Source organism: Triticum urartu, chromosome 6, assembly GCF_003073215.2.
Source record: "Triticum urartu cultivar G1812 chromosome 6, Tu2.1, whole genome shotgun sequence".
NCBI lineage: Eukaryota > Viridiplantae > Streptophyta > Magnoliopsida > Poales > Poaceae > Triticum > Triticum urartu.
In genome coordinates, this window is record NC_053027.1 from 491,755,521 (window position 1) to 491,827,609 (window position 72,089).

The following is a 72,089-nucleotide window of genomic DNA, read 5'->3' on the forward strand; positions in this document are numbered from 1 at the left end:
GAAATAAATTTTCACAGGCTTCTAAAATCAAGCCGCACAAGGTGAACATTTATTTGGGACCTAAATGCAATTTTGAAAACGCACATTTTTCCTAAATTCAAATAAAACACCGAAAAACTCCGAAATAAAATCTTACTTGATTTTATTATTAAATCCTCAATATTTATTTATTTTGGTAAAGTCATTTTATTCCCTCTCTCATATTTTTGTAATAGAAATAATTGATGATAAAATAAATAAAATCAAATGATCCTATTCTCAAAATCTGAGAAAAACTCAAATATGAAAATAACAAAATCCCCAACTCTCTCCGTGGGTCATTGAGTTGCTTAGGATTTCTAGGATCAACCGAAATACAAAATAAAATATGATATGCAATGATGATCTAATGTATAACATTCCAAATTGAAAATTTGGGATGTTACACATCTTTATCATAAAAATACCAAAAATATTATCTTATCATATCTATCAGATCTCACTCTCGTAAGTGACCGTGAAGGGATTGACAACCCCTTATCACGTTGGTTGCGAGGAGTTATTTGTTTTGTGCAGGTACTAGGGACGCGCACGCAACCTCCTACTAGATTGATACCTTGGTTCTCAAAAACTGAGGGAAATACTTATGCTACTTTGCTGCATCATCCTTTCCTCTTCGGGGAAATCCAACGCAGTGCTCAAGAGGTAGCAACGCTTGATAAGACTTTCAATGAGTACATACCTTGATAAGATTTTGAAGGAGTTCAAAATGGATCAGTCAAATAAGGAGTTCTTGCCGTTGTAAGGTGTGAAGTTGAGTAAGGATTCAAAACCCGACCACGGCAGAAAATAGAAATAGAATGAAAAGTCATTCCCTATGCCTCAGTCATAGGTTCTATAAAGTATGAAATGCTGTGTACCAGACCTGTTGTGTACCTCACCATGAGTTTGGCAAGAGGGTACAATAGTGATCCACTCCTGGATCACTGGACAGCGGTCACAATTATCCTTAGTGGAATAAGGACATGTTTCTCGGTTATGGAGGTGACAAAATGTTCGTCGTAAAGGGTTACGTCGATGCAAGCTTTGACACTGATCTGGATGACTCTAAGTCTCAATCTGGATACATATTGAAAGTGGGAGCCATTAGCTAGAGTAGCTCCATGCGGAGCATTGTAGACATAGAAAATTTGCAAAATAAATACGGCTCTGAATGTGGCAGACCCGTTGACTAAACTTCTCTCACAAGCAAAACATGATCACTCTTTGGGTGTTAATCACATAGTGATGTGAACTAGATTATTGACTCTATGTAGCGACCCGACCTCAGACGGTCAAGTCTCTGTGCTTAAGTTTCATCCCTGGATTGGTATGCTGACACACACAGTACTCGAGGATTTATAACAGAGGTAAATCACATGTATAAAGTAACGCAAAATATTATTACCTCAATCCAAATAGCGGAAGTAACAAGGTTGTGGATTCCCATCAACACCAACGACAAAGTTGAGTGTAGAAATCGTAACCCTAACGTATCACTTACTCGTCATAAGAATCCCGCAACATGAGATATTGCAGCCACAAAGGGTCAGTACATTGAATGTACTAGCAAATTCACACCAGAGGATAATGATGAATAATAGCTATCACTACATGCATATTTGGCTGGTGGAAAAGCTCTATGGTTATAATGTTTTTGTGAAAAGCCAATTTTCCCTACTGCAAAGGAATATATTTTATTTAACTACAAAGTTGGTTGAAAATTATTGAGAAGGTTCCTCCAACTCAATCCCAAAATAATAATCATTAACCCAATCAAATTAATCATTAAAGTGTTGAGATCAACATGATAATCCAAGAACCAGATACTCAAGATTGTCCATAACCGGGGACACGGCTAACCATGATTAGTTTGTACACTCTGCAGAGGTTTGCGCACTTTTCCCCACAAGAATCGATCTCCTCCGTTGGTTTTCTCGCACTACATGTGTTTGAGAAACGGATGACCGAGACACAGTCTTTCAGAAGCATTAACTCCCTACTCCGGATAGACTATACCACCTACAACCCACTACATCTGCTAGTCTATCTCTTCAAGAGCTTCACGCAACTTACTCAACTATGCTAGAGCCCATAATAGCTTGTGGCTGCACACGGAAGTTTCTAGCATGAATAATCTTATGATCCCTTTGAGTCTGGGTGGCATTCCATAGGGTAATCACACGGGTCCTCCGGGATCCCTTTGGGCAAACACTGGGTTCTCTAGGTGCCCCAACCAATCCACCTATATGTGTATTAAAGTAGCCACCTTAAGTTAACCATTAAATAATAACTCTCACATCTGTCATGAATTCTCTCAAACCAATCCACGTCTACGAGCATAGCATAGCATTATGAGCATAATGTAAAAGTAACTCCCAAGGTTTGAATGCAGGGAAATAGGTTCCTACCTCATCAACTACTTCCCAATACCCACATATTATCAATTCCTAACCATGCAATGTTTGAGGGTGAAACTAATGCATAAAAACTAGGTATGAAAGGGATATGATCAAAGTGTGAACTTGCCTGCAATGTTGATGAAGATGATTCGCACTCATAACTCTTGATAGTTCTACTCGTCACACTCCGTTCAATCTATCGTAGGTAAGCAATAGTAACCACGCATAAGCAACCACTCAAAAGGTCGGGAAGAACGAAGAAGACAGTTCGGAAAACATCAAAACTAGCAAATAACTCTTGCAACATAAAACAATTTCTAACAGTACCAAAAGTATCTGAATTTGGCCTTATCAGAAAGTTTAGGTCAAGAGCTTTGATTTGCAAAAAGAATCAACTAAATCGGAGTTACGAAACTCAAGTTATGTACAAACGAAGTTTGAATTCAAATCTGGTCTAATTCAAATTTTAAACTTTCAAAAACATATTTAAGTTGTATTACTGGATAGAGGGGATCATAATGAAGAAGTGGGCGTTGGTTTCGTTGGATTTGGACTAACGAGTAAAAAGTAGCGATCGTTTGAAAAACAGGGGCTAATCTATAAATAAAAATATTCACAAACGAGTCCCTAGCAGAAAACTAAAAAGAAAAGAAAAGTACTAAACAACGAACGTTCGCTGCCGAACGCTACAGAACGAAAAACGTCCGTTACTAAAAGCTAACGAGCGAACGCTCGCTAACTAAATAAAAATGGTTTTTAAACATAAACCGAAACCCTAAAAAAACCGGTGAACCGGGCGGGCTTATTACCAGTTCACGGCGGGTTCGACGCCGGCGGCGGTTTACCGCGGCGGTTGGAGTCCGGCGACGGGCGGCGGATCGACGGCGAGCTGGGGCGGCAGCGCGGGCGGCGACGAGGAGCGATGCGGGGTGGAGCAGCAAGCAGGCAGCAGCAGCGCGGGCGGCGGGGTGTGGCGTGCGGTGCGGCAGCGAGCGGGGGGGAGCGGCGGCTTGCGGCGGCGGGAGTCGACGGCAGGCGGCGGGAGTCGACGGCAGGCGGCGGCGCGCGGGATGCGTGGGCGGCGGCGCGGCTCGGGAAGGAGAGGAACGGGGCCCGGGGCCTCGAGTTTTATAGGGGAGGAGGTGGCGTGGAGGAGGGGGCATGAGAGGCGGCGGGGAGAGGCCGGGCGGAGCACGGCGGTGGCGGCGCTGCCGTGCTGGCTCGGGAGACCGAGCGGAGCTCGGGGACGAGCGGGGGTGGGCCGTTGGGCCGCGGCCTGGCTCGGGCGCTGGGCCGGCCCAGTCGGTGACGCGAGAGAGTTTTTTTTTACAAAACATTTTCTCAGACAAATAAAAACAGAAAAAAAATATTATATAGGCATATAATATATCAAGATTTTCCGAAAAAGATTTCCTACAACATGAACTTTTTTCTAGAGTAAAATAAAATTCACACAATTTCAAATAATTCAAAGAGTGCTACTGCCCTACTAAAATCCAATAAAAATCATTTAAAAAATACCAAAGTGATTTCAAATTTATTTTTCTCCAATTTTCTGATGTAGGGAATCATTTTACCCTAATTTCCACGTATTTTATTTTTGGAGAAAATAATTTGAATAAAACTCAAATAACTCCAAATTGAAAATAATTTCAAAAGGACTTTAAATTTGATCCTTTTAAACTCCCAACTCATATTTCATATGTTTTGAAGAAGTCATTTTATCTTCTCTCATGAAAATCATTGAGTTGCTTAAAGTTTCTGAATTGGAAAAATATTTTCAAATGACATTCAAATATTTTCATAAACCCTTTTCATTTAAATAAATGGAAGAAGTCATGTCATCTTCTCTCCAGGGCTTCGTGATGAAAAGAATTTGAATTCACAGAGATCATAAAAACAAAAATGAAAGTTTGGGAAAGTCCTTTTATTCCCTCTCATTTAACTTTCAAAAACTTTCGAATTCACTCACTTTCAGACAATCAATCAAACAATCAATCAAATCTATCTATTTATTATAACATTCCAAAATTTAGAATTTTGGGATGTTACACTCTACTAAACCCTTTGGGTATTAGTCACGTGGAGATGTGAACTAATCACATAAAGATGTGAACTATTGGTGTTAAATCACATGACGATGTGAACTAGATTATTGACTCTAGTGCAAGTGGGAGACTGAAAGAAATATGCCCTAGAGGCAATAATAAAGTTGTTATTTATATTTCCTTATATCATGATAAATGTTTATTATTCATGCTAGAATTGTATTAACCGGAAACTTAGTACATGTGTGAATACATAGACAAACGGAGTGTCCCTAGTATGCCTCTACTTGACTAGCTCGTTAATAAAAGATGGTTAAGTTTCCTAGCCATAGACATGTGTTGTCATTTGATGAACGGGATCACATCATTAGAGAATGATGTGATGGACAAGACCCATCAGTTAGCTTAGCATAATGATCGTTTAGTTTTTCTGCTATTGCTTTCTTCATGACTTGTCCATGTTCCTCAGACTATGAGATTATGCAACTCCCGAATAGAGGAGGAACACCTTGTGTGCTATCAAATGCCACAACGTAACTGGGTGATTATAAAGATGCTATACAGGTGTCTCCGATGGTGTTTGTTGAGTTGGCATAGATCGAGATTAGGATTTGTCACTCCGTGTATCAGAGAGGTATCTCTGGGCCCTATCGGTAATGCACATCACTATGAGCCTTGCAAGCAATGTGTCTAATGAGTTAGCCACGGGATGATGCATTATGGAATGAGTAAAGAGACTTGCCGGTGACGATATTGAACTAGGTATGATGATACCGAAGATCGAATCTCGGGCAAGTAACATACCGATGACAAAGGGAACAACATATGTTGTTATGCGGTCTGACCGATAAAGATCTTCGTAGATTATGTAGGAGCCAATATGAGCATCCAGGTTCCACTATTGGTTACTGATCGGAGATATGTTTCGGTCATGTCTACATAGTTCTCGAACCCGTCGGGTCCGCACGCTTAATGTTTGATGACAATTTGTATTATGAGTTTCGTGTTTTGATGAATTGAAGTTTTTTCAGAGTCCCAGATGAGATCACGGACATGACGAGGAGTCTCGAAATGGTCTAGACATAAAGATTTATATATTGGAAGGTTTTGTTTGGACATCGAAATGGTTTCGGATAGGTTCGGGCATTTTCCGAAGTACTGGGGGGTTACCGGAACCCCTCGGGGGATTAATGGGCCACATGGGCCTTAGTGGAGAAGAGAGAGGGTCGTCCAGAGGTGGCGTGCGCCCCCCTTGCCCAGTCTGAATTGGACAAGGGGAGGGGGCGGCGCCCCCCTCCTTCTTTCTCTTATCTCTTTCCCTTCTTGTCCTACTTGGACAAGGAAAGGGGGACCGAATCCTACTCGGACTAGGAGTCCAAGTAGGACTCCCCCATGGCGCGCCCTCTCCTAGGGCCGGCCTCCTCTCCTCCCTCCTTTATATACGTGGGGAGGGGGCACCCCAAAGGCACACAAGTTGATCTTTTAGCCGTGTGCGGTGCCCCCCTCCACAGTTACACACCTCGGTCATATCATTGTAGTGCTTAGGCGAAACCCTGCATCGGTAACTTCATCATCATCGTCACCACCCCGTCATGCTGACGGAACTCTCCCTCGGCCTCAACTGGATCAAGAGTTCAAGGGACGTCATCGAGCTGAACGTGTGCTGATCACGGAGGTGTCGTGCGTTTGGTTGGATAGCGAAGACGTTCGACTACATCAACGCATTACTAAACGCTTCCGCTTTCGGTCTACGAGGGTACGTAGACACACTCCCCCCTCTCGTTGCTATGCATCTCCTAGATAGATCTTGCGTGATTGTAGGTAATTTTTTTGAAATATTGCGTTCGCCAATAGACGCCCCCCTAGGCAGGAGGCTGAATTAGAGAAGGAAGAGGGGGTTCTCCCCCTTCCTTCCTCCATTCCCTCTTCCTTTTCCCCCCTCCGGAAATAAGGAAGGGGAGGCCGAATTGGGAGAGGACCACAAGTAGGATTCCTCCTACTTGGGGCACCCCAAGGTTGCTCCCCTCCCCTTCCCACCTATATATACGTGGGGAAGGGGCGCCTAGAACACACAACAACAATCGTTAGCCCTGTGCGGCGCCCCCCTCCACAGTTTACACCCCCGGTCATAGTTTTCCGGTGCTTAGGCGAAGCCCTACAAGAATCACTTCACCATCACCGTCACCACGCCGTCGTGCTGACGGAACTCATCTACTTCCTCGACACCTTGCTGGATCAAGAAGGCGAGGGACGTCATCGTGCTGAACGTGTGCAGAACTCGGAGGTGTCGTACGTTCGGTACTTGATCGGTCGAAGCTAGAAGAAGTTCGACTACATCAAGTGCATTGTCAAACGCTTCTGCTTTCGGTCTGCGAGGGTACGTGGACACACTCTCCCCCTCTCGTTGCTATGCTTCTCCTAGATAGATCTTGCGTTTGCGTAGGAATTTTTTTGAATTTGCATGATACGTTTCCCAGCAGTTGCTACCATCATCTTTTAACTTAGCTTTCTCTAGGAATGCATTAAAATTCAAGGAAATGGTAGCATGGGCCATTGATCTACAACATAGATTTGCAAAGACTATTATGAATAAGTTCATGATAAATTTAGTTCAAATAATCAAATTAATAATGAACTCTCACTTAAATGAGCCTCAAGTTGTCTAAGTGATACATGATCCAAATCAACTAACCCATGTCCGATCCTCACGTGAGATGGGGTAGTCTTCAATGGTGAACATATCCATGTCGATCATATCTACTATATGACTCATGTTCGACCTTTAGGTCTATAGTGTTCCGAGACCATGTCTGTACATGCTAGGCTCGTCAAGTTTAACCCAAGTATTCTGCATGTGCAAAACTAGCTTAGACCCGATGTATGTGAATGTAGATTCTAATCACACCCGATCATCACGATGTGCTTCGAAACGACGAACTTTAGCAACAGTGCATACTCAGCAGAACACTTTTATCTTGAAATTAAGTTAAGGGATCAACTTATAATGCTACCGTCGTTCTAAGCAAAATAAGATGCATAAAGGATAAACATCACATGCAATCAAAGAAATGTTCATGATATGGCCATCATCATCTTGTGCTTTTGATCTCCATGTCCAAAGCAACGACATGATCTCCATCGTCACCGACGCAACACCTTGATCTCTATCATTGCGTCGATGTCGTCTCGCCAACTATTGCTTCTACAACTATTGCTGATGCATAGCGATAAAGTAAACCAATTACATGGCACTTAGTGATTGACACACAGGTCATAAAATAATTAAAGACAACCCTAAGGCTCATGTCGGTTGTCGTACTCATCGATATGCAAGTCGTGAACTTATTACAAAACATGATCATCTCATACATCAACATATATATCATATCACGTCTTGACCATATCACATCACAACATACCCTGCAAAAACAAGTTAGACGTCATCTACTTTGTTGTTGCAAGTTTTACGTGGCTGCTATGGGCAACTAGCAAGAACCGTTCTTACCTACGCAAAACCACAATGGTGATTATCAAGTTGCCATTTAACCTTCTGCAAGGACCGCCGTAGTCAAATTAGATTCAACTAAAGTGGAAACTAACACCCGCCAGCCACCTTTATGTAAAACGAGTTGCATGTTAGTCAGTGGAACCGGTCTCATGTACGTGGACATGGAAGGTTGGTCCGAGCCGCTTTATCCCACAATACTGTTGAATCAAAATAAGACATTGGTGGTAAGCAATATGAACATCACCACCCACAACTCCTTTGTGTTCTACTCGTGCATATCATCTCCACATAGACCTGACTCTAGCCAGATGCCACTGTTGGGAAACGTTGCATGGAAAACAAAAAATTTCTACGCACACGCAAGATCTAACCATGGAGATGCATAACTACGAGAGGGGGAGAGCATCTACATACCCTTGTAGATCGCTGAGTGGAAGTGTTTATCAACGCGGTTGATGTAGTCGTACAACTTCACGATCCGTTCCTATCAAGAACCGAATGCATGGCACCTCCGCGTTCAGCACACGTTCAGCTCGATGATGTTCTCGCCTTCTCGATCCAGCAAGAGGGGCGAAGTAGTAGATTAGTTCTGGCAGCATGATGGTGTGGTGACGGTGGTGGTGAAACTATTTCTGCAGGCCTTCGCCAAGCACAACGGATTAGAGCGGAGGATGAACTAGAGGGAGAGGGGCGCTGACACACGGCTTGGTGAATCGTGGTGTGTTCTAGGGGCTAGCCTTGCTCCTCTACTTATATGTTGAGCCTTGGGGTCGTTACTTAGAGAGAGGGCCTCCCCAAAATAGGTTTGGAACGCAAAGAAGAGTCCTCGGATTCTAGGGCTAAACGCCACGGTTCCAGGCGTTTACGTAGACGCCACAGACTCTGGCGTCTAACCCATGGGTAGACGCCATGAACCCTGGCATCTAGCCCTTGCCTTCCATACTAATTCTTTGTGCACCGAACTAAAGCCTCGTGGGCTTTACCCCTTGGCCAAACCAAAGTGTCCTCGCACCAGAACATTTTTGAAAATTTCCGAAACCCTTCCGGTGAATTTCGGAACCCTTCTGGAGACCAAACACTATCATCATATATATCAATCTTTACCTCCGGACCATTCCGAAGCTCTTCGTCATGTTCTTGATCTCATCTGGGACTTCAAACAACATTAGGTCACCAACATACATAACTCATATAATACTATATCATCAACTAACATTAAGCGTGCGGACCCTATGAGTTTGAGAATGATGTAGACATGACTGAGACGCTTATCCGGTCAATAACCAATAGCGGGACCTGGATGCCCATATTGGTTCGTACATATTCTATGAAGATCTTTATCGGTCAAACCTTTATGACAACATACATAGTTCCCTTTGTCCGTCAGTATGTTACTTGCTCGAGATTCGATCGTCGTATCTCCATACCTAGTTCAATCTCGTTACCGGTAAGTCTCTTTTCTCATTCCATAATACATCATCTTGTAAGTAACTAACTCCTTAGTCACTTTGCTTGCAAGCTTCTTGTGATGATGTATTACCGAGAGGGCCCAGAGATACCTCTCCGTCATACGGAGTGACAAATCACAATCTCCATTCACGCCAACTCAACAGACACCTTCGGAGATACCTGTAGAGCACATTTATGATCACCCAGTTATGAAGTGACGTTTGATAGCACATAAGGTATTCCTCCGGTATCCGGGACTTGCATGATCTCATGGTTGAAGGAACATGTATTTGTAAGAAAGCAATAGCAAAAAATGAACGATCATATGCTATGCTAACGAATGGGTCTTGTCGATCACATCATTATCCTAATGACATAATCCCATTATCAAGTGACAACACATGTCTATGGTTAGGATCCATTATTAAGTGACAACACATGTCTATGGTTAGGAAAACTTTAACCATCTTTTGATCAACGAGCTAGTCTAGTAGAGGCTTACTAGGGACTTAGTATTTGTTTATTTATTCACACATGTATTTACGTTTCCGTTCAATACAATTCTAGCATGAATAATAAACCTTTATGATGAATAAGGAAATATGATAGTAACCAATTTATTATTGCCTCTAGGGCATATTTCCAACAAAACCTCCTTTGGATAGTCTTCATGGATTCATCGACCACCATTTACCAATGCATCCCTCCTACCTACGGCTTTGAAGGGTAGCCTTATCATTTTTCAAGGACTCACAGCCTATTAATAGCCCCCGACGGGCATGCAATCTCATTCACTCCCACTTGAATAAACTCAAGTGGAGAAGCACACCCCTTTCATAGGACCACATTTCGTTGGAGCTCGGTTTTCGGGGTCCGATGGACCTCGTAAGGCTTGGATCGCCGATAGTTAGGGAGTTTCGGAAAAGGTTACGCTCTCGGCGTTCTCTGAGACAAGCCCATCTCTCGATTCCGCTCTTCATATAGGAGTAGGCTACGCTCTCGTGAGGCGTCTGAACCTATTCAAAAAATATCCACGAGTCAAACTTGGTTGTGTACTCCAACCTTCTCTATAAGACGACGTGCACACCTCCGCTCATATTATTCTTGACCACGTTACTAACGACACCATAGTCAAAAGTTATTTTCATAACAACACGTATACGTGTTACTCAAGCCTACAAGCAAGATCCAACACATTATGACGACATTTTTATTGACTTGTACATAATTCTTCTTACAAAAACTAACATTGTTTACACCATAAGTCAAATGCATAGTTCATCTTACTCAAACCAATATTGCTTACACGAAAAGGTAAAACACAGAGTTCATCTTACAAAAGCCAACATTGTTTACACCGATAATTAAGAACAACCAAATATTGGCTTAAATGTGCACCTTGTCAGATAGCTCTGAGCTTAATTTGCGCACCATGCATCGGTTGTAATGTCATCACGGTGTGCGGTGCATGCGTATACGATGATGGGAGTTCAAACTTGAAATGTTGAAGGATCATGCTTAGCGCCATCTTGGCTTCGAGCATTGCAAAGTTCTGGCCGATGCACACCCGTGGCCCCCAACCAAATGACAAGAAGGCGCCCGGATGCTTGGATGCCTTGAAAATCCCCTGGGCAAATCGCTCTGGTTTGAACTCATTGGCATCACTTCCCCATATGTCTGGATCATGATTGATGAATAGAACGGGCACCTCGACGAACACGCCCGAGGGGTATCTGACGCCTCCGATGTCCATGTCTTTATATGTTTTTCGGCTAAAAGTTGTAGCCGATGGATACAACCGAAGAACCTCATGAAGGATCATGGTCACCTAAAATTAGTGGAAAGATAAAAATCAATTATTTATACCTTCAAAGTCATGTTACCTTCCGCGGTTAAGAAAACAAAATACATTAATTTAAGCTAGCACTCACCGTTTTGAGTCGGCTAAGGCCCTCATACTCGGGTTTGTTCTTCCTAAATAAACCTAGGACCTCCTCCCTCGCAAGGTCTTGCCATTCTGGATGCATGCTTAGTACAATCATTGTCCACGTCAGCAATACGGACGTTGTCTCCATTCCTGCCAAGTAAAATTGCTTGCACTCCTGGATGACATCTTCCATTGCCATTCCTTGCCTAGGTTGGCCATTCTCGTCCACGTCCTTCATATTTGACTCTAGCAACAGGCCTAGTAGATCATTTTCGGATTTTTTACCTTCTTCCATAGCTTGCATTCTTTTATTAATTAGACCTTGTAAGATTGATTCGACCTCCTTATTGTTTTTGCGCATCTTCAAATTGTTCTTGGTGGGCAAGAATCTGCGGTACATCAGGCAGGTCCCATGACGTAAAAAAAGTGTAACCAAAAGGAAAAATATTCATGACTAGCGTTGATTGCGATTTTTAAGAAATTTAATCCATTGAAAAATTAGCAAAAGCGAGGAAAAACCCAAGAATCACATAATAACTTACAGGTAACCCGGAATAATAATCCTCTGGACTGCACCAACAAAGAGCTTAGCTTGTTCGGACTGCAGTTGGAATATCCGCCTTCCTTCGAGATAACTGCTTCCGAAAGCTGTGCGGGAAATGACATCCCCGGTGAGGTTCTGGAGCTCCGGCCACACATCCACCTCGCACGATCCGTCAGAACCATCCAACTCCTTCCATCTGGTGATAAGCTCTTCACAGCTCGCAGAAAAAGCCGGTAGCATGAGCTGCAAATTGAGCCATAAACTAACGGAAGCATGAGCTCCATCTGGTGACATATATACGTATAATCTTTCTAAAGTTGAAATTGAAGCGAAATTCGAAGATAACGTAAATAAATTGTTCATTATATACCACACAAACTGAAATGAAATTTGTCTAAATTGTGTGCAATTTTTTCCGCTGACCTTGAGCTTCTCAAGATGGAACGCGGGATTGAGGATCCTCCTGTGTTTGACCCATTTCTCCCCCTCATGGGTGGTGAGGCCGTTGCCGAGCAGCTTGGTGAGAGCCGGGAACTGGGGCTTCTCGAAGTGGCCAAACTTGTTGGACAGCACGTCCTTGATAAGCTCAGGGTCAGTGATGGCCACGTTGGCCACCGGTCCGAACCAAGAGAAGCAGGGCTTGCCGTTGTCCCGGACGTTGTTGTGGAGGAACGGGATGACGCGGGGCACGATGTCGTGGCAGCGCAGCGGCAATGGCTTGGACCAGGCCTCGTCGTTGAGCCGGCCGAAGTCCTTGAGGTCGCCCATGAGGAAGCGGTACCGCGTGCCGCCGACGCCCTGCGCGCGCAGCGTTCGCTCCAGCCGCCGCGGGCGCCACCACAGCCGGTCCAGCAGCAGGCGGGCCTGCCACAGGAGCGCAGAGCCCGTGAGCCCGTACAGGAGGTAGCTCCATGGCACTGCCGTCGCCGCAGCTGCAAGGTCAAAAGCCATTTTTCTCAATGGTCAAGAGAGGTTGGGCTACTAGAAGCTAAAAGAGTGTGCATTGACTGGTGGCACATTTGGCATCGTCTTATATAGAGGTGTCACTGGTTAGGAGGTTGATTAGGAGCTTGATTAGTCTCCTCTTTGTATTTGTTTTAACATTTCTTGGAGTGTAAGACTGGTTTGGCATCGTGTTATGTAGCGGTGTCACTGTGTTGTTGGATCACTGTCTTCGTCCCATTTGTTAAATGATTTCTTGCGGTAGAAGACTAATGGATATGCTTGCAGCGAGCTTGGAGGAGAAGAAAGTTCGATCGGGAAAAGATCGGTCAAACAGTTGTGCCGGCCACCCACGTGGGACATCTTGTTGCTACTCTGCTTCGTCACTGATCTCATTTCTTTTACTTACACAGATTAAATTATTGAAATTGATTTTTTAAGCAACACAAATTAGAGATCCCACTAATATCCACCAAGAACTCCAGCAGCAATGTTGGGGTTGGGCAGGGCCAAGAGTGCAATCTACTTGTTCAAACAAAAAAGAGTGCAATATATGTTATATTTATATTTATTTACTAATTGAAGGCAATCAAGGCTTCGCGTTAATCCTAGAAACAACCCGTGCTTCCCTTCGTTTCTCCTCCCAAGAAAAGGCGGCTAGGGTTTCTGCCTCCCGTCAGTAGTGTCGTCGATCTGCCACGTCTCTTGTGGCCTTAGGGCTATGGGTGCGCGGTGGCTCCCGGCCCTTGCCGGCGCAAGGGCTTCGTTTTTAGGTGTTTTTTTAAATTTTGTTAGGGTTTATGTCCTGCTCAGGAAGACAAGACGATGACGGTTTTTTGAAGACGGTATAAGGTTCTCCCCACCTAGCCTCTGTCCAGTGGTGTGTCTAGTATCGTCGGAGGGCGTGTGAAGGTGTGTCTCCGGGGGATCTCGCAGGATTCGGTCGGTGGTTGTCTTTGATGGATCTGCTCGGATCCGGTCTTTCTTCGTCTTTTTTTATGTATCTTCAAGTTAGATCCTTACGATCTAAGCTTCTCTTCATCGACGGCTGTTGTTGTTCTAGTGCATTGATCCTATGAAGTCTTAGCACGACGACTTTCCGACCGTCTACTACAACAAGTTGTACCCGGGTCTGATGAGGGAGGGGCAATGACAGCGGCGCGACTTCGGCTCGCTTCAGTGTTTGTAGTCGCTAGGTGTTCTGCGAATCTGGATGTAATTTTTATTATTTCGGATGTTCGTTGTACTATCAATGATTCAAGATGAATAAATTAATAGTACCACCTGGAATAAGTGGGTCTCAAAAACGGACATCAACAACTCAAAAAAAGTTTAAAAGTTTCCCCTAAAAAATATCCTAGAAACAATCCCTAGTTATCCATCCTAACTGCTGATTGATTATATATGTAGCCGTCCGACGAATAACACGTCGTCCCCAAAATTTGTACCTGTAATAATTAGCTTGTTTTTTTTTTGAAGTTATAATTAGCTTGTCATCTGATCCCATCTCGCCACAAACTCTTAACTTTTTTTTAGTTCCAAGTGCTGAGTAGTTTATTTCCCATAGATGAATGATGGATGATGCAGCGGACGACGCATATCGATGGTAGTTTGCAGCAATTCAGGAGGAACTACGGCGAACTGATAGTTGAGCTATTCAGCCAGCACCGTTTGAGTTCATTGCATGTCGCTCGATCATGCACTTAAGTTGTTGGTTATATTCCCATTTGAATACACCACATAATGCACAGTAAGTGGTTTTGGGATCTAAATATTTTTTACTCATGTAATTCATCTCCAATCCCCTGTCCAACGTTGCATATTTGCCTGTACAAATCATTAGTTCTTCCATCAATTTTATTACATGAACACAAAATTGGACCTGATTCTCATGGAGGATAGTAATGGACTGATGATACAACTGACATTTCATAACAGCTACTCCATGCATGGTATGTTCCCGTTTTGCCATATTTTACTTACTCATTTAGAGCATCTCTAGCAAACCCTGCAAAATCGCAACCCGCATAAGTCTTTTGCAGTTTATGAAAAAGTATATATGCAGGCCGACACGGACGAGGTCAGACTCAGACCCCGCAAAACGGACTCGTAAAACGAATATTCGGTGAATATGCTCTTTTATGGATCGGCTACGCACGGTATGCTCGGGCACCGCCGTGTCGACCCGTAAACCGAAGACGCCCAATTATCGAATTTGACATCAGTTCCGACAAATAAGTTCAAATTCAAACAATAGAACACAGTTCAAGCGCAAATAAAAGCTTAAGTTTTGTAGGACAAACGCAAAAGAGGGTCTTGCAAAAGTGATGACCACGTCCGGCATCATATTGATCGATCTTCACTCCGCACCATCGAGTCCATGGAGTTCATCGAAACCACCGAATCCACCTCCGGCGCTTGTTCCAACTCCTGCATCGAAATCATCGGCTGGTGCACTGAACGCATCGGCGACATTGGTTCCAAACCTCGCCGAGAAAACATCTCCGGCACTATAACACGCACTGGCCGACGCAACCATTCTCCTCTTCAAGATTTCTCTTCTTGCCATATCATGTCATTCTTTGGTGAGATCATCCATGTCATTGCGGTTCATTGTCATGATCTTGTTCTCTTCGGCGAGCAACTTGGACATGGCTTTGTTTTCAATGGCACGTGCTCTTCTCTCTTCAATGGCCGCTTTGCGCAGCCCCTCTTCCTTGAGCAATTGCCATTTTTCTTGCTTCTCCCTTGCCTTCTTCTCGGCCAACTCTTTCTTGATCTCCAACGTCTTCGCTAACATCAACTCATTTGATTACACCATGACATCAATCTTCTCCCTCAAGCTCGACGCTTCGTGCTCTCTCTTCATCTTCTCCTTAGTCTTCTTGTTGCCATCGGGCTTGTTAAAGTTTCTTGGGCCATCATCATCCTCATCTTCATCCATGTTTGTAAGTGAAACTCTCTTCGGTGGGGATTCTTTGCCAATCAACTTCCACTTCTCACACTCTTTGAGCAAGTCCCAACAATGCTCTAGTTCGAAGAATTTGCCTTCCGAAGCTTCCATGTCTTTGTATCTATGTTGGGAAATTTTTTTCTACATAATTTGAGCAAAGTCAAATGATGCAATCATTTCATGTGATGCAATATGATGTGCACAACTTGAACAAAGTCAAAACGAACTCATATAGTCGGATTCCACGGTTTCACTTGGAGGTGCATTGCGTACTTGCTCCAAGCAAGCTTCCCAACGGCTGCAAATAGGCTTGATCGCATCCCAACACCCTTGAAGCGACCGAAAGGTGCGTGAAGTCCTATTGGGATACTTTGCCATCATGCGGAAGTATTGATTTTCGATCCTTTGCCAATACCTCTTGGCGGTTTGAGAAGTACCCGTGCATGCATCAAGCAGGGACACCACACTCCATGCCTTGATCAAGATTTGATCTTCCAAGATCGTGTAGTTCTTCGATCTCTAGCTTTTTCCACTTTTTGTTTGCGATTGCTCATACGCCCCCTCATCGATCTCCTCCACTTCTTCTTCACCACCATGATCATCCACGCCGCCCTCCGTTTTATTGTAATCGAATGTGGCAAACGGGGCTTGATCGATGTCAACGGCGTTGGTGTCCAACAAGTTCACGAACTCGGCAGTTCCATTGTTCAAACCACCGCTATAGTGAACGACAACAAGTCACGAGCTATCGCAAATGGCGAAAAGCAAAGAAAATTGCCATGACCGAAGACGCCTACCTTCCGGCCATTTCGTCAAACACCCCGCTTGCGGTGGGAGCAGTACCGTTGAGCGGCATCATCGGGGAACCTCTTTCCGGGGCGGAGGGAGTGGATGAAGGAGCCGGCTTCTTTGTAGCCGGAGTCCTCTTCCGCTTTACGCCGGAGACCTTGCCGACCTTCTCTGCCGCCAGCCGGGATCGCGCAGCGGCGTTGGTGCCCGGAGCGCGGGCCTTCGCGGCGGTGGCAGCCGGATTCTCGCCCTGCACGACCATGTTGCCCTGCCGCTTGCGGGCACTGTTCAAGATATCTGCCGATATGCCGATAAATCGGCCGATTTATCACTTACCGTTGTCAGACCGATAAGATAAATCGGCCGATAAATCAGCCGATATGGCGATAAATCGGCCGATATGCCGATAAACTGGCCGATTTACCCCTTATCATGGGTCGACCGATAAGTTCCCGATAAGCAATATCCCCAACATTGCTTGCGGGCAGGCGCAATGGTGCCTTGGGCGACGGAGAGGCCAACATGGCCGGCAACGAGATCTGCCCGAGGGGATTGAGCGTGCGCGACCACGATGGTGTCAGGGGACAGCAGGGAGTCATCCATGGCGGCGAAGGACTGCCTGGGAAGATGCACCGGAGCGGGAGGTGGCGAGGCAATGGTGGTGGGGGGAGCGGGAATGGCCGCGCGGAAATGTCCCTCCCGCCAAATCTCGCTGCGGATAGGGACCGAGCTCGGGTCATCCTCCCACCCCGTGAATCTAGAGATCGAGGAAGATCTTTTGCCGCGCACCGCAAAAATTTTTACGTGTCGGACGCATATGCGGTGTCTGGTCGGGCAGGTTTTTCCGTGCCAACCCGTATTTTGACGGTTATTTTCGGGTCGGAGCGGAATACGGGGTCTGCTAGAGATGCTCTTATATATCCTTTGAGACACGAGCCCTCAGAGAAACTAGATTCCAATCTTCTGGTCTTGCATGCAGATGTTTTGTTGTTCAAAGCGCTTCAGTTCCAGTTCGTACAGATTACTCATATTATGAGTTTCAGGATTTTTTTTTTACTTTTAGTATATGTTGACTTATGTTCTCTTGCGGTGTGCACACTAATTAACTGAAAAACCTTATGGCGTACTATTTTTTTTACATGTGTGATGTATGTAAAGTTAGTTTCTGTTATAAAAAATTGTCCATCAGCTAACTGAATCAGAGGGGAATTTATGAAAAATGAACCAGCAGACAAACCGTAGTAATTCCAAGCTAATTATATAACTTCATCCCACTGAACTTCGATGTAAACTGGTCTTTTAATTCTCATATCTTGGAATTCAAAAAAAAATAGAAAAAGAGAAAGACTCCCAGCCTCTGCATCTGGATGATGCATGCAGCCACTTTATTAGTTACTCACAAAAATCCTTACAAAGAAATACAACATTAAGTTTGAAGTCATCGTCTAGGCAACATCTGTCGCTACTCATATCCAGTTGATGAAGGGATGCTAATAGTCCGGGCCTAATATCGCAGACCTCGCAGCTAAGCCTAACATCCAAGACCTGAGGCCCCAACCTAGCCACTTGTCGGGTCTGGGGCACACACCGGTCTGGCGCGCTCTCAGAGGCCCCCGCCAACTAAACCGCTCCATCTTCAGAACTGTACTGATGCATCAGCCTTGCTCGGTCTAGTTGTCGTCGATGCCATCACGGCACCCAACGGCACCACCTCCCTACGCGTGAACATCTGAGCACATCGAGGTCGCCACCAATACATCTTAGCATCGTTCCGCCAAGTACCACCAGCCGACACAGTTTGAAGTCTTTGGAAGATCTGTCGTGCTTAGCACCTGCCGACCAGGCATGACAAAGCGTAGCACCTGTCGGTTAGGCATGACTTGACATCTCCACCGAAACTCCGTGCAAGACGAAGCCGCTCCACCTCCTGCCTCTGACTTCTAGCGCTGCTCCATAAACTATGCTCCCAAGAGAGAAACGACACTGCAGTGCCACCATCGTCCGATCTGAAACACCAGATCCTAGGGTTCCCCCGGAGCAGTACGAGTGGGGCGACAATAGTTACACGACAATGCCTTCATCAAGGTAACGGCATAGAACGCCGCCATCGCCTGCTGTCAGCTCGGTTTTCACCGGCAACCATGTCTCCACAACTCACAGCTCGGACTAGATGATGGATCTCGAGATCCGACCACCCAGCTTGTTGCCGGCCACCTCCGACGAAGAAGACGACCACCACCACTGGCTACACCGGCCAGAACAGATCTGCCCGAGGTGCCGCCGAGCAGTCCACCAGGCCCTCGACGTCGTCGCCGATCTAAAGCCCGATGACGCGCCGCCGCCCGATCCAGGCTAGCCGCCGCAGGCAGGCGCCCGTGGCCCGAGGCAGGGCCGACCACCGCCGCCGTCATCAAAGCCATCGCCGCCGCTTCTAGATCGGCCACATCTCCACGCACGTTGAGGGTCCCAACACCCCTGAGACGCGGGAGAGAGGAGGGACCCCCGCCACCGACGTCGGCCTCCGGGCGCGGGCCGGCGGCGTCCTCCGGCGGCGGCGGGAGGAAGGGAGGAAGATGAGTTAGGCCCCGGTGGTGGCTAGGGTTGGGGTGCCACCCGAGTCGCCCGAGGTGGGGGGGGCGACATGGGGGTGTGGGGCGAGACTATTTTTTCGTCCATCTTGGAATTTAAATGGCAAACCTCAATTTCTTTTGCGTCGTACTTTTGTATGATGGCCATAGCTACATATCAACGATGGTATACATCAATGTGTTACCGTTAGAAGGTAAAATGTCAAAAGGTGTCTGTGCTAATTATAACTATCTTCACAATAGTATATGCAGTTTGTGGTTCGTTATTTTATCTCTTCTGCAGGCTGCAGCCCAGCTGCAACTCCTAAAGGTTGTGCAGACACTCAAAAGCTCTTCCTAGAGCAGTAGAGATGTCTGTCTCTGCAGCACATCACTCGGTGGATCTAGATGTGTAGATTTACAACCTTCAACTATTCATGGGCACACTACTTTTACTATGAGTTCCTCTCATATATTGAACACTATTTCCCATCAATAGGCATTCAGGCTCTCTTTCATAAGTTTCTTTGTAGATCCTACTTGGCTGCCTAATAGCCTTCTGATACCATCATTCTACTTTCTACACTAGTGCCAAAAAGGTAAATGACTGCTATATAATTACATTTCCATTTGGCACCCAAGATACTCATGATTCTACTATCATTTGTCAGGAATGTGCAGTTTGGACATTGACACATTCTTCAAGGTAAAACTTTGACCATCATTTCAAATAAAAAATCAAGATATGGTGCTTCGAAGAATATTAGTACTCCCTCCGTAAAGAATAGTGATCTAAACGCTGAGGGAGTACAAAATAACTTTTGTGTGGATCTAGAAATGATTGTGACCCATGCAGACTTCCAGTTCCACCAGTAATAAAGGAACAAGAAGAACATCAACAGCCAACAGATCAAGGAAGCCAAAACAAAGGCCAACTTAACCCAAGGCTTGACAGGCACCCACCCGTTGCCGAGGCACAGCTGCTAATTCTTGCGAGTATGCTGCCGGTGCATTGCAATATTAGTCACAGGTAATAAGAAAATAAAGTTTCTAAACATAAACATTTCTATCTTTCTGCTCACTTACAAACTTACAGCTGCACCAGTAAAGCAACATGAACACCAACAGACCAAGGAAACCAAACACAAGGGCCGGCCAACTCAACAAAAGGCTTTTGACACCTGATAGACAAAAATGCACTTAATGCAGGGCTCTCCAAGGATCTGCTGCTGCCTGTTTGTTAGCCTAGCCCATGGCGTGCTCCAGCATCTACTGCCGTTTCTCGCGTTAGCATTGTCGGCGACGAGAGGGGATATATACAGACGGAGAAACAACACTTGATCTGATCTCTCTAGCTTCACTTTCACACAGCCGGCTACGTACTATCACACCTGGTAGACCATTCCTACCTCCAGGGTGGAAGCATGGGGTATGTTGGCGGCGTAGGACGGGCCGCGGCTGTTCCTCCTCAGGAACTCGTAGAAGAAGTTGATCACGATCCGCTTCACGAAGCTAGACCCGCTCTTGGCCTTCATGTGGGAGTGGCCCAGAATGAAGGACATGCCAGCCTCCCTTGCGTCCATCAGGTCCTGCAGCTCGCTCCGCACCTCGGCGTCCACCTGGGCGCTCTTTGGCAGCACAAACCTCGCTTTCTTTCGCTGTGGCGCCACAGTTTGTTGGTTTATCTCCTTGTTAGGGGATGCCGGCCCATCAACTTCACCGGCACCGTCCTCCTCCCACAATGGAATGACACCGCTGCTAATGGAGGAGAGTTTCTCGCTGCCTTCCACAAAGCCATTCTGGTCAGACCCCCCACTGCGAATGAACTCCGCTATGCTGTTGATTAGCTCCTTCTCAAATTCTAGGTCATCCTGCTGCACATCACGGTACCCATATCTGACAATGACCCTGTATAGCCTGTACTCTTTCGGACCAATGCGACCCACCAGAAATCTCTCTTCTGGTTCAACATGTGGCACTGGAACTGATTTAACACAGAGAAAGACCAGTACCTGATCAAAAATATAATCTGTAAGCACTCTACAAGCTTCCGAGGTACAATTCGGAAAAACTGTTATATAAGTTGGTCCACAAACATGTTGATGAAATAGAAGGATGCAAGCTGAAACAAAAAAACATATGGTAAGGTGCGTCCATACCTGGTGAAATGCTGGCAGATTTGTTACGAAATGGGAGAAAATGGCTGGAATTCCCGACATAAGCTCTGTATGTATCAGCCCAATGCCTCGAACACGAACAATTCCCAGTGAAGGGCCGAGGTTCAGTAACCAGTTTACTGAAACCTTGTTTTGAACATCAAACTCGTACTTCTTTATTGTGCCATAGTGCCACACAGACATGACCACCATAAATATGAAGGAAAGGGTAATAGGGACCCAGGCACCTTCATGAAACTTGCCAAGGGAAGCTGAGAAGTACATTACTTCGATTGAGCCAAAGAAAATCAGGAAACCAAGGGCAATGAAGATACTTTTGTTCCAGACAAGCACGATAACCAATGACATTAAACAAGTGGTGACAAGCATAACCGTTATGACCGCAAGACCTTGTATAAAGAAAGTTGGAGGGTTAGGACTGCCGCAATTATGAAATCATTTCAGTACATGAAAATACAAAAAGAAAATAGCATCTGCATTTCTTGGTGTCCATAGGAAAGAACTGTCATCATATTAACTCGTCTCACCTTGTGCGTTCGCCAAGTGCTTTGTGTTATTGAAGCCAATAGTAACAGCCAGACACAGTATCATCAGGATCCAATTGATCTCAGGTATGTATATCTGACCATGCACCGTAGAGGATGTGTGCACGATCTTTACACCAGGGAAGCAACTTAGTGCAGAGCACTGCTTGATAATTGAGAAGGTACCAGTAATAATCGCTTGGCTTCCGACTACAGATGCTAGGATAGCGATCACTAGAACAGGCCATCTGAGTTTTTCTAGAAGGACAGTTGTATACATCAATGCTCGAAAATGCGCAAATCTTATACTTGTCAATTATTTTACCAGCAATAATTAAAATAACAAAAGGCACACCCAAAAAGGATACCTGGTACTGAAACATAGAACCCAATATGATAGCTATTCTCAAAGCTGTGGTGTTGAGAGATATAGGCAGCCTGTCCCATATAAGCCAGAACAAGAGCTGGATAAACCACTGATATGAACGCAATCTGATTGAAGCAAAAACATTGAGATAAGTAATTGATGATAATCCGGATTTTAGATTAAGAATTGTGAGTACCACATGGATACTAAAAGCTGGAACTCTGTAGAAGGTAATGTGAAATATAGGAGTAACAAGGATACAATAGTCCTATATACTGAGTCACAACTGATTTATTTCTCAAAATAAACAATAGACTAAAGTTGTGTCTCCTAAATCAGAGGGAAAAACAAAGATCACCAGGTATCTTGCAAGTAAAGATATACATCTGTACAAGATTAAACTACTGATTGACCTTTTAAGGAGATCAGTTCATTAGTATTGCCATTCAAATGGAATCTGCACACCTATGCAGAAAACAATATACTAGAGAGATGGTTGCTATCAAATACGATTTTTACTGAACAAGTACTTGACAGCTATCTAAACAGTTACTAACTAAAGCCTGAAGGAAGGAAAGAACAAATGGTAGGTGGACCAAACAAGGGGATAAATTTAAGGACAATTAGAAGAAAAAGAAGGATAAATCACTTTTAGATTTTAGCACAATTCTATTATAGTACAAATATATACATATGTGATCCACGTATATAAAGGATAAAGGATGCAACAATAATTTCTAATACCGCTATTTTAGCACAAATGGTAGCATAACTTCTATTTCAGCATAACTTCTATTACAGTACAAATATTACAACATCCCTCCAGTATATAACACCGCTAGATTTGAAACTCTCCTCGGGAATTTTTTAATAGAATTATGTGAACTTATCACAACTTAGATAATATCAAAAAAAAGATATGACTACAATAATACTCCTTCCGTTCATAATTATAAGATGTTCTAACTTCTTTTCTCAATCGGATGTATATAGACACGTTTTAGTGTGTTTGTTCAATCATTTCAGTCCGTATTTAGTCCATATTGAACTATCCAAAACATCTTATATTTGTGGACGAAGGGAGTATTAAATAAGGTCATCAACCATAGTGACACAAGTAAGAAATGTGAAACATGGTGTGCAATACCTTGTACTTTGAAAAGAGGGATTGTAAATAGTAATTAGTAGGGTGCAGAAAACAATATACTCAAGAGACGGTTGCTATCAAGTACGATGTTTACTGAACAAGTACTTGACAGCTATCTATAACAGTTACTCCCTAAAGCCTAAAGGAAGGAAGGAACAAATGTTAGGTGGACCAAACAAGGGGATAAAATTATGGACAATTAGAAGAAAAAAAGGATATCACTTAGATTTTAGCGCAACTTTTTTTTAATAGAAATTATGTGAACTTATCACAACTTTAATAACATTAAAAATGATATGACTACAATAATATTATTTTATATCTATATAACGTATCGACACACAAATAAGGTCATCAACCATAGTAACAAGTAAGAAATGCGAAACATGTTGTGCAATACCTCGTGCTTTGAAAAGAGGGGATGTAAATAGTAAATTAGTAATTAGTAGGGTGTTATCAAGGGATTAATTGTGTGTTTCAGATGTTCAACTTAATCACTTGAGCCTCCGATTGGATGGATGGTTTGCGTCACCCTAACTTGTATATATGGTAGGACTTTATTTTCCTCTTTGAATTGACTCATGCAAGTAATTACTGAATGGTGTATTCAGAATTAAATCGGGAAGTTCGTATTTGGCAAATTGACAGAAGGGGTATCACCGAAACAGTCGTACCTGAATTGATCGTTGCGAGAAATGTCCAAGATCTGCATACATAGCTTCCGAGCCTGCAGGTAACAGCACTTCAAATAAGTCTGTGTTCTTGTGTGTAGGACAATCCCTCAACAGAGTCACAGCTAAGCAGTAGGCAACAGCCTACCTTATCCATACCTGTTACACAGAGAAGGATTCCACCCAGTGACAGCCAGCCACCTTTTTGGGTCTTCTTGAGAAACTGATACATGTAGTAGGGCGAAAGGGCTCGATACACATGGTGGTTCCAGTGGATGATGTTGTAGAGCCCGATCATGCTTATGCAGAGAAGCCAAATGCAGACGATTGGCGCAAAGATAAACCCAACTCTGTGCGTGCCATAGTGTTGCAGAGCAAACAAGCATACGAGTATCGCGCACGTCACCGGAAGCCCTACATCTGCACATTGGCACGCACGCCACATTAAGCATCCATATGCATGGTCCTCCAATCAAACATAGCAAGTTAGTAGTGCTGGTCGAATGCTCAAATGATAAACCAGCTCAATGGGAAGGAGTAGCAAGTAAAATCAAGCATTGGTAATCTAGCAATAGTAGATAGAAACGGCTGAAAGAAGAAACGGACTGGACCTACATTTGTGTTGCGCCTTCTCCATTGATAGCTCGAGCCCCGAGACCGCGGAGAACACTGAAAAGGGTTGGAGGAAGCGCGTCGCCCGCGTCAGAGGGCCAAGAGACCGATTGAACGAGATGGGAGGGAGTGGGGTGAAGCAACAAACCGGAGAGCGCAGGGGTGAGCACGCCGTCGCCGATGAGCATACACGTCCCGAGCAGCGCGAAGAAGAGCAGGAGCCTCTGCAGCACCCTGTACCTCTCCAGCACCGTCCTGGCCCTGGAGACGGCGCCGCGACGGCTGGCGGCGGCGTCCTTGTCGTCCGCCATGAGGTCGTCGCTGTTGCCGCCGCCGGGCAGGAGGCCGGCCCGCACGTGGCGGCAGATGAGGGAGTAGAGCGCGAAGGTGCCGCCCTCGCCGCCGTCGTTGGCGCGGAGCACGATGCAGACGTACTTGAGGAGGGAGATGAGGGTGAGCGTCCAGAAGACGAAGGAGAGGACGCCGTAGATCTCCTCGTTGCCCGCCGTGTGCGTGATGTCGTCGCCGGCGAAGGCGCTCTTGAAGACGTAGAGCGGCGACGTGGCCACGTCGCCGTACGCCACCCCGAGGCTCTGGTACGCCAGCAGCAGCACCGCGGCCCACGAATCCCCCCGCTTCCGCCGCGCAGCAGCAAGAAGAAGAAGCAGCAAAACCCGTCAGCACACACACACACACACACAAAAACAAAGCCGCCCGAGCGAAGCTCCGGCGCCGAATCCAAGAAACCAGAGCGCTCGCTCGCTCGCTCGCTCACCTTCCGCGGCGCCCCCGCGCCGTGAGCGAGCTCCAGATCCATGCCTCGCTCGCCTCCACAAAAACCACCCGCGCCTCAATGCGCCGCGGCGCCCATGGGAGCACCCGCACTCCAAGTCACCGGAGGAAGACGGACGGACGATTCCCGCCCGGCAAACCGCACCGCGGGGCACACGGCAGGATTTATCGCCTTGGACGCTTGCGGGAGAATCCTCCTCCTCCTCCGACGCGCACTCGCCGTCTCCAACCAGCTTTGCTCCTCCTCCGAGCCAAGGAGACGGGGGAAGACGGAAGCGGCAGCGGCGGCGGGTGCTTTTCTTTTGCCGCTCCGAGAAGGCCGCGACGAGTCAAACAAAACAAGTGAGCGGAACAGGGTTGGGCGGAGAGACTGGAGAGCAGAGCCCGAGTGACCAGCCAACCAACCAAGCGGAGGCAAGGCAAGAGGAAGAAGATAGGGACTACTAGTAGTAGTAGATGCGGGATGGCGCGGCGGTGGGCTCCTCCCCTCGCTCCGGCTGGGGCGAATTTTTTTATGTGGAGGTCGGGCGACGCGGAGCGGATCCTTGTAGCTGCGGAAGGTGGCAGGAAGGGAGGGCGGACGGATCGATCGGAGCGCGCGCGTGCGGTGCCGTCGGGCGGGACGGGACGCGTGGGGCGCGATACGTGGTCGCGGCTTTTGTATCTCGTCTGCGACCATCGTCTATCCATTGTGCGTGGCTTTTAACGCCGGGGCATGTGCTTTTCGCTTTAGTCGGTGAACAGCGGATTACACATGTTGTTAGGGTGGAGCGGGAATCTGCTTATACTCCACTTATTACACTCTGGTGGTCGTATCGTGGTGTTCAAGGATCACGGGAAGAAGGTGGCGGACGAGCGGGTGAGCGGGCGAGCGGGCGAGCGATGCTGCATGGCACGGCATCGGACTCTTTGGCTGGCGTGCAGGGACGGGAAATATATGGTTACAAATGGCGTCTCTTCTTGGACTGCATTGTTAGAGGATGGTATAGAAAAATTGTGGAAGGGATGAGCACGTTGACTGGTAAAAGACGGGATGCGGAGGAGGAGGATGAGGAGGATGGTCCGCGAAGGACTCGAGAAGTTTCTGGGGTTAAACTCTGGGTTTAATGTTATGTACTTTCGTTCGTCTATAAAAGGTGTATATCGGTTACATGAATTTCATAATAGAAGGGCGTTACGAGCCCGTTTCGGGGTGGACTGCCAAAAATGGCCCCCTCCCCGTTTTCACGTTCTCTTATCTTAAGAAAAGTTGCTTCACACGCTGACTCTCCTAGCCATATTTCGTCCCTTCATTCTCCGCGTTTGGCGATGTTCACATACGGGTGTGGCTAGCTCCCATCTAGATGAGAGTTAAATATGTTGTATCTAACTCTTACACCATTTGATGTCACGTGGAGAACGGTATTGAAAAATTGTGGAAGGGATGAGCCCATTGAATCATAAAAGAGGGGATGCAAAGAAGGAGGAGGGTCGGCAGAGGACTCGAGAATTAAACTCTACTAGGTTTAGTGTTATGTACTTTTGGCCATCTACAAAAGTCATACATCGGTTACATGAATTCCATGAAGGAAGGGCGTTATGAGCCCATTTTTGGGTGGACTGCCAAAAATGACTCCGCCTTCCATTTTTGCGTCCTCTTATTCTGAGAAAAGTTGCTTCACACACTGACTCTCCTAGCCACAGCTCGCCCCTTCATTCTCCACATTTGGCGATGTTCACATACGGGTGTGGCTATCTCTTATCTAGATGAGAGTTAACTATGCCGCATCTAACTCCTCCACCATTTTAATAGCACATGCATTTTTCTTTTAACTTTTAACTTGAATATTCAGAAGGTATAGGAGTTAGATGTGACTTTGTTAAGTCTCATCTAGATGACATAAATGATGAGCGAAAATCACTGGAATTGAGGAGAGGTATGACATCGACTTGCGTTACCGGGGGTAGAAATAAGAGTTTTTCATTTGATCACACGTTGTTTGGTCTACGTGCAGAAAAGCTTCATGTTTTTTTTTCAAACGGGTGAAGTATGTTTTGCTCAAAATGATTATCCTCCTAGTGAACGACAATACTTCCATCAACATTGACGTGCTTGTGGTGACTTCACTTGTCTTATAACTCGAAGATTTTAATGGCTATCCTCCTAGTGAACGACAATACTTCTGTCAGCAATGACATGTTGTCATTACTTCACCAATCTCGGAGCTCTCTAACTCTAGCCATGAACGCTTGTTTGTGTGAAAGTGTATGTGCATTTACATTACTTGGCGTATAAAAAGAAATATAAAAATTCAAATGGATTATAGTTATAATTCTACTTATCAAGCAACCAACGTAGGTAACCTTTAAGACATACACTTCACTAAAATTCCCTCCATATCCTTGGAAGCCTCTTTCCTATTGGAAATAATAGGCATTGGCCTATGTATTTTCGCATTAAAGAGAAAACAACGTGTGTGGAGAACATGTGGGATTTAGTCTGATACTGCCAATGAATTTCTCCACATACTGTGGATTCAAGTGATTGAAGGTATGCCATTCTCTTGATGAGGTTCATGGGAAGCAACCTATAAATTCGGAGAAACAAATAGAAAGTGGTGGGAGAGACGAAAGGGTATTGTATTGGACTTCTCAGAGAAAAAATAATGAAAACTGAACTCAAACTTGCCATTTATGAGTTGAAGGGCATATAGATACATTCCACAAGAAAAGTGATCCAAAGAGCTTTGTACAAAAAATCTGAATATTTCATTTTCAAAATTTCTATATAAAACCATGCAATCCAAAGAGACCATCATCTGAGAATACAATCATAGAACCATCTAGCTAATATGAATTTACAATTAGGGAAATACCCCAATGGTGAAATTGACGCTAAGATACATTCCATGGGGAAGTGATCCAAAAAGCTTTGTAGGTAAAATCTGAATATTTCATTTTCCAAATTTCTATAAAAAAATCATGCAATCCAAAGAGACCCTTATCTGAGAATCCCTATACACCCATCGGGCCATCTAGCTAAAACATAATTTACAATTAGGGAAACACACCATTGGTAAAATTGAAGCTAAAAGTAAGTACTCTTTTTCAAGATGCCTCTCGCGCCGATCTCGCATGCATGGTGAAAGAACTGCTTGAGAGTTAATTCCAGATTACGCGCATGCACTGTTTGGAATTAAATTCCCTCGAACAACAGGGGTTAATACCGGGTTGCACGCATGCATCTTTGGAATTAAATTCCCTCGAACAACGGGAGTTAATACCGGATTGCACGCATGCATCTTTGGAATTAAATTCCCTTGAATAAAGATGGGATATACATCGGCATACTAAGAATGGACACCGCTTGTTTGGCCTAATAACCCTGGACGGAGAAAGTAGCTACATCTCTCATTGTCCTTTGGTTTGTAAGTTCATATGAGGTGACGTAAATTATTATGATCATCTTTATTTATGAAATTTATTCTTCCATGCACTGGTGTTATCTTAGTTGGATGGTGCATTTATAGATGCAAAGTGGATCTCTATTCTTAAGTCTTATCTTGACCTGGCTATGATACCCGGACAATAGAAGAAACAATGTGCATTAGATGGAGTGAACCAAGAGTATGAATAGCATGAGTGACTCAAAGGATAAAAGCACTAGTGTATGTTGGTACATTTTTTGATCGCCTTACTAAAGGTAAAGTGGAAGAAGTTCATTATATCATTATCACTATGGATGGTAGATTGTATTTCGGCAAGTATGCCACCGAACTTAATGCAAGGTCTTTTAGTTTGTACATAATATCATAGGTATTAGGAACCATACATGAAGTAAAATCCAAGTGATTTCTGGGATGTAGGTGATTTTTGATGGAATTATGTTGTAAACATATATATGGTTCGAGGTCTTATATTTATATCCATGCTTAATATTATGAAACAACATGCGTATGAGAGATGATACTAGTAAAACTATGAAATGCAACCATATTTTACACATAAGAAACAACTTTAAGATTAATATGCACTTTTATTTCTAGCCTTTTATTAGTACAAAGATACTTATATTGTCATTATCTTATAATAACCGTGAAACTATGCAACTATTGTAATTAACAAGTGCACTAGGTGTATTGTGGACATATGAAGTTGTCTAATATTTATCCCACGGTTATTTGATGGAGGGAAACCAAACACCCTTTATCTCTCGTGGGTTGAGAACCTTATCTCACTCACTTGGGAGGAAAATTTGTTGTTGTCTATGATAACCCACAAGTATATGGGATCGCAACAGTTTTCGAGGGTAGAGTATTCAACCCAAACTTATTGATTCGACACAAGGGGAGCCAAAGAATATTCTCAAGTATTAACAGTTGAGTTGTCAATTCAACCGCACCTGAAAGACTTAATATCTACAGCAAAGTATTTAGTAGCAAAGTAATATGATAGTAGCGGTAACGGTAGCAAAACTAACAGTAACAGTTTTGTAGTGATTGTAACAATGGCAACGGAAAAGTAACTAAGCAAAGCACAATATGTGAAAAGCTCGTAGGCAATGAATCAGTGATGGATAATTATGTCTGATGCGATTCCTCATGCAACAGTTATTAGATAGGGTGACACAGAACTAGCTCCAGTTCATCAATATAATGTAGGCATGTATTCTGAATATAGTCATACGTGCTTATGGAAAAGAACTTGCATGACATCTTTTGTCCTACCCTCCCATGGCAGCGGGGTCCTATTGAAAACTAAGGGATATTAAGGCCTCCTTTTAATAGAGTACCAGACCAAAGCATTAACACTTCGTGAATACATGAACTCCTCAAACTACGGTCATCACCGGTAAGTATCCCGATTATTGTCATTTCGGGGTTAACGGATCATAACACATAATAGGTGACTATAGACTTGTAAGATAGGATCAAGAACTCACATATATCCATGAAAACATAATAGGTTCAGATCTGAAATCATGTCACTCAGGCCCTAGTGACAAGCATTAAGCATAGCAAAGTCATAGCAACATCAATCTCAGAACATAATGTATACTAGGGATCAAACCCTAACAAAACTAACTCGATTACATGATAAATCTCATCCAACCGATCACCGTCCCGCAAGCCTACGATGGAATTACTCACGCACGGCGGTGAGCATCATGAAATTGATGATGGAGGAAGGTTGATGATGACGATGGCGACGGATTCCCCTCTCCGGAGCCCCGGACGGACTCCAGATCAGCCCTCCCGAGAGAGATTAGGGCTTGGCGGCGGCTCCGTATCGTAAAACGTGATGAATCCTTCTCTCTGATTTTTTGTCTCCCCGAACATGAATATATAGAGTTGGAGTTGAGGTCGGTGGAGCACCAGGGGGCCCACGAAGCAGGGGGTGCGCCCAGTGGGCGTAGGCGCGCCCCCACCCCCGTGGACAGGGTGTGGGGCCCCTGGCCTTGATTCTTTCGCCAGTATTTTTCATATATTCTAAAAATATTCTTCGTTGATTTTCAGGTCATTCCGAGAACTTTTATTTCTGCACAAAAATAACACCATGGCAATTTTGCTGAAAACAGTGTCAGTCAGGGTTAGTTCCATTCAAATCATGCAAGTTAGAATCCAAAACAAGGGCAAAAGTGTTCGGAAAAATAGATACGATGGAGATGTATCAACTCCCCCAAGCTTAAACCTTTGCTTGTCCTCAAGCAATTCAGTTGATAAACTGAAAGTGATAAAGAAAAACTTTTACAAACTCTGTTTGCTCTTGTTGTTGTAAATATGTAAAGCCAACATTCAAGTTTTCAGCAAAGATTATGAACTAACCATATTCACAATAACATTTAGGTCTCATGTTTACTCATATCAATGACATAATCAACTAGCGAGCAATAATAATAAATCTCGGATGACAACACTTTCTCAAAACAATCATAATATGATATAACAAGATGGTATCTCGCTAGCTCTTTCTGAGACCGCAAAACATAAATGCAGAGCACCTCTGGAGATCAAGGGCTGACTGGAAATTGTAATTCATGGTAAAAGGGATCCAGTCAAGTCATACTCAATGTAAACTAATAATAAGACATGCAAATGACAGCGGTGCTCTCCAACTTGTGATTTTTAATAAGAGGATGATGACTCAACATAAAAGTAAATAGATAGACCCTTCTCAGAGGGAAGCAGGGATTTGTAGAGGTGCCAGAGCTCGATTTTGAAATAGAGATGAATAATATTTTGAGCTATATACTTTCATTGTCAACATAACAACCTAGAGATCTCGATATCTTCAATGCTACACACATTATAGGCGGTTCCCAAGCAGAATGGTAAACTTTATACTCCCCCACCACCAACAAGCATCAATACATGGCTTGCCCGAAACAACGGATGCCTCCAACTAACAACAATCCTGGGGGAGTTTTGTTTGCAATTATTTTGATTTGATTTGAGCATGGGGCTGGACATCCCGGTGACCAACCATTTTCTCGTGAGTGAGTAGCGGTGTCCACTCCTCTTGAGAATAACCCGCCTAGCATGGAAGATACAAACAATCCTAGTTGATACATGAGCTATTCGAGCATACAAAACAGAATTTCATTTGAAGGTTTAGAGTTTGGCACATACAAATTTACTTGGAACGGCAGGTAGATACTGATGAGGCTATGTACCTAGGGTAGGGTCATAGGCCTGACCTAGACACCTCTCCATAGGACATCACCCTGAAGCCAGAATCATTCAAATGGTACCATCATCCACTCGGCCAGAGACGTTCCACTCGGAAGAATCAATGTCACTCGACCGTCGCAGAAGCCACTCGACGAGCAGAAGATCTAAAGCCACTCTGCACCAACAACAGTCGAGCATTTACTTATATGCTTAATTGTCATTTATAGCACTTAATGGCTAGCGTTACCAGTAATGTTCCTCTCTTAATGTACATTGAACCCTGTGTAACGGAGGGGAGCAGGGGTCCTGGCGCACTCTATATAAGCCACCCCCTCCTCTGGGACAAGGGTTCGCATCTTTTGTAAACACACACACACACACACACACACACACACATATATATATATATAATCCAGTCGACCGCCTTAGGGCACCGAGACGTAGGGCTGTTACTTCTTCCGGGAAGGGCCTGAACTCGTAAAACTCGTGTGTATAACTACTCCATAGCTAGGATCTTGCCTCCTCATACCTACCCCCATTCTACTGTCAGTCTTAGATCCATGACAGTTGGCGCCCACCTTGGGGCAGGTGTCTTAGCAGTTTATTGGAGAAGTTGTGATTCCTCCGATTCCCATCATCATGGTTTCCGGCGGAGGATTGGCTGAAGGCCGCGAGATCCGTCTTGGCGCGCTCGTCTTCATCGCCAACGACTCCGCTTGGCTCCATGAGGCTCCACTCGACGTCGAGGCGCTCCCCGTCTACGGGGCGACGCACTTCCGTGCGTGCGTTCGTGGCGTCCTTCTTCGGCAACCGTCGACTTCGTATAGTCGGCTGTTGTGGCAACCTCCCTCTCCATTGTTCGCCGGCGCCAGCGATCCGGTCGGTCACGGCTTCAGCGGTGGGTGAGGCATGCAGTGGCCCGCCAATCGGCCACCCCACAAATCGCAGCAATCGAACCCGATGAAACTCTCTACGGCCTGTTCGATCTATCGATTGGCTCCATCGAGACTGCGTCCGAATGCGACAGCAGCGCCCCCGCGATGGAAGTCTTTATGGTCAATGGACCACGCAGTCCTCCTGGCTTCACCCGTGAAGGCAGTGACGATGGCGGTGGCGATTCGTCGCGTGCTCACGAGGAGTACCGCCCCGAACCCCTCTCTTCGCAGCGGAGGAAAGATCTTCGTCGCCACAATATGGATGCACTTCACACTCCTATCGTTGGAGAAACCCCCGAGGCCCAGGCCTTGGAGGAGGCGCGCCTGGCCAACTTGGCTGAGTGCACTCGACGAGCGTGCTCGGCAGCAGATCCCCGAGTCCAGTCGACGACAACTTTTTCCGCCTCCGACTCAGGTATATCGAACTCCGATCCAGAATCTCACAGCTGCAGCTAGAATAGCAGAGTCAATTCAATCTTCCCAGTCAGAAGCTGGCCGAGGTTTGATGCAAATCCGGGCTTTACTCTGGGCAGCGGGGGAGCAGAATACAGCAGTATCTCAGTCGTGGAATAGGATTCACAGCAGGTCTGTGGTGGCGGATACTGTCCAATCTGCCCATAGCCCGAGATTGCTTCCGCGGTGTGAGTGACGTGGGTACCAGCAAGATCAGTACAGGAACCGGGAGCAGTATGATCATCGACTCGACCACGATGACCGTCGTCGAGTGGCCACGCCTCCTCCGAGGAGTGGGTCATATGTGCCTCGGCGGCAAGACGACAGGCGCCCCCACAACGGCAAACGAAGAATTCCAGTCGACCCCAGAGAGCCAGGTTTTGATGCAAGGTATATCCTCGTTCAAGGTCTGGTTTATAGGAAAAGAGCTCACAGAGAAGGCCATGATAGAGATCATCCGACTGGAAGCAGGGTGCACGTTTCAGGACCCGAGTGTTTCAGCAGAGCCATCAGAGCAGCAGTGATTCCTTCCAACTTCAGGTTGGCGACTGGAGTCAGCAAGTTCACCGGCGAATCCAAGCCAGACACTTGGCTTGAGGATTACCGAGTGGCTGTGCAGATTGGTGGTGGCAATGATGACGTAGCCATGAAGCACCTCCCCTTGATGTTGGAGAGCTCTGCCAGAGCATGGTTGAATCAGTTGGCTCCTAGCAACATATACAGTTGGGAGGAACTTGCTCGAGTGTTTGTTAGGACCTTTGAAGGCACTTGCAAAAGGCCGGCAGGGTTGACAGAATTGCAGTGTTGTGTCTAGAAACCGAATGAAACTTTGAGAGATTATATCCAGAGATGGATCACGTTGCACCATACAGTAGAGAATGTGTCAGATCACCAAGCAATTTGTGCCTTCAAGGAAGGCGTTAAGTATCGGGAGTTGAACCTGAAATTCGGTCGGACAGGAGATATGACTCTGACTCGGATGATGGAGATTGCCACCAAATATGCCAATGGTGAAGAGGAAGACCGACTCCGGAGTGGCAAACACAAAATAGTCGCCCAAGAAACCGGAGGAGGGAATTCCAGTCGGAAACAAAAGCGAAAGGCCGAACCAGCTGCTCCTGGTGAAGCTTTAGCTGTTGCCCAAGGAAAGTTCAAAGGAAAGCCCAAAGGGCCCTCGGCTACCAAAAAAGTTAAGGATAAATGAGGGAGTCCTGGATTAGGGGGTCTCCAGACAGCCGGACTATATCCTTTGACCGGACTGTTGGACTATGAAGATACAAGTTGAAGACTTCGTCCCGTGTCCGGATGGGACTCTACTTGGCGTGGAAGGAAAGCTAGGCAATACGGATATGGATATCTCCTTCTTTTTAACCGACCTTGTGTAACCCTAGCCCCCTCCGGTGTCTATATAAACCGGAGGGTTTTAGTTCGTAGGACAACAGACAATCATACCATAGGCTAGCTTCTAGGGTTTAGCCTCTCTGATCTCGTGGTAGATCTACTCTTGTAATACTCATATCATCAAGAACAATCAAGCAGGACATAGGGTTTTACCTCTATCAAGAGGGCCCGAACCTGGGTAAAACATTGTGTCCCCTGCCTCCTATTACCATCTGCCTTAGACGCACAGTTCGGGACCCCCTACCCGAGATCCCCCGGTTTTGACACCGACATTGGTGCTTTCATTGAGAGTTCCTCTATGTCGTCGTCATAAGGCTTGATGGCTCCTTCGATCATCGCTAGCGATGCGGTCCAGGGTGAGGCTTTCCTCCCCGGACAGATCTTCATATTCGGGAGCTTTGCATTGTGGGCCAATTCACTTGGCCATCTGGAGCAGATTGAGAGCTACGCCCCTGGCCATTAGGTCAGATTTGGAAACTTGAACTACACGGCCGATATCCGCGGAGACTTGATCTTCGACGGAATCGAGCCCATGCCGGACGCGTCGCGCCGTCACGACGAGCAAGATGTAACTCTACCGTCGGACAGTGTTTAGGAGATCGCATCCGCAGCTGCTCCGGCCTTTAATCCGGAGCAAGTCGCGCCATCCGAGAGCGGAGGGATGGACCCCGCCATGGAGGCCGCACTCTCAGTGGCGATGAAGCCGGATACTGACTTCACCCCTTACGAGAGCCGTGTTGCCGAACCACTGGATTCATCCTCGGCCACGGACTCCGAGCCGCTCGTATCCATGCCCGTCGAGTCCGACTGGGCGCCGATCATGGAGTTCACCTCCGCGGATATCTTTCAACACTCACCTTTTGGAGATGTGCTAAATTCATTAAGGTCTCTCTCCCTGTCAGGAGAGCCTTGGCCGAACTATGTCCGGCCAGAATGGGATGCGGACGACGAAGAAATTCGCTGCCCACCCATCACCCACTTAGTAGCCACTGTCGACGACTTAACCTACATGCTCAACTTCGTCTCCGAAGACTTCGACGGTATGGACAACGAAGCCGGAGACGAACAGGATCCACCGCCCTCGGGGCACTGGACCGCCACCTCATCGTATGATATATATGGTGGACACCCCCAAAGAAGCCAATGGCGAGGAGAAAGCGGAGGATGACCCCTCCAAGAAGCAACCCAAGCGTCGATGTCAGCGGCGCCGCTCTAAGTCCCGCCACAGTAAGAGCAGTGATACCGGTACAGCAGATAACAACACTCCGGATAGCGCCGAAGACAACAACAATCCCCTCCAGCACGGCGAAGAGCTGGAGGACGAACAAGCTAGCCCTCCAGAGCAGGCAGCGGATGGAGAACTAGAGGAGGACAATTACATGCCTCTCTCCGAAGACGAGGCGAGCCTCGGCGACGATGAATTTATCGTGCCTGAGGACCCCGTCGAGCAAGAGCGCTTCAAGCGCCGGCTTATGGCCACGGCAAATATCCTAAATAAGAAACAACAACAGCTTCAAGCTGATCAAGACTTGCTAGCAGACAGGTGGACCGAAGTCCTTGCGGCCAAGGAGCATGAACTCGAGCGCCCGTCCAAGAGTTACCCAAAACGCAGGTTGCTACCTCACCTCGAGGAGGAAGCATTCAAACCTCATTCACCAGTGTACAATGCGGCTGACCGGCCACTACGCGGCCGAGCCAGAGAGGCGTTTCAGCCCAAAGTTCAGCCCACACCCCGTCGCCACTCAGTCAAAGATACTAAGGCCTGGGGCAACACAAAGGACCTGCGAGACATCTTGGACAGCAAGGCAAAAATCGCAAGGTCAATATACGGGACACGAACACGTGCGCCCACACGGGACGATGATCGTCGCGTCGGATACACCAAGAGTAAATCCGCCCGGGCCAAATACAGCAGACAAGACTCATACGAACTACGTCGGGATATAGCCCGGCACAGAGGCGCCGCACACCCCTTATGCTTCACTGATAAAGTTATGAATAATGAATTCCCGGAGGGTTTTAAACCCGTAAATATCGAATCATATGACGACACAACAGATCCCGCTGTATGGATTGAGGATTTTCTCCTTCATATCCACATGGCTCGCGGTGACGATCTACATGCCATCAAGTATCTCCCACTAAAACTCAAAGGACCAGCTCGGCATTGGCTGAATAGCTTGCCAGCAGATTCCGTCGGCAGTTGGGAGGATTTGGAAGATGCATTTCTTGACAACTTCTAGGGCACTTATGTGCGGCCATCGGATGCTGATGACTTGAGCCACATAAGCCAGCAGCCAGGGGAACCGGCCAGACAATTCTGGACATGGTTCCTGACCAAGAAAAATCAAATCGTAGACTATCCGGATGCAGAAGCCCTAGCGGCATTCAAACATAACACCCGCGACGAGTGGCTCGCCCGCCACCTCGGCCAGGAGAAGCCAAAATCTATGGTAGCCCTCACAACACTCATGACCCGCTTTTGCGCGGGTGAGGACAGCTGGCCGGCTCGCAGCAACAATACATCAAGGAATTCGGATACCTCGGATACCAAAGACGTTAACGGTAGGCAGCGTCGTAATAGACCAAAGCGCTGCAATAATGGTGATAACACCGAAGATACGGTAGTCAACGCCGGATTCAAAGGCTCTAGATCCAGTCAGCGGAAAAATCCATTCAAAAGAAATACTCCGGCTCCGTCCAGTCTGGATCGCATACTGGATCGCTCGTGTCAAATCCACGGCACCCCTGAAAAGCCAACCAATCACATCAACAGAGAATGTTGGGTGTTCAAGCAGGCCGACAAGTTAAATGCCGAAAACAAGGACAAGGGGCTGCATAGCGATGGCGAGGAGGAGCCCCGGCCGCCGAACCCAGGGGGACAGAAGGGGTTTCCCCCACAAGTAAAGACAGTAAACATGATATATGCAACCCACATTCCCAAGAGGGAGCGGAAGCGTGCACTAAGGGACGTCTACGCGATGGAGCCGTCGCCCCGAAGTTCAACCCATGTTCTGCTTGTCCGATCACCTTCGATCGCAGGGACCACCCCACTAGCATCCGTCATGGCGGATCGTCCGCACTGGTCCTAGACCCCATCATTGACGGATTTCATCTCACTCGAGTCCTTATGGACGGCGGCAGCAGTCTGAACCTGCTTTATCAGGATACAGTGCGAAAAATGGGTATCGATCCCTCAAGGATCAAACCCAGCAAAACCACCTTCAAAGGTGTCATCCCAGGTGTAGAGGCCCATTGCATAGGCTCAATCACACTGGAAGTGGTCCTCGGATCACCAGATAACTTCCGAAGCGAAGAGATAATATTCGACATCGTCCCGTTTCGCAGTGGCTATCATGCACTGCTCGGACGGACAACATTTGCAAAATTCAATGCAGTGCCGCATTACGCATACCTCTGTTGGGGAACGTAGTAATTTCAAAAATTTCCTACGCACACGCAAGATCATGGTGATGCATAGCAACGAGAGGGGAGAGTATTGTCCATGTACCCTGGTAGACCGAAAGCGGAAGCGTTAGCACAACGCGGTTGATGTAGTCGTATGTCTTCACGATCCGACCGATCCAAGTACCGAACGCACGGCACCTCCGAGTTCAGCACACGTTCAACTCGATGACGTCCCTCGAACTCCGATCCAGCCGAGTGTTGAGGGAGAGTTTCGTCAGCACGACGGCGTGGTGACGATGTTGATGTTCTACCGATGCATGGCTTCACCTAAGCACCGCTACAATATTATCGAGGTGGATTATGGTGAAGGGGGGCACCGCACACGGCTAAGAGATCAATTGTTGTGTCCATGGGGTCCCCCTGCCCCCGGATATAAAGGAGCAAGGGGGGAGGCGGACGGCCTAGGAGGAGGGCGCACCAAGGGGGGAGTTCTACTCCCACCGGGAGTAGGACTCCTCCTTTCCTTGTTGGAGTAGGAGAGAAGGAAAGAGGAGGAGAGGAAGAAGGAAAAAGGGGCTGCACCCCTTGTCCAATTCGGACCAAAGGGGGGGGGGCGCACCTCCTTCCTTTTGGCCTCTCTCCTCTATTCCCGTATGGCCCAATAAGGCCCATATACTCCCCGGCGAATTCCCGTAACTCTCTGGTACTCCGATAAATATTTGAATCACTCGGTACCTTTCCGATGTCCGAATATAGTCGTCCAATATATCGATCTTTACGTCTCGACCATTTCGAGACTCCTCGTCATGTCCCCGATCTCATACGGGACTCCGAACTCCTTCGGTACGTCAAAACACATAAACTCATAATATAACCGTCATCGAACTTTAAGTGTGCGGACCCTACGGGTTCGAGAACTATGTAGACATGACCGAGACATGTCTCCGGTCAATAACCAATAGCGGAACCTGGATGCTCATATTGGCTCCCACATATTGTACGAAGATCTTTATCGGTCAGACCGCATAACAACATACGTTGTTCCCTTTGTCATCGGTATGTTACTTGCCCGAGATTCGATCGTCAGTATCTCATTACCGGCAAGTCTCTTTACTCATTCCGTAATACATCATCCCGCAACTAACTCATTAGTTGCAATGCTTGCAAGGCTTATAGTGATGTGCATTACCGAGTGGGCCCAGAGATACCTCTCCGACAATCGGAGTGACAAATCCTAATCTCGAAATACGCCAACCCAACAAGTACCTTTGGAGACACCTGTAGAGCACCTTTATAATCACCCAGTTACGTTGTGATGTTTGGTAGCACAAAGTGTTCCTCTGGTAAACGAGAGTTGCATAATCTCATAGTCATAGGAACATGTATAAGTTATGAAGAAAGCAATAGCAACAAACTAAACGATCAAGTGCTAAGCTAACGGAATGGGTCATGTCAATCACATCATTCTCCTAATGATGTGATCCTGTTAATCAAATGACAACTCATGTCTATGGCTACGAAACTTAACCATCTTTGATCAACGAGCTAGTCAAGTAGAGGCATACTAGTGACACTCTGTTTGTCCATGTATTCACACATGTATTATGTTTCCGGTTAATACAATTCTAGCATTAATAATAAACATTTGTCATGAAATAAGGAAATAAATAATAACTTTATTATTGCCTCTAGGGCATATTTCCTTCAGTCTCCCACTTGCACTAGAGTCAATAATCTAGTTCACATCGCCATGTGATTTAACATCAATAGTTCACATCTTTATGTGATTAGCACCCATAGTTCACATCGACATGTGGCCAACACCCAAAGGGTTTACTAGAGTAAGTAATCTAGTTCACGTCGCTATGTGATTAACACCCAAAGAGTACTAAGGTGTGATCATGTTTTGCTTGTGAGATAATTTTAGTCAACGGGTCTGTCATATTCAGATCCGTATGTATTTTGCAAATATCTATGTCAACAATGCTCTGCACGAAGCTACTCTAGCTAATTGCTCCTACTTTCAATATGTATCCAGATTGAGATTTAGAGTCATCTGGATCAGTGTCAAAACTTGCATCGACGTAACCCTTTACGACGAACTTTTTTGTCACCTCCATAATCGAGAAACATATCCTTATTCCACCAAGGATAATTTTGACCGCTGTCCAGTGATCTACTCCTAGATCACTATTTTACTCCCTTGCCAAACTCAGGGCAGGGTATATAATAGGTCTGGTACACAGCATGGCATACTTTATAGAACCTATGGATGAGGCATAGGGAATGACTTTCATTTTCTTTCTCTCTTCTGCCATGGTCGGGCTTTGAGTCTTACTCAATTTCACACCTTGTAACACAGGCAAGAACTCTTTCTTTGACTGTTCCATTTTGAACTACTTCAAAATCTTGTCAAGGTATGTATTCATTGAAAAAACTTATCAAGCGTCTTGATCCATCTCTATAGATCTTGATGCTCAATATGTAAGCAGCTTCGCCGGGTCTTTATTTGAAAAAACTCCTTTCAAATACTCCTTTATGCTTTCCAGAAAATTCTACATTATTTCCGATCAATAGTATGCCATTCACATATACTTATCAGAAATGTTGTAGTGCTCCCACTCACTTTCTTGTAAATACACGCTTCACCGCAAGTCTATATAAAACTATATGCTTTGATCAACTTATCAAAGCGTATATTCCAACTCCGAGATGCTTGCACCAGTCCAAAAATGGATCGTTGGAGCTTCGCACACTTTGTTAGCACCTTTAGGATCGACAAAACCTACTGGTTGCATCATATACAACTCTTCTTTAAGAGATCCATTAAGGAATGTAGTTTTGACATCCATTTGCCAGATTTCATAAAATGTGGCAATTTGCTAACATGATTCAGACAGACTTAAGCATCGTTATGAGTGAGAAAATCTCATCGTAGTCAACACCTTGAACTTTGTCAAAAACCTTTTTCGACAATTCTAGCTTTGTAGATAGTAACACTACTATCAGCGTCCGTCTTCCTCTTGAAGATCCATTTATTTTCTATGGCTTGCCAGTCAACGGGCAAGTCAACCAAAGTCCACACTTTGTTCTCATACATGGATCCCATCTCAGATTTCATGGCCTCAAGCCATTTCGCGGAATCTGGGCTCATCATCGCTTCCTCATAGTTCGTAGGTTCATCATGGTCAAGTAACATGACCTCCAGAATAGGATTACTGTACCACTCTGGTGCGGATCTTATTCTGGTTGACCTACGAGGTTCGGTAGTAACTTGATCCGAAGCTTTCATGATCATCATCATTAACTTCCTCACTAATTGGTGTAGTAGTCACAGGAACAGATTTCTGTGATGAACTACTTTCCAATAAGGGAGTAGATACAGTTACCTCATAAAGTTCTACTTTCCTCCCACTCACTTCTTTCGAGAGAAACTCCTTCTCTAGAAAGGATCCATTCTCAGCAATGAATATCTTGCCTTCGGATCTGTGATAGAAGGTGTACCCAATATTTTCTTTTGGGTATCCTATGAAGATTTACTTCTACGATTTGGGTTCGAGCTTATCATGTTGAAACTTTTTCACATAAGCATCGCAGTCCCAAACTTTAAGAAACGACAGCTTAGGTTTCTCGCCAAACCAGAGTTCATACGGTGTCGTCTCAACGGATTTAGATGGTGCCCTATTTAACGTGAATGTAGTTGTCTCTAATGCATAACCCCAAAATGATAGCGGTAAATCTGTAAGAGACATCATAGATCGCACCATATCTAATAAAGTATGGTTACGACATTCAGACACACCCTTACACTATGGTGTTCCAGGTGGCGTGAGTAGTGAAACTATTTCACATTGTTTTAACTGAAGGCCAAACTCGTAACTCAAATATTTTACTTCTGCGATCATATCGTAGAAACTTTTATTTTTGTTACGATGATTCTCCACTTCACTCTGAAATTCTTTGAACTTTTTCAAATGTTTCAGACTTGTGTTTCATCAAGTAGATATACTCATATCTGCTCAAATCATCTGTGAAGATCAGAAAATAATGATACCTGCCGTGAGCCTCAATATTCATCGGACCACATACATCAATATGTATGATTTCCAACAAATCTTTTGCTTGCTCCATTGTTCCGGAGAACGGAGTCTTAGTCATCTTGCCCATGAGGCATGGTTCGCAAGCATCAACTGATTCATAATCAAGTGATTCCAAAAACCCATCAGCATGGACTTTCTTCATGTGCTTTACACCAATACGACCTAAATGGCAATGCCACAAATAAGTTGCACTATCATTATTAACTTTACATCTTTTGGCTTCAATATTATGAAAATGTGTATCACCACGATCGAGATCCAACAAACCATTTTCATTGGGTGTATGACCATAGAAGGTTTTATTCATGTAAACAGAACAACAATTATTCTCTAACTTACATGAATAACCATATTGCAATAAACATGATACAATCATATTTATGCTCAATGCAAACACCAAATAACATTTATTTTAGGTTCAACACTAATCCCGAAAGTATAGGGAGCGTGCGATGATGATCATACCAATCTTGGAACCACTTCCAACACACATCCTCACTTCACCCTCAACTAGTCTCTGTTTATTTTTCAACTCCCGTTTCGAGTTACTACTCTTAGCAACTGAACCAGTATCAATATACCGAGGGGTTGCTATAAACACTAGTAAAGTACATATCAATAACATGTATATCAAATATATCTTTGTTCACTTTGCCATCCTTCTTATCCGCCAAATACTTGGGGCAGTTCCGCTTCCAGTGACTAGTCCCTTTGCAGTAGAAGCACTTAGTCTCAGGCTTAGGACCAGACTTGGGCTTCTTCACTCAAGCAGCAACTTGCTTGCCGTTCTTCTTGAAGTTGCCCATCTTCCCTTTGCCCCTTTTCTTGAAACTAGTGGTCTTGTTAATCATCAACACTTGATGCTCTTTCTTGATTTCTACCTTCATCGATTTCATCATCATGAAAAGCTCGGGAATCGTTTTCGTCATCCCTTGCATACTATAGTTCATCACGAAGTTCTACTAACTTGGTGATGGTGACTAGAGAAGTCTGTCAATCACTATCTTATCTGGAAGATTAACTCCCACTTGATTCAAGCGATTGTAGTACCCAGACAATCTGAGCACATGCTCACTGCATGAGCTATTCTCCTCCATCTTTTAGCTATAGAACTTGTTGGAGACTTCATATCTCTTAACTCGGGTATTTGCTTGAAATATTAACTTCAACTCCTGGAACATCTCATATGGTCCATGACGTTCAAAACGTCTTTGAAGTCCCGATTCTAAGCCATTAAGCATGGTGCACTAAACTATCAAGTAGTCATCATATTCAGCTAGCCAAACGTTCATAACGTCTGCATCTGCTCCTGCAATAGGTCTGTCACCTAGTGGTGCATCAAGGACATAATTCTTCTGTGCAGCAATGAGGATAGTCCTCAGATCATGGATCCAATCCGCATCATTTCTACTAACATCTTTCAACTCAGTTTTCTCTAGGAACATATCAAAAATAAAACAGGGTAGCTAAACGCGAGCTATTGATCTACAACATAGATATGCTAATACTACCAGGACTAAGTTCATGATAAATTAAAGTTCAATTAATCATATTACTTAAGAACTCCCACTTAGATAGACATCCCTCTAATCATCTAAGTGATCACGTGATCCAAATCAACTAAACCATAACCGATCATCACATGAAATGGAGTAGTTTTCAATGGTGAACATCACTATGTTGATCATATCTACTATATGATTCACGCTCGACCTTTCGGTCTCAGTGTTCCGAGGCCATATCTGCATATGCTAGGCTCGTCAAGTTTAAGCTGAGTATTCTGCGTGTGCAAAACTGGCTTGCACCCGTTGTAGATGGACGTAGAGCTTATCACACCCGATCATCACGTGGTGTCTGGGCACGATGAACTTTGGCAATGGTGCATACTCAGGGAGAACACTTTTATCTTTGAAATTTAGTGAGAGATCATCTTATAATGCTACCGTCAATCAAAGCAAGATAAGATGCATAAAAGATAAACATCACATGCAATCAATATAAGTGATATGATATGGCCATCATCATCTTGTGCTTGTGATCTCCATCTCCGAAGCACCGTCATGATCACCAACGTCACCGACGCGACACCTTGATCTCTATCGTAGCATCGTTGTCGTCTCGCCAATCTTATGCTTCTACGACTATCGCTACCGCTTAGTGATAAAGTAAAGCATTACAGGGCGATTGCATTGCATACAATAAAGCGACAACCATATGGCTCCTGCCAGTTGCCGATAACTAGGTTACAAAACATGATCATCTCATACAATAAAATATAGCATCACATTTTGACCATATCACATCACAACATGCCTTGCAAAAACAAGTTAGACGTCCTCTACTTTGTTGTTGCAAGTTTTACGTGGCTGCTATGGGCTTAGCAAGAACCGTTCTTACCTACGCATCAAAACCACAACGATAGTTTGTCAAGTTGGTGCTATTTTAACCTTCGCAGGGACCTGGCGTAGCCACACTCGGTTCAACTAAAGTTGGAGAAACTGACACCCGCCAGCCACCTGTGTGCAAAGCACGTCAGTAGAACCAGTCTCGCGTAAGCGTATGCGTAATGTCGGTCCAGGCCGCTTCATCCAACAATACCGCCGAACCAAAGTATGACATGCTGGTAAGCAGTCTGACTTATATCGCCCACAACTCACTTGTGTTCTACTCGTGCATATAACATCAACGCATAAAACCTGGCTCTGATACCACTGTTGGGGAACATAGTAATTTCAAAAATTTCCTACGCACACGCAAGATCATGGTGATGCATAGCAACGAGAGGGGAGAGTATTGTCCACGTACCCTCGTAGACCGAAAGTGGAAGCGTTAGCACAACGCGGTTGATGTAGTCGTATGTCTTCACGATCTGACCAATCCAAGTACCGAACGCACGGCACCTCCGAGTTCAGCACACGTTCAACTCGATGACGTCCCTCGAACTCTGATCCAGCCGAGTGTTGAGGGAGAGTTTCGTCAGCATGACAGCGTGGTGACGATGTTGATGTTCTACCGATACAGGGCTTCGCCTAAGCACCGCTACAGTATTATCGAGGTGGATTATGGTGGAGGGGGGCAAGCACCGTACACGGCTAAGAGATCAAGAGACCAATTGTTGTGTCCATGGGGTGACGCCCTGCCCCCGTATATAAAGGAGCAAGGGGGGAGGCGGCCGACCTAGGAGGAGGGCGCACCAAGGGGGGAGTCCTACTTCCACCGGGAGTAGGACTCCTCCTTTCCTTGTTGGAGTAGGAGAGAAGGAAAGAGGAGGAGAGGAAGAAGGAAAAAGGGGCTGCACCCCTTGTCCAATTCGGACCAGAGGGGGGGGCCTCCTTCCTTTTGGCCTCTCTCCTCTATTCCCGTATGGCCCAATAAGGCCCATATACTCCCCGGCGAATTCTCGTAACTCTCCGGTACTCCGATAAATACCCGAATCACTCGAAACCTTTCCGATGTCGAATATAGTCATCCAATATATAGATCTTTACGTCTCGACCATTTCGAGACTCCTCGTCATGTCCCCGATCTCATACGGGACTCCGAACTCCTTCGGTACATCAAAACACATAAACTCATAATATAACCGTCATCGAACTTTATGCGTGCAGACCCTACGGGTTCGAGAACTATGTAGACATGACCGAGACACGTCTCCGGTCAATAACCAATAGCGGAACCTAAATGCTCATATTGGCTCCCACATATTCTACGAACATCTTTATCGGTCATACCGCATAACAACATACGTTGTTCCCTTTGTCATCGATATGTTACTTGCACAAGATTCGATCGTCAGTATCTCAATACCTAGTTCAATCTCGTTACCGGCAAGTCTCTTTACTCGTTCCGTAATACATCATCCCACAACCAACTCATTAGTTGCAATGCTTGCACGGCTTATAGTGATGTGCATTACCGAGTGGGCCCAGAGACACCTCTCCGATAATCGGAGTGACAAATCCTAATCTCGAAATAAACCCAACAAGTACCTTTGGAGACACGTGTAGAGCACCTTTATAATCACCCAGTTACGTTGTGACGTTTGGTAGCACACAAAGTGTTCCTCCGGTAAATGGGGGTTGCATAATCTCATAGTCATAGGAACATGTATAAGTTATGAAGAAAGAAATAGCAACAAACTAAACGATCAAGTGCTAAGCTAACGGAATGGGTCATGTCAATCACATCATTCTCCTAATGATGTGATCCTGTTAATCAAATGACAACTGATGTCTATGGCTAGGAAACTTAACCATCTTTGATCAACGAGCTAGTCAAGTAGAGGCATACTAGTGACACTCTGTTTGTCTATGTATTCACACATGTATTATGTTTCCGGTTAATACAATTCTAGCATGAATAATAAAAATTTATCATGAAATAAGGAAATAAATAATAACTTTATTATTGCCTCTAGGGCATATTTCCTTCAACCTCAAGCTCAAGATGCCAGGTCCTCGCGGGGTCATAACAGTAAATGGAAACATAGAACGCTCGCTCCGCACGGAAGAGCACACTGCGGCCCTTGCAGCAGAGGCACAGAGCAGCCTGTTCAGACAGACCACTCATTCGGCGTTACAGCCCCCGGACACCTTCAAGCGAGTCCGGAATAATCTGTAACAGGATCGCCTGGCGCGATCTGCACTCGCCTAGCAATTCGGCCCCCGTCCCAGTCCCTGTGCAGCAACGAAGTTTGTGCCACACGTATATAACTACGCATTGAAAATACCATGGACATAGGTGGGGGCACAATCAGCACACGCCCCGCATTGTGGCTTAACCACACCAGGGGTTGTATACCTTTGACATCCCTTTTCTCTTTCAGGGCCTAACTCTTCGGAAGGCCTTTCCGGCAGTACGACTACCGGACACATGCCGGAAGCAACAACTGAGGCAGCAAGAAGCTAAGATGAACACGGGAACCACCAGGTGGTCTCTAGTAATACTTGATATACCCGCTTTTCACTATTATTGCGTAGCTTGCCTTGGATAGGACATTTAAAATTATCCTACTTTACGCTTATTGCACTACTTGTACCAGTGCGCTTTGACGCATTACTCAAATAACAATGCATATTATTAATCTGTTATTGCATTATTTAAGTTTTTATCTTTCTCTTATATGTCCATTTACGACATTCCGCACCTGCGCGCTTGGGTGCAGTCAGTATGCCAGGGGCTCTGGTTTACCCCATAATACGGCGTAAGAAGTCTGAAAACTTTCGACAGTGCGGCACCCCGAACTTATAGCATTATATGCATCAGCTCCGAATCATGTCTTGGGTCAAATGTTGGGTTGCCCGGCTCCCACGCTTTGGTACCTTACGTTCCGCTATATCGGCTAAGGTAGCGGTGGGAGAACTACTGCGATTGTGTCCCGGTTCTTCCGGGCGAGCACCTCAGTAGAGAAAGCCAAAAACTGACTATCATGATAAGGGGAGAGACTGGTCGCTATTCGAGAGGTTTCAAGTCCTTAAACACTTTTTCCGCTTCGGGCGAGGAGTCGGTCTTGTCCGGCTTAGGCGTGTATAGCACCCCAAATTCGGCCCTCTGAATACCAGGGGCTTCGCCAAAAATTTAAAATCATAGACTTCTATGGCTAAGTGAGAGTGATAAAGCATTATAGTCCGATTATCTGGTTCGTTGCGCTGAACACCTCGCTTGAAGGACCCAAAATTGGGGTAAAGAGTGTTCAGATCTATCCCGAACACCCCAGTACTAGTTACATGGGGGTAGAAGCCGACGACTGGCCAACTCTCAGATTTTATAAACGGCTGCATAGAAGGTAATAATTTAAATTAAGAAAGCATCGCATGGCGCAAATGAACTCGTTTCATATTACAGGATCACATGAGCATGTTCATTCAAAAATTACATCCTTGGCACACTCATCTGCCACTAGGCGGGATCCCTCCAGGAGACCCTCATAATAATTCTTGGGGCGGCGATGCTCCTTGCCCTCCGGCGGCCCCTCCTTCACAAGCTACACGGTGTCCAGCTTCGCCCAGTGCACCTTCGCCCGGGCAAAAGCCCTGCATGCACCTTCGATGCAGACGGACCGCTTGATGACCTCAAGCCGTGGCCAGGCTTCCACCAGCCGTCTCACCAGACCGAAGTAGCTGTCGGACAGGGGCTCGCCGGGCCACATCCGGACTATAAGGCCCTTCATGGCCTGTTTGGCCGCCTTGTGGAGTTCGACCGACTGCTTCAGCTGGTCTCTCAAGGACACGGGGTGTTCGGTCCCAGTATACTAAGACCAGAACAAATTCTCCGTTGAGCTCCCCTCCCTAGCCCGGTAAAACTCTGCGGCATCCAGCACACTGCGAGGAAGATGTACAAACGCTCCTGGAGAGCTCTGAACTCGGGTAAGAAAAAGGAAATTCTCCTTCACATGCTTGCTTTGCATATTGAATGCCTTACCCGCTGCTATCTTCTTCGCCTCATCAATCTCCTAGAGGCCTTGTGGGCTTCGGCCTTGGCGCTCCAAACGCTTTCAAGCGCCTGCGCGAGCTCGGACTCTCGTGTTTTAGAGTCCAGCTCCAAGGACTCGTGCTTTTTGGCGAGAGCCTCGAGCTCTTGCTGCACCTCGTCCACTCGGGCTTCTTGTTTCTCCCGTTTAATGCGTTCCTTGGCCGCTTTGTCTTCGGCCACGGACAACGCTTTCCTCAGGGTCTCCACCTCGGTCGTGGCCCCTCACAAATTCATGATGATCCTATTACTTTATACCCGAACTTCTCTTTTAGCTATATAGACATGGGTATTTCTTACCTTTGCTCTCTTCGAGCTGCCTCTTGGTCAGGCTGAGCTCGTCCTCGGACCGCTTTAGGGCCTGCTTCAGCGCAGAGACCTCCGTAGTACGTGCGGCAGCGGCCAGCAGGGAAGCCTGCACATACACATAGACATACTCTGATTAGACTCCTGAGTTATCATTTGATACTCTATTTGGCTTTTCTTCGCGAACGCTGAACAGAGCATCAGGGGCTACTATCTATGCGGTAATATTTTTATATTTTGAATGCTTACCTCAAAGCCTGTTAGGAGGCTGGTGCAAGCTTCGGTTAGCCTGTTCTTGGCGGACTGAACCTTCTTAACCACCGCACTCATGATAGTGCGGTGTTCTTCATCAATGGAAGCGTTGTGAAGCGCTTCCAGCAAGTTGTCCGGTGCCTCTGGTTGGACAGAGGGCACCGGCACGGATGGTTGGCCCCCCTTTATGGTGGACCTCCTGCCGGAGTCCGGAACCATCGAGGGTTCCGGCGCAGTGTCCGGCTGGGGCCCAAACTCGAAGCCCGTAGGAGCTTCGCTCCCTTGGTACCAGGGTCCGGGAAGTCGCCGCAAGGCACCCCCAGGACCACCTCCCCTTGGCTCGGTGCCTGTTCGGACACCTCGGTGTTGTTCGTAGGGCGAGGGGTGGAAGAGGTCGGAAGAGAACCATTGTTCATATCCGACGAGCCCAACGAGCTGCTAGACGAAGGTACATCGAGATGAGCTCGGGACGGACTGCATAATCATGTTTGGCATGAGGAAAGGCAGTACAATAAAACATATCATGAAGTACTATGGTGTTTGGACACTTACGACTTCGCCAGGGGCTTGTCCCTGGGCAGCCACTCGTCACCGCTCTCGACGGCCGTCGTGGCATGGTCTGGAACGAGGGTCCTTCCCTTCTTGGACCCTTCGGCCTCCCCAGATGGGTCGGCCTTCCTTTTCTTGTCTCCCCCGGCTGGGGGGGGAGAACTTTTCTCCTCCTCCTCGTTTTCCATGGGAGGAGTGTGCGTAGGAGTCATCGTCCGATACAACCATACGCCGGAGACCCTTTCGGGTCCCCGCGGTCTTCTTCTTGGTCTTCTATGCCGGCACCTCGTAAGGTGCCAGAGTGAGCATCTTCGTTAGAAGAGCGTCTGTAGGATCTTCGAGCAGCGGGGCTAGGCTGTCAAGCTGCTCCGCCATCTTTAACAAGTCCTGTCAGTGACATGGGAGCTTAGATCCTACACATAACTATACCTGGGCAAATAAATACCCCGAGAAATATAAATGCTTACCGGACCGGCATGGCGCTTTGCGCTGAGTCCGTGGTCTTCGATGAGAGGGGGAGGGATCTCGGCGCTCTTGAACAACACCCTCCAGATGTCTTTGTGCGTCGTGTCGTAGAGCTCTCGTAGCATCTGGTGCTTGGCCGAGTCGAACTCCCACAAATTGAATGCCCGTCCACTAGTGCAGAACCAGGCAATAGCACCGGTTCGTAAGACCCTTTAGTGTCGGTTCCATAACTGGCACTAAAGTGTGGGCACTAAAGCCCCCCCTTAGTACCGGTTCAGCACGAACCGGTGCTAAAGGGAAACCACGTGGTACGAGCCAGCTCTGGGGGCCGGGAGCCCTTTAGTACCGGTTGGTAACACCAACCGGTACTAAATGTTTGTGGGTTTTTGTTTTATTTTGTATTTTCAATTAAATTTGTGTTATCAATTTAATTTAGGATTGTTTTACATTATAATGAGTTGTAGTCATCATCATCATCATCATCATCATCGCATATTAATAAATAAATAAACTCTAGCTAGCTAAAAATCATCGTAGTCGTCTAATTACCACTATTTAATCATCATAGTCATTACCGCTAGCTATCTAATCATCACCAACACTGGCTAGCTTAAAGAGGAAACATTCACTTTGTAACAGAAGCAAAGATATCATCGAGTTCAACATAATCATCACCAACATCGAAGTTCAGGACACGGACATGAGACACTAATTAAGAGCATGAACTAGTGCTGCTCCCTCTCAGGTAGAATAGCATAGAACATGTATAGCTCTCCTGATTCATCATACTGGAGCATGCAGATGAATCTGTCTCCTAATCTTGGGTTGCGCTTCTCCTTGCTGCCCCCTAGTACTTCTCTGCGATCGTTAACAATTTTGCTCCAATCTTTCACTATTAAGCATTCTTCGCTTTCAGAAATCCTGAATGCACTCATGTGCAATGTAGGATATCTTGGTCGTAAGCTAACCATTGACATGTCACCTTTAGTCTCGATCCACTAAGGCACAACTGTCATTGGAAGTCCCTGTTGAAGAACATCGTATAGTAATTAATATACTAAGCAATGAAAGTTTAGCTTCAAAAATAATGTATGCAAAAGATGCACTAAGTAAGGACAAATAGTTAAAATCTTACCATCTTTCGATTATAGATGTGACCGTAGTTCAATACGATCACCATTGGTCGCACGTTTTGAGTACTAACATTTCTAAGTTCAGGAAAAAATTTGTCTTGACAGTATTAAGACCCTCAAGCCATGAAACATAGTGACTTATCTCCCCGCAGTTTAGTTGAGCCCCGGGGCAGTAGTAGGTCCTGTCTACCAAGCGCCGGACATGTTTGCTTGAACCGAAATAAGCTGACAATACAAATTAGTTGTCAACTATTTTTGAATAAACTGTATCAAAGACATAAACATATGCATGCATGGTTGAGAAAAACTCACATAATGGTAGAACTGGAGGCGTTTGCACATCGACCCAAATGTCTATATTACCTTCAATATCATCTTCGAGACGAATATCAAAGGTGACAACCATACCAGGCTCAAATGCATAAGCCTTGCATAGTGCTTGCCAAGTTCTGCATTCAAAATGGGTGTATGTGTCTCCATTATATAATTTGACGTTGAAAGTATACCCATGCTCCGTCTTCAAGTAACTCTCTTTACCTCCATATCATCTATAGCACTAAAACCTATCTTATGCAAGACAAAAATTCTTGCATGGCAGGGGATGCGCTAGTAGAATAGTGAAAATTATAAGTTGAAGCAAATGAAGCATAAGTTTTGCATTCAAATAATAATTGACAAAGTGACTTACTGTATCAACTTCGAATGTCTCATCCAGCTTGATGCTGAAGCGCCTACCATCAACAAGGAAATTTCTGTCGCACAAGCCGCGCTGGTCTTCACAGTGTTCGCACATAATGAAATCTTTTTCGTCGTCAGATGACATTTCCTATGTTCATATAGGTGAAACATTAAACACCTATTACTATCTAACATTAATTAATATCTAGCAAATATATATTCATCTAACATTTGACATTAATATATCTAACTATATTCATCTCTAACAATTGACATTACTATATATTTAACTTTTCTATCTAATTCATCTAACATTCGACATTAATCTAACATTTATATAAACTCAAAATATATAAAAAATTAAATAAACAGAAAAACTCATTAACAAATAATATTTTAATTAGATCATCAAATCTCAGATACCTAAATTTTCTTACTAAAAATAAACTAGTTATATTAATTATTGAACTAGTTCAAATCTCATATATCTAAATAAACTAGTTATATTAATTATTGAACTAGTTCACCCGCAAAAAAAAAATTATTGAACTAGTTCAAATCTCATACACCTAAATAAACTAGTTCGACAATTTTCTTACTAAAAATAAACTAGTTATATTAATTATTGAACTAGTTCAAATCTCATATACCTAAATAAACTAGTTCGATAATTTTCTTACTAAAAATAAATTAGTTATATTAATTATTCAACTAGTTCAAATCTCTAGTTCGACAATTTTCTATCTAGCTAATTCATCTAACATTCGACATTAATCAAACATTCGATTATCTAATTAACTTTTCTAAAAAACAGAAAATAAGTAAAAAAATGTGTGTGTGTGTAGTGTGTACGTATATATGTGTGTGTATGTGTGTATGTGTGCGGCCCCGTATGCCGCCGCCCCGTACGTACGAGCGGGGGCGCCGGCGTACGTACGGGCGGGGGCGCCGCCGTACGGGCCGGGTGCGACGACGACGGACGGCGGCGCGGCGGGTATACGCGAGAGCGAGAGACGTACGGGACCGCGGCGGGACGACCACGGACGGCGGCGCACGGCGTTCGGGTCGGTGGCGCGAGACGGCGACGGCGACGGGCGGCGGCGGGGACAGCGATGACGACGACGAACGACGGGCGACGGGCGGCGAGGACGGGTTCGAGCGGCGCGCGAGAGGTTGGAGACGAAAGAAGTGGGGAGATCTAACTGAATTTTCTTAAGTGTTGTATATATAGGAGAGGCCTTTAGTACCGGTTGGCGCCACCAACCGGTACTAAAGGCCAACTTTGGCCAGGCCAAGAGGCGGGAAAAGCAGGCCTTTAGTACCGGTTGGTGGTTCCAACCGGTACTAAAGGGTGGTCTTTAGTACCGGTTGGAGCCACCAACCGGTACTAAAGGCCTCGTGCTGCCACCCCAAAGTTTAATCCCACCTCGCCGGGCGAAGAGCAGCCGCACTGGTTTATAAACCCAGCTGCGGCTACCTCTTCGAACTCCTCTATATAGCAGGCTTGTGGGCCTAAACTGTGCGCGCTGCCCTGTGAGTCTGCTGGGCCTTTAAGGCCTGTAATTGCACGCCTGTGGCCAAGCAGGCCCACAGGGCAGCGCCCCAATTTTTTTATAGTTTTTTTCTTTTCTGCTTTATTTTCATCTATTTATTTCTGCGTAGTTTTTTGTATAGTTTTTTCTTTTCTGTTATATTTATTTTCTTCTATTTATTTGTGAGTAGTTTTATTCATCTAGTTTGCCAAAATTCAACATTTTCAGAGTTCATTTTGTAGTGATTTTCAATTTCACGGTCATTTTGTGAATGATTGAAAAATAGCAAATATAATTTTTTTTCTTTTCTGCTTTATTTTTTTTCTATTTATTTCTGAGTAGTTTTTTCTTTTCTGCTATATTTATTTTCTTCTATTTATTTCCGAGTAGTTTTTTTATATAGTTTTTTTCTTTTCAGCTATAGTTTTTTTTTCTTTTCTGCTATTTTTTCTTTTCTGCAAACTTGATGGTCAAAGTCTGGAGTTATAACCAAAGTTTAAAAAAAAGAAATGCCGACGTGCAATTAGTTTTTGCCATAACAGAAGAAGTCCGGAGTTGTAATAAGTTATTAAAAATAAAAAAGAGGTGCAATGCTCGTTAATTTGCTTCAAGCCTTTCGGAATAGTGTAAACTGCACTGCGCGTAGCTCCGTGCAATCTACCATATTCCTGAAGGCTTGAAGCTAAGCAACGTGAGCATTGAGCCTCTTCTTCATCGTCTCTGCACTCAGGGCTTATAAACCGCTCCTAGTCCCTCTCTCTTGGCGAGGTGGGACTAAAAACAGCTGGCCATAACCTCATTAGTACCGGTTCGTGGTACGAACCGGCACTAAATGGTGATGGTGGTTCCATAGCCTGACCGCAGGCTGACACAGCCTCTTTAGTACCGGTTCGTGGCATGAACCGGTACTAAAGGTTCGCTACGAACCGGTGCTATTGATCGCCGCCACGAACCGGTGCTATTGTACACATTAGTGCCGGCTGAAATTCAAACCGGCACTATTGTGCTTCACGTTTGACCCTTTTTCTACTAGTGGTCATTGGCACGGAAGGATCCGGCGGACGAGCATAACCTGGACCACGTTGACAAGTTTAATTTTCTTGTTCATCATGTTTTGGATACAGGTTTGGAGTCCGGTTAGCTCTGCTGAAGAACCCCAGGACAGGCCCTTCTCTTTCCAGGAGGTAAGCTGCGTGGGGATTCCGGATCAAAATTTGGGGGCCACCACCCAGTTGGTGTCACGCGGCTTGGTGATGTAGAACCACCCCGATTGCCACCCCTTTATGGTCTCCACATAGGAGCCTTCGAGCCAGGTGACGTTTGGCATCTTGCCCACCATGGCTCCTCCGCACTCCGCCTGCTGGCCGACCACCACCTTCGGTTTGACATTAAAAGTCTTTAGCCATAGGCCAAAATGGGGCTTGATGCGGAGGAAGGCCTCGCACACGACGATAAACGCCGAGATGTTGGGGATGAAGTTGGGGGCTAGATCATGAAAATCCAGCCCGTAGTAGAACATGAGCCCACGGACGAATGGGTGGAGTGGAAATCCCAGTCCGCCGACGAAGTGGGTGAGGAAAACTACCCTCTCATGGGGTTCGCGCGTAGGAACGACCTGCCCCGCATTCGGCAGCCGGTGCGCGATATTCGCAGCTAGGTATCCGGCCTCCTGTAACTTTTTGATGTCTTCCTCCGTGACAGAGGAAGCCATCCACTTGCCTCCTGCTTCAGACATGCTTGGAGTGGTTTGAGAAGATGGGCGCGGGCTTGGGCACTAGAGCTCGAGTGTGTGGGAATGGGAAAGCGAGAAGGAAGAAGGCGTGGGTGAAAAAAAGTAGATCTTTGTCCCTTTTATAAGGGCAGAGGAGGCGATGCGTCTCCCCACTTGCCTGGCAAAACCGCCTATTCCCCAGGCGCCGTAATTGATGGCGCGGTTGGGTTACCCATGTCCGTATTGATGAGAATCCCGTGATAAGGGGAACACGATCTCTGCTTTGACAAGACGCATCGAGAAAACCGCCTCGCGATATGTGCGGGGCTGGTTGAGAAAAGCGGTTCGAATAATAACTGGGCCATGAAGTGATGTCATACTATCAAAACATGTCAGCAGATTGGATTTATGAAGTACTATTCTTTCTACGGGGGAATGTGGAACTTATTTTACAGGGTCGGAAACTATCCTTGCGTTCAAACTCTTCCATGGTGTATTCGGAGGAGGAACCCACCTTGCAATGCCGAAGACAACATTGCGCGCCGGACTCATCGTCATTGAAGCCTGGTTCAGGGGCTACCGAGGGAGTCCTGGATTAGGGGGTCTCCGGACAGCCGGACTATATCCTTTGGGCGGACTGTTGGACTATGAAGATACAAGATTGAAGACTTCGTCCCGTGTCCGGATGGGACTCTATTTGGCGTGGAAGGCAAGCTAGGAAATACGGATATGGATATCTCCTCCTTTGTAACCAACCTTGTGTAACCCTAGCCCCATCCGGTGTCTATATAAACCAGAGGGTTTTAGTCCGTAGGACAACAGACAATCATACCATAGGCTAGCTTCTAGGGTTTAGCCTCTCTGATCTCGTGGTAGATCTACTCTTGTAATACTCATATCATCAAGAACAATCAAGCAGGACGTAGGGTTTTACCTCTATCAAGAGGGCCTGAACCTGGGTAAAACATCGTGTCCCCTGCCTCTTGTTACCATCCTCCTTAGACGCACAGTTCGGGACCCCCTACTCGAGATCCGCCGGTTTTGACACCGACAATAAAGATGGGAATGATGTGTTGGATTTACTGTGCCATATTCATACCAAGAAAGATGAAGAGGGGAACATCATTTACCCTAAACACACCACTCGACAGTGTCGTTTCCTGATCCAGCGGTTCCGAGAGAAACAACCCAAGGAAAAGGAAAAGGAGTCGGACAGAGGTGAGGATAGGGAAGAAGATGATGACGACTTTCCCAATGTCAATTCCACGCTGATGATTTTTGCTGATGTTGAAAGCAAAAGTCAATTGAAGGTTATTAATAGGGAAGTGAACATGGTTGCTCCGGTAACACCCAGTTATCTGAAGTGGTCCCAAACTACCATCACATTCGACCAGTCAGACCACCCAGCGCATATAGCCACCCCTGGGAGGCAAGCACTGGTGGTCGACCCAGTAGTCGAAGGCACTCGACTGAATAAAGTGTTGATGGTGGCAGTGGCCTGAATATCCTTTATGCTGAAACCTTGAAGGGAATGGGCATTCCGATGTCCAAGCTTAGTGAAAGCAACATGAGTTTCCACGGTGTTATACCCGGCAAGAAGACTCAGTCACTCGGCCAGATCGCACTTGATGTGCTTTTCGGTGATTCCAAGAATTACCTCAAGGAAAAGTTGATGTTTAAGGTAGTGAATTTCAAGAGTGCTTACCATGCCATTCTGGGGAGACCCGCTTATGCATGTTTTATGGCTCGACCATGTTACGTGTATCTCAAATTGAAGATGCCTGGTCCCAAGGGAGTAATCAGTGTCACCGGCAATCGGCAGAAGGCAGAAGAGTGTTTCTAGAAGGGCTCAAAAATTGCCGATGCACAGATGGCAGTAGTGGAACTGCAAGAGTACCAGAAAAATGTAGATCCGAGTGATTTGCTACGAGCCAAGAAGCCTGCCACAGAGTCCGCATTTCAGTCGGGAGAAACAAAGCCGATTCATATCCACCCGACCGATCCCAATGTTGCTCCGACCCATATCTCATCAACACTCGACAGCAAATAGGAAGAAGCGCTCATCCAGTTCCTCCGTGAGAACTGGGACATCTTTGCATGGAAACCTTCTGACATGCCGGGTGTACCCAGGGGACTGGCTGAGCATTGTTTGCGAGTCGACCCGAAAGTAAAACCAGTCAAGGAACATCTCCGACGGTCCGCCATCCAGAAGAGAAAAGCAATTGGCGAGGAAGTGGCTCGGCTCCTGGCAACTGAGTTCATTCAAGAGATTTACCACTCCGAGTGGCTCGCTAATGTTGTCATGGTCCCCAAGAAGTACGATTCACTTCGCATGTGCATTGACTTCAAGCATATCAATTGGGCCTGCCCGAAAGATCATTTTCCTCTTCACCGCATCGACTAAATTGTCGACTCAACTGTGGGGTGTGAGCGTTTGTCCTTCTTGGACGCCTATTCCGGGTACCATCATATCCGACTGTATGGACCCGATGAGATAAAAATGGCTTTCATCACTCCATTCGGATGTTTCTGTTATGTCACTATGCCATTCGGTCTGAAGAACGCTGAAGCCACATTCATGAGGATGATCTAGAAGTGTCTGCTCACCCAAATCAGTCGGAATGTGGAAGCATACATGGATGACATTGTAGTCAAGTCACGTAAAGGTTCCGACCTGCTGGCTGACCTTGCTGAAACCTTTGCCAACCTCAGAAGGTATGATATCAAGCTTAACCCATCAAAGTGCACATTCAGAGTTCCTGGTGGAAAGTTACTCGGTTTCCTCGTTTCTGAACGAGGGATCGACGCTAACCCAGAGAAAGTTGGTGCCATTCTTCGGATGAAACGCCCTGTGCGTGTGCACGATGTCCAAAAGCTTATTGGTTGTTTGGCCGCTCTGAGTCGATTCATTTCTCGTCTCGGTGAAAAGGCACTGCTTCTTTACCGTCTGATGAAGAAGTCTGACAAGTTCGAGTGGACTCCCGAAGCTGATGCAGCGTTTGTAGAGCTCAAAGCCCTGCTTTCCACCCAGCCGATGCTTGTTGCACTAATCAGCGAAGAGCCTTTACTGCTTTACATTGCAGCCACTGGACAAGTTGTCAGTACAGTACTCACAGTCGAGCGGGAAGAAGAAGGAAAAACTTATAAAGTTCAGCGCCCAGTATATTACGTTTCTGAAGTCCTGGCTCCATCAAAGCAAAGATATCCCCATTATCAGAAGCTTGTTTATAGAATCTACGACCACAAAGAAGGTTGCACACTATTTCTCTGATCACTCCGTTACAGTCGTCAGCGACACTCCATTATCGGAGATTCTGAACAACAGAGATGCAACTGGTCAAGTGGCAAAGTGGGCGATTGAACTCATTCCCCTGGATATCAAGTTTGAAGCAAAGAAGGCTATTAAGTCCCAGGCTGTAGCTGATTTCCTCGCCGAGTGGATCAACAGCAACTTCCAGCCCAAATTCACTTGGAGTATTGGACCATGTTCTTCGATGGGTCCAAGATGCTGAGTGGTTCCGGTGCTGGAGTGGTATTGGTCTCCCCCCGTGGTGACAAACTCAGTTATGTTCTCCAGATTCACTTTGACTCCTCCAACAATGAGGCTGAATACGAGGCACTTCTGTATGGGTTGCGTATGGCCATTTCACTCGGTGTCTGTCGCCTCATGGTCTATGGCGACGTGGATTTAGTGGTCAATCAGGTGATGAAGGAGTGGGACGTCAGAAGCCCAGCCATGACTGGTTATTGCAATGAAGTAAGAAAGTTAGAAAAGAGGTTCGAGGGGTTAGAGCTCCATCACATCCCCCGACTAAAAAATCAAGCAGCCGATGATCTGGCAAAGATAGGCTCCAAGAGAGAAGCCATTCCCAGTAATGTGTTCCTGGAGCATATTCATGCACCTTCAGTTCAAGAAGATCCCTTCACTAAAGATCCCCCACAGCCGAAGAGTGCCACCGATCCGACTGAAATCGAGATTCTAGCCATGGTCGACTTGATCAAGGAAGTTTTGGTCATCAACCCCAATTGGACAGTACCATATATCGCATACATTCTTAGAAGAGAACTCCCAGAAGATGAAGAAGAGGCTCGACAGATCGTCCGTCGATCTAAGGCCTTCACCGTGATAAGAGGACAATTGTTCAGAGAAAGTGTGACTGGAGTTTGCCAAAAATGCGTAACACCTGAAGAAGGTCGAGTGATCCTCAATGTTATCCACTCGGGGACCTGTGGTCACCATGTGTCCTCTCGGACCATTGTGGCCAAAGCATACCGAGCGGGATTTTACTGGCCTCGAGCAAATGAGATGGCACAAGAAATAGTTGACAAATGTGAAGGTTGCCAGTTCTACTCCAACATGTCTCACAAGCCCGCGTCAGCCCTGAAAACCATTCCGCTCGTCTGGCCTTTTGCTATTTGGGGATTGGATATGGTTGGACCTTTGAGGACTGGCAGGAGTGGATACACTCATGTGCTTGTAGCAGTCGACAAGTTCACCAAGTGGATTGAAGCCAAGCCTATCAAGAACCTTGATGCTAGTACTGCTGTCAGCTTCATTAGAGAGATAACATTCAGATATGGTGTTCCCCATAGCATCATCACTGACAACGGATCAAACTTTGATTCTGATGAGTTCAGGACTTTTTGTGCTTCACAAGGTACTTGAGTCGACTATGCCTCGGTCGCTCACCCCTAGTCGAATGGACATGCCGAAAGGGCAAATGGATTGATTATCAAAGGACCGAAACCTTGACTGATGCGTGACCTCAAACACGCAGCAGGAGCCTGGGTCGACGAACTTCCATCAGTATTATGGGGATTGAGGACAACTCCCAATCGGTCGACTGGCAGAACCCTGTTTTCTTGGTTTATGGAGCCGAAGCCGTACTTCCGAGTGACTTGCTCCACAATGCACCCTGAGTCGAGCTTTTCACAGAGGAAGAAGCAGAACAAGCGCGATAGGATGCAGTTGACCTCCTTGAAGAAGAAAGAGAGATGGCGTTGATCCGATCAACCATCTATCAGCAAGATCTGTGTCGATTCCATGCCAGAAATGTGAGGGGTCGAGCATTTCAAGAGGGAGACTTAGTTCTCCGAGTGGATCAGCAGAAACCACACAAGCTCGCTCCCTCTTGGGAAGGCCCCTTCGTGGTCACCAGAGTGCTCCACAATGGAGCGTGCCACCTTTACGACGTCGAGCACAAGAAAGACGAGCCGCGCGCCTGGAATGCGGAGCTGCTCCACCCCTTTTATACTTAAACACTCAGTCTGCTGAGATGTAATAAAAAACACCTTTGTATTTTGTTTATCAAAGAAAAGAGTTTTACAGTCTTCTAAAAAGATTGATGATTGTTTACGTATGTTTCTGAAATCCCCCAGTGGGTGGCTTAGCTGCGAACCCGTTTCGCCTAAGTTGAAAAAATCCTACCGAGTGATGAGCAAGTCTCTCACTCGGGGGCTTAGCTGCAGTCCAGTACTCGCCTAAGTTTCAAAAATCCTACCGAGTGATGAGCAAGTCTCTCACAAGGGGGCTTAGCTGCAGTCCAGTACTCACCTAAGTTTCAAAAATCCTACTGAGCGATGAGCAAGCCTCTCACTCAGTGTCTTATTTGCAGTCCAGTACTCGCCTAAGTTTCAAAAATCCTACCGAGTGATGAGCAAGCCTCTCACTCGGGGGCTTAGCTGCAGTCCAGTACTCGCCTAAGTTTCAAAAATCCTACCGAGTGATGAGCAAAACTCTCACTCGGGGGCTTAGCTGCAGTCGAGTACTCGCCTAAGTTTCAAAAATCCTACCAAGTGATGAGCAAGTCTCTCACTCGGGGGCTTAGCTACAGTCCAGTACTCGCCTAAGTTGAAAAAAATCCTACCGAGTGATGAGCAAGTCTCTCACTCGGGGGCTTAGCTGCAGTCCAGTACTCGCCTAAGTTTCAAAAATCCTACCAAGTGATGAGCAAGTCTCTCACTCGGGGGCTTAGCTGTAGTCCAGTACTTGCCTAAGTTTCAAAAATCCTACCAAGTGATGAGCAAGTCTCTCACTCGGGGGCTTAGCTGCAGTCGAGTACTCGCCTAAGTTTCAAAAATCCTACCAAGTGATGAGCAAGTCTCTCACTCGGGGGCTTAGCTGCAGTCCAGTACTTGCCTAAGTTTCAAAAATCCTACCGAGTGATGAGCAAACCTCTCACTCGGGGGCTTAGCTGCAGTCGAGTACTCGCCTAAGTTTCAAAAATCCTACCAAGTGATGAGCAAACCTCTCACTCGGGGGCTTAGCTGCAGTCGAGTACTCGCCTAAGTTTCAAAAATCCTACCAAGTGATGAGCAAGTCTCTCACTCGGGGGCTTAGCTACATTCCAGTACTCGCCTAAGTTGAAAAAATCCTACCGAGTGGTGAGCAAGTCTCTCACTCGGGGGCTTAGCTGCAGTCCAGTACTCGCCTAAGTTTCAAAAATCCTACCAAGTAATGAGCAAGTCTCTCACTCGGGGGCTTAGCTGCAGTCCAGTACTTGCCTAAGTTTCAAAAATCCTACCAAGTGATGAGCAAGTCTCTCACTCGGGGGCTTAGCTGCAGTCCAGTACTCGCCTAAGTTGAAAAAATCCTACCGAGTGATGAGCAAGTCTCTCACTCGGGGGCTTAGCTGCAGTCCAGTACTCGCCTAAGTTTCAAAAATCCTACCGAGTGATGAGCAGGCCTCTCAATCGGGGGCTTAGCTGTAGTCCACTACTCACCTAAGTTTCAAAAATCCTACCGAGTGATGAGCAAACCTCACACTCAGAGGCTTAGCTGCAGTCTAGTACTCACCTAAGTTTCAAAAATCCTACCGAGTGATGAGCAAACCTCACACTCGGGGGCTTAGCTGCAGTCCAATACTCGCCTAAGTTGAAAAAATCCTACCGAGTGATGAGCAAACCTCACACTCAGAGGCTTAGCTGCAGTCCAGTACTCGCCTAAGTTTCAAAAATCCTACCAAGTGATGAGCAAATCACACACTCGGAGGCTTAGCTGCAGTCCAGTACTCGCCTAAGTTTCAAAAATCCTACCGAGTGATGAGCAAACCTCACACTCGGAGGCTTAGCTGCAGTTCAGTACTCGCCTAAGTTCCAAAACCATCCCAATCCGCAAGGATGACGAAGTGCAAGTCGACTGCAATCCTCTCACGGAGCTGCGCTACACGTACAATGTCTGCTCCATCCCTATTCGCAAGGATGACGAGGTGCAGGTCGAACTGCAATCCTCTCACAGAGCTGCGCTACAAGTACAATGTCCGCTCCATCCCTATCCTCAAGGATGACGAGGTAATCCTCTCACAGAGCTACGCTACAAGTACAACGTCTGCTCCATCCCTATCCGCAAGGATAACGAGGTGTAGGTCGAACTGCAATCCTCTCACAAAGCTGCGCTACAAGTACAATGTCCGCTCCATCCCTATCCTCAAGGATGACGAGGTACAGGTTGACTGCAATCCTCTCATGAAGCTACGCTACAAGTACAATGTCCGCTCCATCCCTATCCGCAAGGATGACGAGGTGCAGGTCAACCGCAACCCTCTCCTCGGAGCTACGCCACAAATACAATGTGCGCTCCATCCTTATCCGCAAGGACGGCGAGGTGCAGGTCGACTGGGGTATCCCCTTCAGAGTTGCATTTCTAAGGAGAGTCCGAGTGAAGAACAAGTTCTACTCGAAGATGAATGCAAGCATATGCAGAAGATAAACCAAGATCGGATAAAATCTCAAGAGTTTCAAAACGAAGATAAGAGTACTCGGGCATCAGGCCCGAAGGAGTTTAACGGTTACAGAAACCACTCGGCATTCCAAGGCAAATTTAAGGCAAGTTTAAATCTCAAGTTTGTTCATTCGGCAGGAGGAGGGCTTGCAGGCTCGACGAATTCATCCAAGTCAATTCCATCAGCAATCCAAGTGGCAGCGGCGATGAAAGTCTCCATGAAGGACTGGAAGTCATGCCTTTTGGTATTGGCGACCTTGATCTCCGCCAGCTTATCTTTGCGGGCTTCCTTGCAGTGGACTCTTACCAGCGACAGAGCCACGTCAGCACCGCATTGGGCAGAGGACTTCTTCCATTCTTGCACCCTACCGGGGACCTCGTTGAGTCGAGCCATCAGAGACTCGAGATCATTTTGAAGCGTTGCCCTTGGCCAGAGCGATGAGTCAATGCACGAAATTCCCACCTTCAGACGGCCAAGATAACTTGTAACACTGGCGATACGGGATTCCAGTCGAAGCACATTCATGGCAGCCTCGTCGCCGACTGGAGAAACGATAGGGTCCAAACCCGTCTTGATCCGTGCAGTCTCTTCTTCAAAGTTTTGGCAGAATTTTGCAGTCAAGGAGTTAGTGAGTCGACTGGACAGGACTAATTTACAAACAGTAAAATAGTCGGATTAAAAGGAGTACCTTCGAGCATAAGAAAGAGCTTCTTGGCGAGGGTTCCCAGATAAGCTTCCAAGTCATTTCTCTTATGAGCCATGTCTTCCAGCTTCTCGTTCAGAGCCACCTTATCCTTCTTCAGACGAGTTTCCTCTTGGTTGGATTCAGTGAGAGAGTACTTCAGCTTGCTTACTTCCTCTTCCAGCACTCCGACTGAAGCCAGCTTCTTGTCAGCAAGGGTAGTCTTCTCTTGAGCCTCCTTCTGCGCAGCTGCAAGGTCCAAGTCCTTCTTTTCCAGAGCCAACCTCATTTTCTCTGCAAAATAAGTAGTTAGATCAAACAAAAGATCGAAGGGATAATTTAAAGGATGATCGACATGAGCTGTCGACAGGCAGTTACCTTCCATACCAGCAACTTCATCTTGAGCCTTCTTCAAATTTTGTCGGGCCAGCTCCAGGTCAAGATTGAGTTGCCTCTGCTTCTGCTCAAATTCGGCGAACTTGGAAATGAGAGTACAAGATTTCTGCAGAGAGTAAAAGACATATCAATCGACAAGATCAAAGATTATTTACTTCCGAGTGAATAAAACTTCAAAGTTTACTCAGACCCCAACCGACTGCCAGCAGTCGATTGCGGTCTCGGGGACTACACCCAGTGGGTGCACTTGGTGTGCCCCCACTGGTTCAGTTTCCACTCGGCCGATCCGCCCAGGTCGAGTATAAAAAAAGAAAAAAAAGAAGAAGAAGTACTGAGACCCCGGCCGACTGCCAGCAGTCAACCGCGGTCTCGGGGACTACACCCAGTGGGTGCACTTGGCGTGCCCCCACTGGTTCAGTTCCCACTCGGCCGGCTCGCCCAGACCGAGTGGAAGAAAGGAAAGAGAAAGACGTGCTAAGACCCCAGCCGACTGCCAGCAGTCGACTGCGGTCTCGGGGACTACACCCAGTGGGTGCACTTGTCGTGCCCCCACTGGTTCAGATCTCACTCGACCAGACCGAGTGGAAGAGTGCAAATACTAAAGACAACAAAACACCCAGTGGGTGTACAGATTTGAAGCAGACAACAAGAGATTGTTCGAAGGGAAATATTCAGGTAGCATATCCTAATAGAACAAGTTCAGTCGGAAGTCAATTTACCTGGACATTGGCTCGAAGAGCCGCGCTGGCGTCGTAAGCATCCTGGCTATTGTCGTGAACCACCTTCATCCGCTCCATCATTACGCCAGCCTAACGGATAGCCTCCGCAGTGGCGTCCGACTGGCTTTCCGGAACATGATAGGTGGTGAAGAAGGGGACAGCCGGTCCAGGTGCAGCAGCTTGGAGCTCCGAGGCATGAGGTTGGATGGCTGAACAAAACACCAGTACAGTCGACGGTGCGAGGCGTTCACTCGACACTGGGACAGCAAAAGTTACAGAGGCTCTACCTGCATCTTCGGGCTGTTGGACTGTTGGTTCTGTCGCCAGTTCCGACTGGGATATCTTTCCATCTGCCGCTTTCTTGCTCCTTCTGGGCCTCGGTATGACGTCTTCATCGTCATCCGGAAGCTCGATAACATTGGGCGGGGCTGCAAAGAAATCAGTCGACCCCAAATGAATCACCAGAATTTAATCGACCAAACAATCAAGAAATAGATCACGAGAATTGTACCTGGGTTGGTGGTAACCGCATCTTCCATCTCCTCGTCTCGGTACTGGTGGGTGGAAGTCCCAGAGGTGGAAGCACTGCAAACGTCAACATCCAGTCGGTCACATTCGGTTACACAAGTCAACCAAAGGATCAGGTCAGATTGTTACCCAGAGATAGTGGGAATGACCACTTTGATTTTGGGCAAAGCCTTCGATGGTTTGGAAGATGTGGCCTTCGGTGGTTTCAGCACTAGAGGCGGCACGGTCTTCGGCTGCTTCGGTGCCTTCTCGGTCGGCACTGGAGAAGATGTCCGAGGGCGCTTTGAAGACTGCCCAGTTGGCGCGGCCACCAGGCCGGGGGTGCTTGCCGGGTCGTGAACATGCTTGGACCTTCTTTCTCTGCGAGGAGGCGAGTTGACCTCTTCTTCATCACTCGGATCGTCGCTCTCCTCGTCCTCCTCTGCATCTGAGTGCCACTCGCCACTCTCTCCTCTGCTCGCCTCTCCCTCGAGATCTTGCTCCTACACTCCATTGGGCATTGAGTACATATCAACAAGAGCCTGAAAGACAACGAACAAAAGAAAGGCAGTCGACCGTCAACAAGATGTTACATCGTGAATCAAGAAAACACTCGATAATGCAGAATCATACCTGTTCCGGTCGGTGCAAATGGTCGAATGGAACCACCCTCCTGGACCCCCGGGGGTTATCCTTATTGCCGGTAATGCCTCTCAGCCACTGCTCCACCGTGTCCTCACTGACATCCTCCGGGTGGATCCGAGTGGAATCCTCGATTCCCGAATACATCCACATCAGATGGTCACGAGCTTGGAGTGGTTGGATTCATCGACCGAGGAAGACCTCCAGCGGGTCCATGCCGGTCACTCCGTCGCGGACGAGTTGGACCACCCGCTCGACCAACACCTTCACCTGCGCCTTCTCCTCTCGGATCACTCTCAAGGTGGAGGGCTTCTCTACTCGAGCCATGGTAAAGGGGGGAAGTCCAGTCGACTGACCCAGGGTCGGCTGGTCCTTGCAGTAGAACCAGGTTGACTGCCAACCCCGGACCGAGTCAGGAAGGATCATAGTTGGGAAAGTGCTCTTGTTCCTCATCTGAATTCCAAGGCCCCCGCACATCTGTATCACTTGTGTCCTCTCGTCACTCGGGTTGGCCTTCTTGACCATCTGAGAACGACACGTGAATATGTGCTTGAAGAGACCCCAGTGTGGTCGGTAGCCCAGGAAGTTCTCGCACATGGACACGAAAGCGGCAAGGTACACGATGGTGTTCGGGGAAAAGTGGTGGAGTTGAGCCCCAAAGAAGTTCAGGAAACCTCGGAAAAAAGGATGGGGAGGCAAAGAAAACCCATGGTCGACATGAGTGGGAAGGAGAACGCACTCACCCTCCTGCGGCTGCGGCTCGGTCTCGTTCCCCGGGAGTCGCGCCGATTCGTGGGGGATCAGTCCCCCCTCAACCAAGTCATCGATATCATCTTGGCTGATTGTCGAGCGAATCCAGTCGCCCTGGATCCAGCCAGGCGACAGGCCAGACCTCGACGAAGACCCGCCCGGCTGGTCCTCTTCCCTTTCGCCTTTGCCGTCACCTTCTTCCCATGCTCCAACGCCACCGTCTTCTCCTTCCCCATGGCAGCGGATCGAGTTCAAGCAGGGCGACGACGCCGAGAGCAGAGGCAGATGCGGTGGAGAAAACATAGGAGGAAGGGGAACAATGAGAATGCACTGTGCGAAAATTCCCGTCCAACGCCTTATATGAGGGCATTTTCGAGTGGCTGACTCATGGGCCCAGGCGATCCGATCAAATCCCGCAACAGTCGCGCGCGCGATACGTGGCGAAAAAGGTGGCGTGGAGATCGAGGCGGCCTGCCTAATCCGTCCCGATTACTGCGACCTCCCCCGTCCGGCGCGCTTCCCAAAAATTTGAATCCCGTGAAATCCGCAGACAGCAGAGCAACCCGTCAGACGAAAGATTTTTCCCATATCAACACTCAAAGCTCAACAATGAAAGTTCACTCGACAAAACCAAGAATGGATCAAGGCGACTGAACAAGAAGTTGAAGTCATCATGAATGTTCATTCGAACTCTGGACAAGACATTTCCAAAGCACAAAAGCTGAATCGGAGAGGTTATCAACTCCTTCTCCACTCGAACCCTGAACCATTCGGGGGCTAATGATGAGGCTATGTACCTAGGGTAGGGTCATAGGCCTGACCTAGACACCTCCCCCTAGGACATCACCCTAAAGCCAGAATCATTCAAAGGGTACCATCATCCACTCAACCAGAGACGTTCCACTCGGAAGAATCAATGTCACTCGACCGTCGCAGAAGCCACTCGACGAGCAGAAGATCTAAAGCCACTCTGCACCAACAACAGTCGAGCATTTACTTATAGGCTTAATTGTCATTTATAGCACTTAATGGCTAGCGTTACCAGTAACGTTCCTCTCTTAATGAACATTGAACCCTGTGTAACGGAGGGGAGCAGGGGTCCTGGCGCACTCTATATAAGCCACCCCCTCCTCTGGGACAAGGGTTCGCATCTTTTGTAAACACACACACACGCACACATATAATCCAGTCGACCGCCTCAGGGCACCAAGACGTAGGGCTGTTACTTCTTCCGAGAAGGGCATGAACTCGTAAAACTCGTGTGTACAACTACTCCATAGCTAGGATCTTGCCTCCTCATACCTACCCCCATTCTACTGTCATTCTTAGATCCACGACAGATACCGCATATAGGAAGGTATGGTGGACTCATATGGAATAACTTTTGGGGGTTTATGGAGTTGGATGCACAAGCAGTATTCCCGCTTAGTACAAGTGAAGGCTAGAAAGAGACTGGGAAGCAACTAGCTAGAGACCAACAATAGTCATGAACATGCATTCAAATTAATCAACACTGAATGCGAGCATGAGTAGGATATAAATCACCATGAACATAAATATCATGGAGGCTATGTTGATTTTGTTTCAACTACATGCATGAACATGTGCCAAGTCAAGCCATTCGAATCGTTCAAAGGAGGATACCACCCTATCATACTACATCACAACCATTTTAATAGCATGTTGGCACGCAAGGTAAACCATTATAAACTCCTAGCAAATTAAGCATGGCATGAGCAACTATAATCTCTAATTGTCATTGCAAACATGTTTCATTCATAATAGGCTGAATCAGGAACGATGAACTAATCATATTTACAAAAACAAGAGAGGTCGAGTTCATACCAACTTCTCTCATCTCAATCAGTCCATCATACATCGTCATTATTGTCTTTCACTTGCACAACCGAATAGTGTGGACAATAATAATAGTGCACGTGCATTGGACTAAGATGGAATCTGCAAGCATTCAATTCAAGGGAGAAGACAAGGTAATATGGACTCTTTATTAGATCCAAAATAATGCATATAAGAGCCACTCAACAATTTCATTAAGGTCTTCTCCTCTCGACCCCCCAAAAAAGAAAAGAAACAAAACTATTTACACGGGAAAGCTCCCAACAAGCGAAAGAAGAACGAGAAATCTTTTTGGGTTTTATTTTAATTACTACTACTACAAGCATGGAAAGTAAACTAGCTAAAAGCTACAACTAATTTTTTTGTTTTCTAAAGGTTTTTCAAACACACAAGAAGAAGGCTTAAAAAGAAAATAAACTAGCATGGATGATACAATGAAAAAGTATGAGCACCAACAACTGGCATGAGTGTGTGAACATGAATGTAATGTCGGTGATAAATACGTACTCCCCCAAGCTTAGTCTTTTGGCCTAAGTTGGTCTATGCCCATGGGTCAAAGTGATCCCCTCCAGTGTACTGAGGAGGGTCCTCGGGGTGCCACTGGTTAGCGATCTCCTCCGGATCCCACTGATAAACAGACCGACGGTGAGGATCAAATGGTGGCTCCGGCTCAGGCTCTGGAGTTGATGTCATACTCCGGTATGCATAAATGGTCTCCGGCAAAACAAGGTATGTGCCTGAAAATACGTTGAACAAAGAGGGAGCAGGCAAGGTAATAGTCTCAAAGTAACTTTTATCAAATATCAGTCTATAGGTAAGCATCTTCTTCTTATTCTTAACAATAAAATCATGTGCTACCATACTCTTATAATCTAGAAAAATAGGAGGCAACAACTTTTCCTCTTTCTCATAATGCCTAATAGGTATGTTAAAGTGTGCAGGAAGGCGCGAGGCAAAGATGCCTTCAAAGACGGGACCCTTTGTACGGTTCAAATTTAACCGTTTAGCAACAATAGCGCCTAAACTAAAAGTGGTATAACGAAACAAAGCATGGCGCAAAATAACAATATCGGGGGCACTAAGGTTTCCACAGTTCCCGTGACCAATTAAGCATCTACTAGCAAATATTGCAAAGTAACATAGAACAGGAAAATGTATGCTAGTAATTCTTGCATCAGAAACTTTCCTCGTTTCCCCTACAACAATCATATCAATAAATCCTTCCACATCATTACGATGTGGTTCCTCTATGCTTCCCTCAAAGGGTATCTTACAGACCTGGCAAAAATCATATAGTGACATCTCCTTAACCTCATCATATAAATGAAATTCCACTGAAGGTGGTGATCTCCTAGCATGGAAATGAAATTTTTTCACAAAAAAATTAGTGAGTAGGAGATACTGTTCGAGCTAGTCGTGGAGGAAGTTGGTGAGGCATGCATTCTCAGCCAAATAGTAAAAATGTTCATAAATCCCGGCTTCTCTCAAGAACTCATCACAAGGCCATTCACACGGTCAAACTTCCGCAGTACGAGGGAGATTATATTTAGGCTTCTTATTCTCTTCACTTTGCTTATCCTTCGAGCTTCGACTTGAAGAGCCCCTCAAAAATCTCTTCATCTTTTTCTGAAAATTTCTGAAATTTTTAGTGACTCAAATAAAAGTGAACCAAACTCAACAATTGATAGCAACTACTCCTACAAGTGCCTAGTGGCTATATCATGCATTAAAACTAGTTTTAACCACATAAATTTGACATGCAAGCTCAAGAACAGGGTCACCTAAGCAGCAAAAATTTGCAATAAATTGAGCACTAGAACAAAAACTAATTGGACCATTGGAGGAGTCACATACCGAAGAACAATCCCCCAAAGCAGTTTTGTGAATGGAGTTTTGAGCAAGGAGATCGAAAATGGCAGCAAGATGAGCTAGAACTCGGGTTTGAGCTGGTGGAGGATTTTTTCTGGAGGAAGATGAAGTGTGTGGGTGCAAGAATAAGTGGAGGGGACCCACGTGGGGTCCACGAGGCAGGGGGCACGTCCTCCACCCTCGTGGGCACATGGTGGGTCCCCTGGTGTGTTCTCAGTGCCAATAATTCTTAAATATTACAGAAAAAATCATATTAAATTTTCAGGACATTTGGAGAACTTTTATTTCCGGGGTATTTTTATTGCAAGAATAATTCAGAAAACAGATAGCAAATACTATTTTTACTTTATGTAAACTAAATAAAAGAAAGTAAAAAGAGGGTACAGAAAGTTGTGCTTTCTAACTTCATCCATCTCATGCTCATCAAAAGGAATCCACTAACAAGGTTGATCAAGTCTTGTTAGCAAACTCATTCCGAATTGCATGAAACCAGAGAATTTTCGAATAACACTAGGTTACCTCAACGGGGATATGCACATCCCCAACAATAAGAATATCATATTTCTTCTTAGCAGTAGGAATAGGAAATTCAAAACCTCCAATAGTAATTGTTGGAATTTTTCTAATAGAATTGATACTGTGGACTTGAGGTTGTTTCCTCGGAAAGTGTACCGTATGCTCATTACCATTAACATGAAAAGTGACATTGCCTTTGTTGCAATCAATAATAGCCCCAGCAGTATTCAAAAAGGGTCTACCAAGAATAATACACATACTATCGTCCTTGGGAATATCAAGAATAACAAAGTCCGTTAAAATAGTAACGTTTGCAACCACAACAGGCACATCCTTACAAATACCGACAGGTATAGCAGTTGATTTATCAGCCATTTGCAAAGATATTTCAGTAGGTGTCAACTTATTCAATCAAGTCTACGATATAAAGAGAGAGGCATAACACTAACACCGGCTCCAAGATCACATAAAGCAGTTTTAACATAGTTTCTTTTAATGGAGCATGGTATAGTTGGTACTCCTGGATCTCCTAGTTTCTTTGGTATTCCACCTTTAAAAGTGTAATTAGCAAGCATGGTGGAAATTTCAGCTTCCGGTATCTTTATTTTATTAGTAACAATATCCTTCATGTACTTAGCATAAGGATTCATTTTAAGCATATCAGTCAAACGCATACGCAAAAAGATAGGTCTAATCATTTCAGCACAAGGTAGTCAGAATCCCGACTCGACTGCTAGAATCCTATGACTTCACGACCCTACGGAAGCATGTCGATCCAAATCCCACTATGAATCCGGACCAGGTAGAATCCATGTTGAGTCGCGATCCAAATCATAAAATCCTGTACAAAACTGTACAATCCCGACTATGCTATGGACTATGTCCGATTCTACTAATTTATCTAAGCCGTTTATTTAGTTGTATCAGAATAGTATGCCATTATCCATACCCA

At 46.0% G+C, this 72,089-nt stretch overlaps 2 protein-coding genes across 2 annotated transcripts; both read right to left on the reverse strand.

Moving 5' to 3' along the window:
- Positions 1–10,604: 10,604 nt before the first annotated feature.
- Positions 10,605–12,887, reverse strand: LOC125512491 (cytochrome P450 CYP72A219-like). Its single transcript, XM_048677588.1, has 4 exons — positions 12,320–12,887; positions 11,895–12,139; positions 11,357–11,741; positions 10,605–11,253 (listed from the first exon to the last, which is right to left on the reverse strand). The coding sequence occupies exons 1-4, from the start codon at positions 12,845–12,847 to the stop codon at positions 10,828–10,830; spliced, it is 1,584 nt and encodes a 527-aa protein (XP_048533545.1). The 5' UTR covers positions 12,848–12,887; the 3' UTR covers positions 10,605–10,827.
- A 7,272-nt stretch (positions 12,888–20,159) lies between these two features.
- Positions 20,160–26,011, reverse strand: LOC125514499 (potassium transporter 25). Its single transcript, XM_048679840.1, has 9 exons — positions 25,421–26,011; positions 24,794–25,280; positions 24,649–24,702; positions 24,193–24,453; positions 24,037–24,089; positions 22,217–22,340; positions 21,852–22,106; positions 21,307–21,713; positions 20,160–21,159 (listed from the first exon to the last, which is right to left on the reverse strand). Exons 1-9 carry the CDS (start codon positions 25,460–25,462, stop codon positions 20,533–20,535), a joined length of 2,310 nt encoding a protein of 769 aa, XP_048535797.1. The 5' UTR covers positions 25,463–26,011; the 3' UTR covers positions 20,160–20,532.
- Between the last annotated feature and the right edge of the window lie 46,078 nt (positions 26,012–72,089).

Excerpts from the sequence above, each read along its gene's own strand:
- LOC125512491 (XM_048677588.1), bottom strand. The coding sequence starts at position 12,847 with ATGGCTTTTGACCTTGCAGCTGCGGCGACGGCAGTGCCATGGAGCTAC. Across the intron at positions 12,140-12,319 it reads TCCATCTTGAGAAGCTCAAG|CTCATGCTACCGGCTTTTTC; the intron begins GTCAGCGGAAAA and ends CTCAATTTGCAG. Across the intron at positions 11,742-11,894 it reads ATTATTATTCCGGGTTACCT|ATTCTTGCCCACCAAGAACA; the intron begins GTAAGTTATTAT and ends GATGTACCGCAG.
- LOC125514499 (XM_048679840.1), bottom strand. The coding sequence starts at position 25,462 with ATGGATCTGGAGCTCGCTCACGGCGCGGGGGCGCCGCGGAAG. Across the intron at positions 24,090-24,192 it reads AATCCTTCTCTGTGTAACAG|GCTCGGAAGCTATGTATGCA; the intron begins GTATGGATAAGG and ends TGTTACCTGCAG. Across the intron at positions 22,107-22,216 it reads GTTCTATGTTTCAGTACCAG|AAAAACTCAGATGGCCTGTT; the intron begins GTATCCTTTTTG and ends CTGTCCTTCTAG.